The sequence below is a fragment of the Tetrahymena thermophila genome (assembly GCF_000189635.1).
Source record: "Tetrahymena thermophila SB210 genomic scaffold scf_8254393, whole genome shotgun sequence".
NCBI classification, from domain to species: Eukaryota; Ciliophora; class Oligohymenophorea; order Hymenostomatida; family Tetrahymenidae; genus Tetrahymena; species Tetrahymena thermophila.
The window spans coordinates 1-52,933 of NW_002476176.1; the positions used below are offsets into that span (position 1 = coordinate 1).

Here is a 52,933-nt window from a genome sequence, read left to right on the forward strand (position 1 = left end):
GGCATATAAAAGTTTGGCATTTATATAATTTAATAAGATTTAATATTTCACTAAAAGTTTCAAATTAATTGATCATTTTTGGAGAAATCAGAGAGTTTGCTTATGAGGATTTGATTTATTTAAGTAAATTTAATTTTTTCATTTTTTATAAATAATTTATTTACTTACAAAAATATGAATGATATTTAATAATATAAAATCAATAATAAAATCTATCTATCTATTTATATTTTAGGTTAAAAACACTTTTTCAAAATATTATATAATAAAATATATAATACTATTCAAACATTTTATATTTATTCATCCTTTTTTCACCAATTGTTTATCATTAGAAATCAAAGACAACTAATCTTTTTGATTTAAGACATTTGCTTTTTACCTTGAGTTCTTATGATTCATTCATTGAGCTAAACATTTTATAATAAATTTGTGTAAATTTTAAAATAAATATCAAAATAGAATAAACTTTTAAATTAAAAATTATTCTTTAAATTAATAAATAAAATAATTTTAGTGGAATAAAAAAGATAAAAAAATAAAATAAATAAAGCTATCAAATAAATTCAAAAAGCCTTTTTGTTTTATATTCATTTTTATAGTTTAAAATATCACAATCCAAAACAAATAAACTGTTTTTACCCAAGGTAAAGTGTCAAATTTGAGAGATTAATGCAATTTGCTAAAGCAGAACCTAAGCCTGATGCACCTTCATCACCAATTTAATTAGACCTTTTTTAAATAGTGAAGAAAAAATATATCATTAAATAGTTAATTTGAAGGAAAAAATGAAGAAAAAATATGAAATAATAAGAAATAAATAATAAAAGCAAAAGTTTAAAATAAAATGATGAGCTAAATTAACAAAGTAAGAACAAAAAAAATGCAAGCACAATAAAAACAAAAAGAAAAAAGAGCTTTATTATTTTTAATTAGTTTTTATAATTAAAAATATCACTATCCAAAACAAATAAACTGTTTTTACTCAAGGTCAAGTGTCAAATTTGAGAGATTAATGCAATTTGCTAAAGCACAACCTAAGCCTGATGCACCTTCATCACCAATTTAATTAGACCTTTTTTAAATAGTGAAGAAAAAATATTTCATTAAATAATTAATTTGAAGGAAAAAATGAAGAAAAAATATGAAATAATAAGAAATAAATAATAAAAGCAAAAGTTGAAAATAAAATGATGAGCTAAATTAACAAAGAAAGAACAAAAAAAAGCAAGCACAATTAAAAGAAAAAGAAAAAAGAGCTTTATTGTTTTTAATTAGTTTTTATAATTAAAAATATCACTATCCAAAACAAATAAACTGTTTTTACTAAAGGTCAAGGTTCAAATTTGAGAGATTAATGCAATTTGCTAAAGAGGAACCTAAGCCTGATGCACCTTCATCACCAATTTATTCTGAGTAAGTCAAAAAATAAAAATATAAACACATTTAATATATAACTATTATAAAACTAATTGTTTAAGATGTATTCTGAGTGCATATTTATGTGCGAGTATTCTATTCTATTCTATCACCAATTTAATTAGACCTTTTTTAAATAGTAAGAAAAAATATGAAATGATAAGAAATAAATAATAAAAGCAAAAGTTGAAAATAAAATGATGAGCTAAATTAACAAAGAAAGAACAAAAAAAAGCAAGCACAATAAAAACAAAAAGAAAAAAGAGCTTTATTGTTTTTAATAAGTTTTTATAATTAAAAATATCACAATCCAAAACAAATAAACTGTTTTTACTAAAGGTCAAGTGTCAAATTTTAGAGATTAATGCAATTTGCTAAAGCAGAACCTAAGCCTGATGCACCTTCGTCACCAATTTAATTATACCTTTTTTAAATAGTGAAGAAAAAATATTTCATTAAATAGTTAATTTGAAGGAAAAAATGAAGAAAAAATATGAAATAATTAGAAATAATTAATAAAATCAAAAGTTGAAAATAAAATGATGAGCTAAATTAACAAAGTAAGAACAAAAAAAAGCAAGCACAATAAAAACAAAAAGAAAAAAGAGCTTTATTGTTTTTAATTAGCTTTTATAATTTAAATATCATAATCCAAAACAAATAAACTGTTTTTACCTAAGCTCAAGTGTCAAATTTGAGAGATTAATGCAATTTGCTAAAGAGGAACCTAAGCCTGATGCACCAATTGCACCAATTTAAAAAAAACTTTCCAAAAAACGAGCTAAACGATATAAACGAGTTAAACGCAATAAACGAGCTAAAGCATACCACTGATATGCTGTATATTATTTAAAAATTGGTGAATTTAAAATAATTCGATAATAGCTACATAATTAAATAAATAAATATATAAACATTATAAAAATTAATTTTAAGTTGTATTCTGAGTGCATTTATATGTGCGAGTATTTCTATTCTATTCTATCACCAATATAATTATACCTTTTTTAAATAGTGAAGAAAAAATATATCATTAAATAATAAATTAGAAGGAAAAAATGAAGAAAAAATATGAAATAATAAGAAATAAATAATAAAAGCAAAAGTTGAAAATAAAATGATGAGCTAAATTAACAAAGAAAGAACAAAAAAAAGCAAGCACAATAAAAAGAAAAAGAAAAAAGAGCTTTATTGTTTTTAATTAGTTTTTATAATTAAAAATATCACAATCCAAAAGAAATAAACTGTTTTTACCCAAGGTAAAGTGTCAAATTTGAGAGATTAATGCAATTTACTAAAGCAGAACCTAAGCCTGATACACCTTCATCATCAATTGAATTAAGCCTTTTTTAAATAGTGAAGAAAAAATATATCATTAAATAATAAATTAGAAGGAAAAAATGAAGAAAAAATATGAAATAATAAGAAATAAATAATAAAAGCAAAAGTTGAAAATAAAATGATGAGCTAAATTAACAAAGAAAGAACAAAAAAAAGCAAGCACAATAAAAAGAAAAAGAAAAAAGAGCTTTATAATTAAAAATAAAAATTAGCTTTATTTATAATTTTATTAAAATATAAATTAAATAGGTATTTCACTCTAGTTAATTAGGAGGAAAAAATGAAGAAAAGGTATGAAATAATAAGATTAATTAAAAATTAATAAAATTAACAAAGAATGAAAAAATAAGAAATCATAAAAAAAAGTAAAAGGAAAACAAATCAAATAAATTAAAAGAATTTTAATGTTTTAAATTAACTTTTATATTTAAAAATATTACAATGTAAAACAAATAAATAGCTTTTATTAAGTGTAAGTTTTAATAGCAAAAAATGAAGAAAATATATCAAATAATAAAAAAAAAAAAAAAAAAATTAAGTTAAGTTAAGTTAAAATAAAAAATTTTAGTTTTAATAAAAATCAATAACAATGATGATAATTTCTATAATAATAAAAGTAATTTTTTTAATTAAATATACCTCAAATTAATATGGAGAACCTAATGAGATAAAAGTGAAGAGCTTTTAAACTTTTTTTATTAATTTATATAAATTTAAAGGATATTAATTAAAAAATTAATAATTACTTCTTCTAATTCTTCGTAATATTTAATCTATTATATCATTTATTTTTTTTTTCAAAAATATTGAATAGCAATTTATGAAATTTTATTAATTAATAATAAATGGTTAAAAAGAACAAATAAATATAATAATTAATTATCAAATATTAATTTATATATTTGGTTTTATGAAGAGATATCACAGAAAATTAATTTAACATTCACTATTTAAAATTAATATTTGTATTTAAAACATATACTTAAAAATATATATAGTAGGAATTAGAGATGACCAGTTATTTATTTAGTCATATTTGAAAAAAATCTAGTAGTTAATGTTCTAAAATATTATAAAAATAATGTTTATAAGTAGATTTTTCTGTTTTAGCTCTGTAATTTTAGGAATATTTGTAATATCTCTAATTATAGCAAGATGCCATACAAAAATTTCATGGTTTGCCTGACTTATTATGAAATATATTTTTTATTTATTGCTAATCCAGGTATTAAAATATGATGAACTGAATTGCATTATATTTTAATACCTGGATTATGCTTAATTTAAAATAAAAAAAATAAATAAAAGTATTTATGAAAAAGTATGTAAATGCAAGATTCAATAAAATTCATAAATTGTATTTAATATATAAATATATAGTATAAAAAGCGTTCAAATACAATATTCAATATTTTTTCCAATTTTTGGTGGTTTTCATTTAGGCATCTTAATTTTGTTTAAAATTAAACGAATATTATTTTACTTCACATTATTTAAATTGTTTATTTATTATTTAAGAATTAAAATCCTTTTTTCAATTAAGATATAATATTTTCTTAAGCAAACCAAATTTTAAAACTTATTCTCTAAAAATTATTAAAAAGCATAATTTTAAAAATAAGATTAAAAAGCTAAATTTATAATCTTGCTATCTAAAAAAAACTGTTTTATAAATTATTTAAATTATTGTAGCAATCTTGTCTACAGTTTATTTAATGTTAAAGAGAAAAAATCACTAATTAAAAATGATAATTTATATGATAAAAACATTAATTAATTTTTATTAGTTGAGTGTTTTATTATATTTGAAATATAATCATTAAATATCTTTAAAATAAAAATATAAAAAATATTTGATTTATTTCTTTGTTTATTGATTAGTTTATTAAATATTTAATCATTAATGTCTTTAAAAAAAATTATATTAGATTAAAATTGATTTAATTTTAGTAATAAATATTGCACAAATATTTGTTTAAAATATTACTATCTATATTTTTTATGGATTCTGGTAAATGATATTGATTTTCTATTAAATTGTGATTGAACTATTTTTCAAAATTTAGTTTAAAAAAATAAAATCCTTGATTTCTAGCTTGACTGGATAAATTATCTTTAAATAGATAGCTTTATATTTTTCAGAGTTTGTTAAAAACAAAAAATAAATAAACAAAAAATTAAATTAAATTAATAAATATACTTAAATAGTTTTTGTAAATAAATAAATTGTAGTAGGTTTAAAATGAAGAATATAGATGATTACTTATAAACTTTGAAGGAAGGTAAATGTCTTCCTGAAAGAGATTTAAGATTAATTTGTGAAAAAGCCAAAGAGATTCTTATTGAAGAGTCAAACGTTTAACCAGTTAGATCTCCTGTGATTATTTGTGGTGATATCCATGGATAATTTTATGATTTATTAGAATTATTTAGAGTTGGAGATGAAATTCCTAATTCTAATTACATATTCATTGGCGATTTTGTGGATAGAGGTTATAATTCTGTAGAAACTCTTGAATACTTGATATGTTTAAAAATTAAATATCCTTAGCATATTACATTATTAAGAGGCAATCACGAGTCAAGATAAATTACACAAGTAATATATATGAATATATTCTATAAATGCGGATATTATATATAAATATATATTAATATTGAGCGAGAGTATATTTAATTAACATTTAAATTCAAATATTAAAAAGGTTTATGGTTTCCATGATGAAGTAGTAAGAAAATATGGTAATTCTAACCCATGGAAGTACTGCACAGATGTCTTCGACTATCTTCCATTAGGTGCAATTGTAGATGGTAAAGTATTATGCATACATGGCGGTCTCTCTCCAGAAATTAAGACTATTGATTAAATTAGAATAATTGAAAGAAAGGTAGAAATTCCTCATGATGGACCTTTTTGTGATTTAATGTGGAGTGACCCTGAAGATATTTCGAATTGGGCTATTAATTCAAGAGGTGCTGGCTGGTTATTTGGAGCTTAAGTTACAAAGGAGTTTAATCACCTAAATGGCCTGTAATTAATAGCTCGTGCTCACTAGCTTGTAGAGCAAGGCTATTAATATTGGTTCCCTGTAATACATATTACTTTTTTTCTATGTCATAAAGCAATAAAGTAAATTAAAATGAAATTTGTATTAAAAAATAGGATAAAAACCTTGTCACAGTTTGGAGTGCTCCAAACTACTGCTACAGATGTGGTAACATAGCTGCTATTTTAAAATTAGATGAAAATTTAGAATAAAAATTCGAAACATTTAATGCTGTCACAGATGCTTCAAAATAAATAAACCCAAAATCTCTTCTTCCATACTTCTTATGATTTATATAAATAAATATGTATTTTTTAATTAATAAAAATAATCATAATATCAATTAATTATCACTCACTATTCAAATTAATTATTAACAAGTAACATAAAATTTGAAATTATTTTTTTATTTAATATTTATTATCTATTTATTTAATTTTTAAAAATTATTAAAATTTATATAATTTTTGCTAGTTATATCTATAACAATATCATGATTTTATTAGTTAAGATATCGTTTATGTTAAAACATTAGTTAAGAAAATTATTTAAAATGGATTAATCAAAATATATTTTTTCATTGAAAACTATCTTTTTATTTTAAAACTAAGATACTTTAAATAGCATAATGAAATAATTTTGTTTCAAAATTTATTTTAGTTATGTTTTTACTGAAACTTAGAGAAGGGAGGCAGTACTAGTTATTGTGTAAGCAAATTTAAAAAAATATTTTCATAAAATGCTTTATTAAAAAGCTTTTATTCTCTAATTTAATCTTAAGTCTTTACTTTTAAGTTAAATTGCTGATAAATATTGTTAAAAAATAGAAAATATATTTTAATGATAACAAATATAAAAGCAAAATTTTAAATATTTTAGATACAAATAAATATAGGCTTTTCAAGATTTAAATTAAGGTTTTTATTTAAACTGATTTTACAAACAAGATACAAAAAAGTGAAAATTATGATGTAATTTTGAAATTATTGTTTACATAAATTTGCTTTTTATGTTAAAAAATAATGACTTTTATCAATTTATAGCAAACAAATTCATTTTTTACCGCTCTCCTAATTTTAAGAACTTTTGCTTTGCTTTTATCTTTTTCAAAAATATATTTATTAATATGTGTAAAATAATGAAATTATTGAATATACTTAAATATTATGCTTGCAAAGTTAGTCTTATTAATATTTTTAAGAACATCAGGAAGTATCTATCCACGAGCTTTTTCATACTCATCCACACCTTAAGCATAAAGCTCTTAGTCGCTGTCTTCATCTTTAAAACCAAATGTCTTTTTAACTTCTTTTTATTGTTAGGCTTTCTTCTACTTAATTTCATCATAAACTGCTTTTTAAGCCATTTCAAACATATCATCTTCTAGATCATGAGCCAAGATATATTATTACTACATTTATTGTTAATTAATATTTACTTATATAATTCAATTTATATTTGTAATTTTTTTTTGTGAAAGCAAAATCATTTATTTTTTATTAAGAAAAATTTTTTATTTTGTTTATTTTAAATTAAAATTAATAGGAATTTTTAAAAGAAATCTTCTAAACAATAAAAATATTTAGACAAGATTTTTATAATTTATTTTAAGAAGACAATTCTTAAGTAAATCAAAATTATTTATTTCTTTGAACATTTTTTTAAAGTTAAACTCATAAAATTTACTTATTTCAATTGTTTTTTTTTGTTGAAAATTAAAAGTAAATTATTTTCCTGCAAAAAAATGAATATCTTTTTTATTGTTTGTGTGTATTTAAATAAGATTTACTTATTTTCTGATTTATTGGTCTTTAAGCCTTTATTCATCTTTCATTATTGAGTTATATTCTTCAAGGTACTTTTCTTTTATACTTTTTTACTTTTCATTTCTTCTTCTTAGCTCAATTGGAGGAATAGCAGGTTCTATAATTTTGACTTTATTCATTTCTTCCTGCTTTTTCTTATATTCTTCTTGAGATATTTATCTAGGTTTTGGTGGAACGTGCTTTATTTCTCTTACTCCTTCATATTTGCTTTCTTTGTAAACTATTTCTCCTTGTAAAAGATGCTGGGAAGGTTTGCTAGATTTCTTTTCAAAATTATTTATCCTAGCCTTTTCTTCTTTTATACTTAAGGGTATGTTTTGTTTCTGAACATTTATTTCACTTTTTAGTTGAGGTTTCACTTGGTTTACATGATGATAAATAGGTTTTTCATTTTTTTTATATATTTGATTTTAAATTTCTCTTTCAAATTTCTTGAAATCTCCACCTGTTAACTTTTATTCTTTTTTTTGTTAAGAAAATATAAATTCTTTTGGCAAATCTTTCATTTCTGCTGTTGTAAATATTTTTTCAACAAAATCATCAGGAAGTTCTTGAGTATTTGTCTAACCTGTAACATTACCTATTTGACTTATCTCACTTTAATGAGGCTAAGGAAGATTAGATTTAATCTTTATATTCTTTAAACTCATGCTTCCCACAAGTTGGTTAACTTTTTACTCTTTCTCTCTATTTTCCTCTTATATTTTTTCATATTAGCTTTAATCTATTTCTTTCTCCTCCTCTAATTCATCATACTCATTTATTTTTTAACGTTCCTTTGATTTAGAATCATTTTTATGATACTGCTCTTAGATTTCTTATTCTTTAATTTGCTCAGCCTTTTGTTATTTTTCCTTTTTCTATTATATAGACTGCTAGGACAGTGTTTATTAAGGTTTCTAGCCAGATTGTTTTTCATTTTACTTTTTATTTTTTGATGCTGTATTTTATATGCTTTAATGAGACTTGTTTTATGTATTCTGTTTTTGCTTTAATTCAACAGATTTCTATGAATAAATTTACCTGTTTTCTTTATCAGAAACAGATTTGTTTACTCTTTTCTTTTGAACATCTTATCTACTCTAGTTAGGAGAATCTTCATATCCTGAAAATTCAAAATTCATCTCTGAAAGTGTATTAAACTCTCTCTTTTTTGCTTTTTCTAATTATTTCTTAGCCTTTTACTGAATTTCTTTGAGCATCTTTTTTATCTTCTTTTTATTATTTTCTTTTTCCTTCTTTTCTTTCTAAATTTAAGACAAGGCTCGATTACCTCGTTCTTCAATAACTTTTTCTTTTTCTAAATTAGACAAATCTCTCTTGTTCTTAGTAGAATACTTCTATTTTCTCTCTTGCAAAATTTGTTGTTATTTTTCAATCTCCTTTTATTTTTTCTATTAGAATAGCTCATCAAATTCATCTTCATTTTTTTTCTTCTTAGCAGATTCTTTGGGTACAACACTGTTCCAAAGCTTTTCTTGCTTTTTTTTATCTTTTTCTAAAAACAACTTCTTAGAGCTTAAAGATCTTTTCATGGTCTCCTTTTTAAGGAGCTACTTTCTTTTTTTAATTTTTTCTCTAACTTTATCAATAAACTCTCTAAAATACTCATCTAAATTTTAATCTTTCTTCACTCTAGCCTTATCTTTAGAAGTAAATTTTGTCATATCTGGATTAAATTTCCTTTAATCTAAACCCCACTAGTATTCGTGTAATTTTTTTTATTCTTCATCTTCATAATTCTGCATTTCCTTTTCCTATTACTTTTTTAAAAATTATTCTCTGTGTTTCCTCTAAATAAATTTGATTCTCTCCTTTAAATTTTCCCTTCTTTAAATCTCAGCTTACTTCTACTCAAGTTTATCTTGAAAAGATTTTTACATTTCAGCTATTTAAATACAAAAAAATATTTCTTCAATACAAACAAATTACTTTTGCTATATTAATCAATAAAGGCAAAATAAAAAAATTAGATTTAATTCAAATCTTCAAAGCAAATTAAAATATTTAAAAACCTAAATATTTTCCATAAAACCTTAATTTGAATTTGAAAATATTCGTTAAAAATAATATTTCATTTTTGTATAAAAAATATTTTTTTGGTTACCTTTATAAATTCTGTTATTTTATTTAATCATTTCCTCAATAAGTTCTTATATTTTATATTTGTCTTTAGGAGCAGGTTCCATTTAAGGTACTGGTCTAGATTAAAGAATCTCTGGAAGATGCTGCTACATATAGTTTTCTTAAATCTTTAATGAATGCACACTCTTACTTTTTTGATGCTTTTCAATATTTTAATTGAACGTTTTTGATTAAATATTTTATTATTTGCTTTTTATTTATGAATTTTATTATTAAGATTTTTATTAACTATCTTTAAGATTATCCATTTATTAATTTGAGGACATTCCATGCTAACTTTGTTTTTGAGCTGATGAAGGTTGTGTTTAAGACTGGTAACCATGATACTGTTAAAATTTAGCTGAATCTTATTGCTGATTAGTTTATTGTGCCATTTGAGATTATCTCTATCTGGCATTAATTGAAGAATTTCTCTATTTAGATTGCATTTATTGCTATTACATATACTGATATTCTTATTACTATCTTAGAAATTCATTTTATTAATTGATAAGCTCTTACTTTTAGTAATACTGATCCTCTTTAAATTGCTTAGTATTTAATATCATATGAATTTTAGAGGGATCATAGACTTCTTTTGCAGCAACTTCAGCAAGCACTTTTGCACAATATGAGTCACAGGAAGAATCTGATTCAACAGAATCACTATAAACATCATCAGCTCCGTGGTGTTTATTCTTTAAAATTCTGTTAGGATCAAACTAATCAATAACACAGCACTCACAAAGATGTCCATCTGTATCACTTGACTAATCAACAACCTCAATTTTAGCAGGTTTAATTGATTTTTTTCTTTGAGGAAGAGAGATACTTCTTCCTCTTTTTTATGGCTTTTAATCTTATTCCTCATCTTTTTAAGATCTGCTTCTAAGTCTTTGATTAGGAGGAGAAATTTATTACTTTTAACTAATTTATCTCTTTTTAACATTCAAATCATCTGATTAATCTAACTCTACTTCTTTCCTTGTTCTCCTTTCACTTTGTTTTATTTATTTACTTTTTTTAATACTATCTTCATTTTATTTTTCCTTATGACTCTCTTTAGTCGTATTTGATTTCGTTGAATTATTTAATTCATCATCACTTAATTTTAAATTACCTTTTAATAATATTTTAGGATGTTTAAAATTAAATTAAAAGAGCATACTTCTTGATCTCAATCTATCCACTGAGGCAGATCTGTTGTAAAATCCTTTAGATTTGAGTGTAGAAAATTTCAATTATCTAGGATATTCTGAAAAAATAAAATTATGTTTAGATTGAAATAGCAGCTATTAAAATAAATTACAGATATCTTTTTTTTCCTTTTAATCAATAACTTCACCATCTATTTTAAAGATGATCTCCTAATTAACTAATTAAGACTATAAATTCTTTCTACTTCCAGGTACTGCTTGACTATTATAACAATAATTTAAATAATTTAACACAATCAAGAATAAATTTATGGTTATTTATACGCCATTAAATTGAAATCTTTGTTTGAATCTTAAAGTTTACTATATATATATATATAATTAATTAACTAACTACTTTAGACTACTTTATCAAATTTGTTTGATTTTTAAAATAATCTTAGATATTTATTAATTTATTAATAGTTAATCTTTTTCAAATTCTAAAAAAAAATCACACACAAGTATTTCTAAATCTAAATAATTTTTATTACCAGCTCAATTATAATGCAATAACAATAATATCAAAGTTTGAAAATCAAAGATTGATTTTAACCAAAATTAAATTATGTATGTATGTGTGCATGTAGTCGTTTTAATTTATAATAAGAAATGAATATCTTTTTTTCTTTAAAAAAATGCACTGAAAAAATAAATTATTCAGTAATTAATTTTTAGACAACATAAAAATAATTCATTCTAACAATAAACAAAATCTATTACATATTTTTTTTACATCTTATCATGACATAAAAAAATAATTTTTTCAAATATTTCTTCACCAATAAATAATTTGAAGATTTTATTTTTTTCTTAATTAAATTTTTATTTTTTTATTATGAATTTATTTGTTATGCTTTTTAATCCAAATAATTTATATGCAAAAATAAATGTATTTCTTCATACTTTCATAAATTTTAAATCCAACTCAAACTGAATTTAGATAAATTAAAAAAGTATCACACATTTTAATAATAATATAAAATAATTTTTTATATACGAAGATGGAAAAAATATAAGAAAAAAACAAATCAGTAAGCAGTATTAACATATAATATATGTTCTGCTCAACTTGTTCTATTATCTCTTAAATTAAATAATCTAGATTAACAAATGACTTGATTGAGATATTAACAAATTTTCTAAAACATAATTTAAAAAAATACTTAATATAAAACATAAACAAAAATATCTTCTTTTCAAAATAAGTTAAAAATTAATTATGAAACTTATAATATTTATTTTTTGTATTTTAATAAATAGTTTTGAATTTAGTTAAAATATTTATTAAATTAAAGCTTTCTTATTTTAAATTTAAGTATTTTTCAAAGATTTATTTTGTAATCATTTTGTTTAAAAAATTTAAAGTATTATTTTATCTTTCAAATGATTAAAAAAAAATTAAATCTATCAAAAATATTTTCTTTCAAAATAAGTTAAAAATTATAAAACTTATCATATTTATTTTTTTGTACTTTAATAAATAGTTTTGAATTTAATTAAAATATTTATTAAATTAAAGCTTTCTTATTTTAAATTTAAGTATTTTTCAAAAACATATTTTGTAATTATTTTTTTTTAAAAATTTAAAGTATTATTTTATCGTTTAAATGATTAAAAAAAAAATTAAATCTATTATTTTTATTTAAAATTAATTTATTAAATGTTTTAAAAAATCTCCAAAGTTTTTAATTAATTATTCTTCTTTTATATTAAAATATTGTTTAATTATATATTAATTTTATTAGAATTTTATAATTTTATTTAATTTTTATAAATTATGCTTTTTTTGGAATTATAATTTATGTAATTAAATTATATTACAATTAATCCTTTTTGTGAATATTTATTTACTTATTACTTAATATCTTTTTATTTAAAAAAATTTATTTTTATAAAATAAATAAAAAAACAATGCTGTACATGTAATAAAAACAACATATTTTTTTAAATTTTGTAATTTACTTATGATGATAATTAAATCTAACTAATTTACAAACCATAGAACTTTAATAGAATTCTAAAGAATAAAGAATTTTTAATTAGAAAATTTTAATTGTAATTTAAGCAATTAAAGTGTAATTTAGATAAAACTCTTACACAAAATTATAAAATAGATAAATACAAAGTGCATATTTAAAGCACTCAACTAAATTAATAAATATCATTTTTTATTATTGAATTAAAAAAATATCAAAAATTATTAAAAAACTCAAATGTCTAAAATTATTATTGGTTAGTGGGCTTCAGCTGGAAAGCTTGTACCAATTAAATTGTTACTAGAATTAGCAGGTGCTTAATATGAAGTAGTAAATTACTCAAAACCTGATGAGTGGTATGCAAAAGACAAGTTAATTCTTGGTTTACCATTCCCTAATTTACCTTATCTGATTGAAGGAGACATTAAATTGACAGAGACTGAGACTATTTTTGACTATTTGGTATATAAACTCAAAAAAAATGATCTTTTAGGTTAAGAAAAAGATAAATTCATTGTTGGAAATATTAGAAATTTATTTTCTGATTTATACGCAAAATTCAGCTAGTTTATTCAAAAACAAGGAGATGAAAAGCAGCAAATACTAAATGAGCAAATCATTCCCAAAATCAAAGACATCCATAAATATTTGAACAAAAAAGATTATTTGCTAGGTTACTTTACTGTTGCTGATTTATATTTGTTTCCTGCAGCTCTACTTTTGAAACAAAACCTTCCTCAAGTATACTCTGAGTTTGCAAGTTCATTTGACCCATTTTTAATAAGAATATAACAAATTCCTTAAATAGCAGCCTATCTTTCTGATAATAGTAAAGTTTGATTTTATATTTAATAGAATAAAGTCTATTATTATTATTATACATAAAAGATTCTAATTAAAAAAGACAATTAATATAATTTTATTTTGCTTTTAAAATGGAAAAGTATTTTATATTTTATTTTTTGGTTCTTATTCATATTTTTTTATGAATTTAAATGCAATTAAAAATTATCTAATTGATTGAGTTTGTTTTTTCTTTTAAAGTAAATATTTTTAAATTTTTATTTACTTCAAAACATAAACATTAAGGTAAAAATATTTTGATAAAATCAAAGTTTTAATTTTATCAAATTGAGTTTTTAAGGGTAGCCAGGGAGAGGAAGCGAGGAGGATACTTGGGATTTTCCAGTATATAATAAAGAGTTTATTTAATTATAGCAAAAAATAAAACTATTTTCTTTTGTATATCCCAAAAATATATATGAAATTTAATTAATTAAAAAATGATTGGTAAATAAAAAAAGAGATGAAAACTATACAATACTTTTATCTCAATAGTTTTTCTATTACTTGTCTTAATTCTAAATATTCTAATTGAGTAAATCTAAAAAATTTGATTTAAATCATCAGCAAAACATTTATTTCGAAACATAATTAAATTATACAAAACTCTATAATAAAATCAAAAAAATAAAAAAGAAATGGAATCTTTAACATCTGTACATGAAGTAAGATAAGGAGACACTTTATGGAAAATTGGAAAAGATTGTGGACTTAATTGGAGATTTTTAGAAGTAATGAACAAAGAGACAATAAAAAATCCAAAACTTATCAAAGTTGGCTAGAAAATTATAGTTCCTAATAAGCTGTTTGTTAGAGTAATTGTTGAAATATACGACCTGATATCTTGCTTTTGTATCACTAAATTTTATTATGGCCTTATATTAGATGTTCTTCTTTTTTTCGTTAATGGCGGATCCATTACCAAGAATGAAATTGGAGTTTTCTGTGCCAGGAAATGTCTTGATGCAAATTTTAGTATAAATATTTGGGGAGTCTACTAGGTTTTAGGAAAAAGCCATTTATGGGCAATAGTTTATGATTATATCTCATCATTTATTAATTATGGTTTTAACAAATTAATCGATTGTTTTCAAAAATGAAATATTTATGAGTGTATGTATGTATATTTTCATACAATTTGCATAAAACAAATTTTTTTTTTTGTTAAAAGTACAATTAAATTCAAACTATATAAAAAAGAATAATTAAATTTCATCTTGCTTAATTATAAATATTCTCAAAAATGAAAAATATTTGAAAACTTAAACTTCATATTGCTTACATAAAATTGTTTTTGTGTTAAAAGTATGATGGATGGAATTCAAATTATGTAAAAAATAAGCTTTATTTTAATCTTATTGAATTATATATATATAGACAAAAAATTAAATTTTTTATTATTATTGTATTCATTTAATTTTAAATTAATAAAATAATATTTTATTAATTAGGATTAATTATATATCAAAGCAAATATTCCATCTATTTACTCAATACCCATTAAATAATTTGATGAAATTCAATAATTTAAATAATTTTTTCAATTTAAAGTTTTAATTGAGGTGCTTAAACAAACTATTTTTGAAAAATTTATGCTTTCTATTTAGAAAAGATATAAATTATGACAATTTGAAACATAAATTTTTTTAAATTAAGACCTTATCAGAAAAAATAATCTATAAATTATTTATTTGTGAGATAAAAATATATTAACCATCAAAAAAGAATTCTAATTGAATAGAAAGAAATTAATCAATAAAATAGTTTCCATCTCAAAATTTTATCTCTTCATATTTTTAAAATAGCTAATTGCTATATAATTAATAGGAATAAGCCTTAATATTCAAAATAGAAGTAAGGAAATATTATTTTTATTATATTTAACTTAATCATTTTTTTATTTTAGATTTCATCTATCATGATCATTTAATTAGAAAGTAGAGATATATTGTCTTGCTCAAAAAGTTTGGAATAGTTGTTTTTTTAAAAAAAATAATAATTAATTCTATCATATTTTATAAACGTTTAGAGAGAGAGAGAAGGTGCCTCCGATTTTTAAATATATAATAAATCATTTTTTTAGCTCTGTTTAATTATATGATAGAATAAATTTTTGATTTATTCAATATTCCATGCTTATTAACCAGACAGACGATATAATAAAAAAATAAGAATAAAAAGCAACACTTTCCTTTCCAAATATTTTAGGATTTAATTGAAATCTAATTTTAGAATATTTCTTTTTAAAAATATTTTTATTTTAAAATAAATTTTGTTTTATTCAATAAGAAATAATTTTAGAATAAATTTTATTATAAAAAGAGTTAAAAATGCAATGTTTGTTAAATTTAAAATGATTTATTCATAGTGATTTAGTGCCTTAATAGATAAATAAAATAAAATAAAATAAATAAATAAATAAATAAATAAATTGATTGAATGATATATTGAAGTATAATGGATAGGATATGCCTAATAAATACTACATATTTTTTAATTTATTGAAGATATTTATTGTGAGAAGATACAAATGATAAGCAAATAAATAAATAAAAATGTTTACATACAAATAGCGAGATGAGATGTGTATAGTAAGTAAGAAGGATTTTTTGCTTCAAATAAGTGAAATGATAATCGATAATAAAGAAGAAGAATGAATCAATAAAAAATATAGGAAATCAAGATTTTATAAAGAAATTAATAAAAAGAAAAAAAGAGAAAGAAATTAATAAAGACAAATCATATAAAGAGGTAATTAATTAATTAATTAGTTAGCTTAATTTCTCCATTTTATTTTCAAGATAGAAACGAAAAATAGCAATAGCTGATTTCACCGCATTAAAATATAATAATAAAATATAGGATAAGCGAAAATGGAACAAAACACTACCCAAGTTTTTTCTGATTTAGCCTATAAGGTTTGCTTCAAGGTTATTAACGACAAAAATAAACCTTTCGTTCTTCACGATGAATAAAGATTGGCTAATTGCCTCACTAGATACGTCGAAGCTTTCAATGTAACTTCAGAATACTTCTTCCGTGAAAGAGCCGGAGAAACTAAAGTCACTGAAAAGCAATGAGGAAAAGGAGGTAAAGTGACATAATATAATTAACTAAGTAGAGATAGTTGCATTTTTACTTGCAAAGAAACCACTATCAAAAATTAATTTCGTATTAGTTTGATGAGTGAAATCTGGCACAATATTAAAATAAGCAGCATTGAATAAATAAATAAATTGAACTTATTCTTATAGTTAGTTATCGTTTGTTTCGTTCGTTGCCTGTCTAGAGTATTGATTAGTCAGATGCTTTCCATTTCAAATTCAAATTTATAAAGATTATTTATTTCATTTTCAAATACATTTATACCAAATAGCCTTATAAGCATACATCACATAATCAAAATTTTTCAATCGAAAAGCAAGCGAGTTTGTTACTGTTTAGTTTGCAACAAGTATTTTAGTGTTCTCAACGAATATATTTTTAGGACAATATATATTTTATATGTTATTTTGATACTCAAAATGACAATAGCTTTAGTGATAATTGAAGTAGTAGTTTGTTTAAACTGCTTTTTTTAAATTGGTATTTGCTTGCAAGCTGAATGAAAATAAAATACCTTATTTATTAATCAAAGAAACTAAATTTGCTTATTAAATAAATTAAAATGATACAAAAAATATGTTTTTTTGCTTAGAAAATAATATTAATTAAATAATTAATTTATTGATATTTATTTATTAATCAGATTATCAAAACATAAAATAAATAAATTATATTTATTTTAAACGTCTTCTATTTTTAATAGCTAGCTGTTGGCATTTATTTTATTGCTCAGCATATTTTTATAATAGAAAAATAACTTACTTAATTTAAAGACATTAATCAGTAAAATTTAATCAATCAATCTATTTTTTAAAAATAAACTTTTTTTAAATATTTTTTTGCCAAAAATTGTTGATTTGAAAAATCTTTTAATTATTCTTTTCTGGACACATTTTTATTTGAGAGTTTTTTTACGTAATAAGATTCCAATTTGAATTTTAAGAATAGATATTTTAATTTTAAGTAAGAATATGTATAAATGAGAGAACGGTATTGGAATGATTAATTGCTTGCTTACTTACATGCATTTGCTAATCAGTCAAACAAACCAAAAAATAATAAATGCCAATCTATATCAGATACATACAAACCCAAATATATGAATTAGTATTTTTTTTTTTGGTGTTAGAAATAATTAACCAAAGTTTAGTAAATTGATTGAATTGACATTGTTTATTTAAGAATATTTGCATATAAAATTTGAGTAAAAGTTATTAGTTTTTTTATTACAAAAAGAAAATTAATATTGTATCTAAGCAATTTTTAAAAAATATTTATTATAATTTTATTTGTAAGAGTAAATAATAATCCATCCATTTTATCAAAGGAGAGTTTTTGCAAAGCAGTCTCAATTAGGCAAATAAAAATAGATAATTTAGGCTTCTATCTGCAATTAAAATAATTTTAAGAGTCAACTTAATTATCTAAAAAATAACAAAACTATTAAGCAAATGTATTAAAGCAAAATCAATACTAATACTGCTGGAGAACCATAATTCACTCCAGAAGACCACTTTGCTTCACAATATAATGCACAGGAAGACAGGAAAATTCAAGAAGAAGTTATTTTAAAGTTCTATAAGTTTTTTAAAACGGCTTACGAGAAGTCTAGAATAGTGTATCAGATATCCATCAGTCCATTAGTAATTGCATTTTTTATAAGTAGTTAGTTAATGATTAAAATAAATAAAATTATTTCAATAAAAATACTAAATTGTAATTTTTATTAAAGCTTAAATAAATAAAAATATTTTTAAATAAATTAGAGATAATTTAAGTACTATAATTTCCAGTTAGTTTATAACCTCATTACAAGCGATAATATTCATTAATCAGAAATAAGAAAGCTCTTCAATGTAAAGTTTTTTTAAGATTTGGTAGAGAATTGCGAGTAGTTAGAAGTGATTGGGCTTGCATTAAAATTAAATTGTGTAATAACAATACCATGGCTGACCAATTAATCAATATAAAGGGAATATCAATAATTCAAAGATGAAGTTACTTAATTCTTAGATTAGAAAATAGAGAATTTAGCAAGTGTTAATGAGCTGGATAATTATTTTTTAACTAATATTTTATAGTAGTTGGTTGAGTAGAAATATAATTAGCAGATAACACAAAAAATTAAGTCGTAAGATGTAAAAGACACCAATAATAAAATATAAACAATTATTGAAGAAATACTGCTTTTTAATCCTACCAGACTTTATTCTATTTCAAATTATCTCGTTATAGTAATTAATTTATTTGAATAAGTGAATTTTATTAAATAAATAAATAATTAAAAATGTAGATACTAATCAAATACATGCTAATCCTTCCCTCTATTACAGATTCTGAAATCAAGCTTGTTCAAAAGCTCAATTAGCTCATATTCTAAAGAGCTCTCTCTAGTTAAGAAGGAGAATAAAACTATGACGTTTCAAAGTTAACTGACATACTTTTATTCATTTTTAAATCAATGAAAATACCTTGGGACAGCAAAGATCCTATTCGCCCTAATTAGAATCTTCATGTGTTAGTAGAACAAGTAAATTATTCCAAAAATAAATAAATAGATGAATGAGAATAAAATTTTTATCAAATAGCTAGCTTAAGGTGACTTATTATATAAGTACTTTGAATCCTACTCATTTGACCTAATATACGTTTTCTTCAATCCTGAAGACACAGTTATTATACTTAACAATTTGATTGACTGTGGATACACTCAAGATATATGCTTTTTAATATTCAACATAATCAGGTCACTAAGTTAAATTAGGAGATTTGATGTTATTAAATATGTCCACAATGAATTTATCATGAAAAAAATTATTTCTAAAATATAATGTAAAAACTGTTTAAGATAGACAGTAGGTTTAATCAAAGAAACTCTTTTTGGTAAATTTTTTAGTTTTTTTTCAAGTGAATGAATTTGTTTCTCAAGTTGAAAAAAGAATCAATGAATGAACAGATTTATGTTTATTGTTTTCTGATTGAAACATATTTGATTTAATCAAATTTATATTATGTAAATAAACTTTGTTTAATTTTAATAAATTACAGGTTTAGCAAAGACTGTTTAATTGTCTGACTTATAGATGCAAACACTTATCAAATAATTGGATTTCGTCAATCATTTTAAATAAGCAATCAATAGAGAAGAAATATCTTATTTGTATAAATTCTTTTACTTAATTTATATGAATTAAGATGTTACTAGAGGGCTTAGTGCATAATACGCGTAAAAACTAAAGGAAATAGTTAAAGAAGGTATTGACAACAAGCTAATTGACATAAATGAATAATATATAAGGCAAAAAATAGAGGATATGAAAAATGTATATAAAATGGGCGATAATATTATTGAACCGAGTTACTAACTATCAGGTTTAATAAATGTAGGAAATACCTGCTATATTAATTCATTCATACACAGTCTTTATCATGCTTAAGCTTTTAGAGAGTTTGTTTTACGTAAAAAATTTTTTTTCATATAAATTTTAATAAAATAAAACAAAAATTTAAACTGAATAAATTATTTTAGATTTAGATTTATTTATTTATTTGGGTTTTTTGATAGATTTATTTTTAATATTAAAATTGATAAATATTTAGACTACAAAACTGTGTTTGATAAGTCAAAAGTTTTTTGCAACTTTCTTGATCCAGTGGAGGAAATAATGAAGGTATTTTTTAAAATGTATAGCTAACCAATTTCTATGGATATAGATGCCAAATAGCTAAAACTTTCACTTCCAGAGCCTTTCAGAAGTTCTATGGAAATGTAAGACTCTGGTGAGTTCGGGAGGATGTATTTGGACTATATATAAAATTATTTAAAAGACACAAATTAAAATGAAGAAATTGACAGATTTTTCTTTGGTAAAAAGGAAAATGTAATTTAATGTTAATAATGTAAAACGAATTTTAGAAACACTGAAAAAATACTTGATATTTATGTAAACTTTTGCCAGCAAGCTTATGTAAAAGAGAGATAAAACTATGATTTGATTTAAATGATTAGAAGCTCTTTTTAGGCTGAGACTTTTGACGAAAACAACGCTTTTTACTGCGATAAATGTAATAAAAAGACTTCAGCTATTAAGTCAGCTCTTGTTAAAATCCTTCCTCCTTATTTAACTATTTATATTGGCAGATTTTAATATGATAAGCAAAAATAAGAGAGAATTAAGCTGCTTTATCCTACCAATCTTCCTCAGTCTTTTAATATATAAGATATTTTTGAAAACACTTCTATACCACAAAATCAACTTCAAAATTTCGAGTATAAATTATATGCATTTATCGTGCATTTGGTAAAATAAAATATTTCAATTTTTAATTGTTTATTTAAAATTACCCAAAATTTAGGGCTCTCAAATTGACACTGGCCATTACATCACTTACGGTAAAGATTTAGAATAACCAAACAGTAATTGGAAACTCTATGATGATAACACTGTTATCGAATAAATCAAAAGCAATGCAGACGAATTAGTTAAAAACTTTGCGTAAAATATATTTTCGTTAACAAAAATAAAGTAATTTTTAATGAATTATTTGAAATTAATTAGTGAGTCAGAAACGCCTTATATTTTATTCTATGCCAACAAAAATCATAAGCCTATAGATCTGCACAGATATATTAGGTCTAAAAGTTAAATATATCAAAATATTGACAATTTAGATTTAAAGTAATAAATATCAGCAAACGGCTATTTTTACAATTACAATAACAACAATAACAACAACAACAACTGATGCTAGTTAAAACTCTATACAAAAGAAAATTATTTTTTAACATATATTAAAAATGATTTCAAAAATAAATAAGTAAATAAATGATGAATAAACAATTAACTAAATAACCCACTAAATAAATAAATAATTAATCAATAAATTAATCACCTTTAAAACATTTTTATTTTTTGTTAAATTATATATGTATGATGTAATTCACTCATTCATTCGTTTATCTATTAAAATTAAATACATTTTAAACTAAAAATATTATTTATTATTTTTGCTCTGAAATGTATGCAAATAATTCATTTTACTTTACTGTAATTAAAATTTGTGTCTAGAAATACAAATAAATTTTTTTTTTTGCTGCTTTGCTTATTATTGAATAGATAAATAGATATATAGATTATATATGTGTATATCCTTTTAATTTTCATTCAATTAAATTCTAGCTATTCTCATTTCATTATTTATCTAACTTGTTTTCCATTTTTAACTTTAAAAAAGACAACTAAAAAATATATAAATTTATTCTCTCGAATATTATTTGTTTGTTTGTTGTAGTTAATTTTACCTTATAGCAGAAGTATTCAGCTGTAATTAATGTAAATAGTAATTGATTGATTGATATGTGATGAATTAAAAAGAAGAATATAATAATAATACCTTAAGAAAAAAACAAAAGGACAAATAAAGAGCATGCATGCATATACATCTTATAAAATGAGTTGATAATTTATTCATTTGTTATATTGTTTGTTTTTGAGTGACTTGAGTTAGATAACTTTTTACTTTTATTGATATAATCCTATATTCTTTATATTTTTTTTTGTTTTAAATATCATCTTCTAGCAGGAGCTCTTTTAACCTTTTTGCCTCCCTTTCTAGCGTCCTTTTGATTTTGTTGACGCTTTTGGATTTTGGGCTAATCGTCTACTAAGAGAGTATCTAAAGGAAGAGCATCAGGCAACTAGAAGTAACGGATGTTGTTACCTCTGATTGTCAAGTGGTCTAAACTTACAGGATTCTTGCCTTTTATAGTCATTTTTACTTTTGATAAATGTGTATTCATTCTAATATCAACAGCAATAATTGATCCGATAATCTAAGTTCCATTCTTTAATTCGATTGTAACGGTTTGACCCTTTAACTTCATTAAGAAACGCACTAACTTCATTTTCTTTCTATCTAATTAATACTTATTTTCTTATTATTATTTCCTTTCTCTTTTATTGTTTGTTTGTTTGTTTATTTTTGATACTTTACAATCAATCTTAAAACTATTAATGAATATTTTTTAATATCAAAATAGCTTGAATAAACTTTTATCTTTCAAAAGATTTAGTTAGTGTATTTGGTTTCTATTTAACTAATTAATTAATTAATATTTATTTTCACATTCAATTTATAATTTTTTTTTAATTATTTTATATGGATTCAATCAATTCCCAAGCATTTTTTAATTAAGATATTTCTGCATTTAAATTTGATTATTTTTTATTTAATTAATTATTTGCTTATCTATCTATCAATCTCTCTCTTTATTAAGTTTTGTATCTTTTATTTGAATACTAATCACTTATTGATCTCTTCAAAATTTATAATTAATATTTTAAACAAAAAATTTAACTTCCAAAAAAAAATTCAAAAACCAGCTATGAATTATCCTCACATAACTATCACTTAAAATCTAATGAGAAGCTATTTTTTAAATAAAAAGTGAGCGATTTTTCCAGCGCAAATCCTCATTGTAGCAAGTTTGATCATTACCAACTAGTTTTTAACCTTCAGATCAACTTTGCACTTTTAATTTCGCACATTTCTGCAACCATTTACAATATCAATCGAAAAAGCGAAAAAAAATATCATCCAGATTTTTAAAAAATAGTCATGCCAAAGATAAATTCATTAAGCTTCGTTTCAAAATTACCCAAACAAAAGATAAAAACATAAATTATATTTAAATAAATTTAAAATAGGAATAGGTTGAGACGAGATTAGAAGAAATAGTTTTTAACTATAAAACAGAATAAAAAATAAATAAAGAAAAAATAAAATAAATAAAGAAAAAATAAAATAAATAAATAAAAAATATAAATAAATAAAAAGTATAAATAAATAGATAAATAAAAAAACAAATAAGTAAATAATTAAGTTTAGAAAAAAGTTATAATAAACAAACAACATCAAAAAAAAAAACAAATCAAAATGTTAATTTTATTATTTAGTGATAAATACAAATTTTAAAAGTTTATAATTCTTGCTAAAACCCAACAAATTTAGATTTTTTTTGTATAAAGTTGATTTTTTAATAAGTAAATTTAAATTTTGCGTATTTTCCAAAGTTAGGAGTTAGATATTTTAAGCCTCATTTTTCATAATACAATTAAGAATTTTTATTAATGCTTTTGTATTTTTTGGATTTAAAAAATATTTATTTAATTTTTAAAAATTAGTTAAATTTGTCTTGCAAAATTCTATTTCATTAATTAAAAAAAATAATAATTCTTATCATTTTACTTTGAATCTATTTTCCTATTATATCTTTACATGAATTATCATTTTAATATTTAAACTTAATCAAATCGAATTTATTAAATTTTTCACTTTAAAAATAATGAATTAATTACAAAGTGTAGAAATAATAATTATGAAATAAAATAATTTGAAAAAATAAAATTAATATAAATTGATTACATTTATTGTTACAATTACAATATTTATCTTATTATTTTGTATGTTTTATTTTTTATTTAAGTTTAATGAGAAGTTTTGCTGAAAAACTTGAGCTTGCTAAAGTGGATACAAGTTTTTAAAATCTAAAAAAATAAATAAGCATACAGACACATAGATAATAGTAAATATTAATTAAACTTTAAAGTGTCTTAAAGGAATTCTAGTCCATGACTATAAGAAATAAACAGAAAATGGTTGGAAGAATTAATTATTTTAGATAGGAATTAGCCAAGAAATTTCAATTTTTGTAAAAAGAATTTCATAATTATTTAATAAATAATAAAATAAATAAAGTAGAAGGCCTTTAAAGAAAAGTAAAGAGAAATAAATAGATAGATAGAGAAAGATAAATTTAAGGTATATTATATAATTTTTTGAGTTATTAGAAAAGATTAAGATATTTTTACAATTCCAAAAGCAAACAAAATATTTTTAATTATAATGTCATCTAGGTCTTTTATAGGAAGAGTAGTTTCAAAATATAGGAATCATATTTATAAAAATGGATTAGAATTAATAGCAAAATCACAATCATAACTCTTAGGATCAATTAATAGAGACAACTTAGGAACTTAATAAATAATAGATTTTGAATTTTACAGAAGAAAGTTAAGCGAATCAGATGAACTAGGAACAATAAAACCATCAGCAACAAGAGGAGGAAATTAAAGTGAATAATACTTCAGAAATATAGAACTACAAAGGCATCAAACATTTTTTATCTTCAACAGATTACCATTACCCCATCGCAAACATTAACTATCACACTATTGCTGTAGCTCCAATGATTGTAAATAATATATGTCTTTGTAATCAAAAAGCTTAGTTAACTCTAATTTAACTACTAATAGGATATCACTGACGTGCACTTTAGGAATTTCATTAGATTGCTAACTAGATACTCAATTCTTTATACAGAGATGATTCACGAATAAGCAGTGCATCATAATATGTAAAAAATAATAATTTTTTTAGTAGGAATACTTGTTTACTCATTTAAATATTTTTATATAAAAAGTCGTGGTCCTTAGGAATTTTTGAGGTTTGATCCAGTATAGCATCCAGTAGTTATCTAGTTAGGTGGCAATGATCCAGATAATTTGGCTAAAGCAGCTAAGATATGTGAAGAAATAGGCTATGATGAAGTTAATTTAAATGTTGGTTGCCCTTCTGATAGAGTTTAAAGTGGTAAATTTGGAGCATGTTTAATGAAAGAGCCAGAACTAGTAGCAGAAATTATGAGAAAAATGAAGGAAGCTTGTTCAATTCCAGTCACAGTTAAATGCAGATTAGGAGTTGATAACTTTGATTCCTATGAATTTGCAAGAGATTTTATTAAAACAGTTTCTGAAAAAGGGCAAGTCTAGCATTTTGTAGTACATGCAAGAAAGGCATTTTTAAAGGTAAAAATTATTTATTCATATCAATTTCTTTGAGAAAATTAATTAATTAATTGATTGATTCTACAAATAAATAAATAAATTTCTACTGAACTAAAACAAAATAAATTCCAAAAATCAAACAAGCTCCAAATTAATAAATTGATATTTAAATTTTATAAGTAACCATATTGATTGATATTTATTTATTTATATTTAAATTTTAAAGGGTCTCAATCCTGCTTAGAATAGAAATGTTCCTCCTTTAAAGTATGATTACGTTCTCAGATTGAAATAGGAATTTCCTCATTTACATTTTTCAATAAATGGAGGATTTAAAACATATGATCAAATCTCAGATATTTTGAAATAAGAAAATGGATTGCATGGATGCATGTTAGGAAGAGCAGCTTATGAGACTCCATGGCTCTTTTCTGATATGGACAGAAGATATTTCGGAAAGTAAAATCCTGGGTTCTCTAGAAGAGAAATTCTTTAGGTAAATAAATAAATAAATAATTAATTAATTAGTTCTTTATTTTATAAAACATTTTAATAAAAATTAAATAGATTTGGGGTTAATATGGAAAATTAGTAATTTAGTAATAACCAGCTATTAGCATTCCAACTCTCAACAAACCTATTATTAATCTTTTTGCTGGAGAAAAGCACAGTGCTAAATATAGACACTTCATTAGTGATAGAGCTAATTTTGTTAAATTTGAAAATTATGAAGTATTTATGCAAAAAACAATCGAAGAATATGAATAAATAAATGCATATGCTTTAGATCAAAGACCACCAGGCTGTGAATAAGCCGATAACAGCATAGTTGAAGCTATCTTATAATCAGTTAAAAATGAGTAAATCAGCCTTAATTAAAAAGAAAATAGTTAAAAGTAGTAAGATGTTATTTAAACAGAATGAGTTATATGTATACAATTATATACCTGTAAATAAAAAATAGTTAAAAATATTAATAATCATCAATTAATCAATTTAGTTATATTCATTTATATACATTTTTTTATAGCTAATCATTTATTTTTTGTTTTTCTATCTAAAAATTAATCACCTTATTAATTTAATTTATTTGTATGAGTAGATCTAAAGGTCTAGACAGCATTTAATAATATGTCTACCTTAAACTAATTGCTCTTATAATAAGGCTTTAAAATAAATTCAAAATGGTTTATAAATAGAAAAAATCTAATTTAAAATGGATTGTTTTTTCAGATAGTTTTTTAATAAAGTGAATATTTTATAAGTTTAAATTATAGGCTTTGCCTATAAAATCTCAGTTTTTTTGATGATATAATAATTTTTATCAAATAAAAAGTATTAATTAATAATTTAGCTAGAATGACAAGAAAATATAACGATATAAATTATTTACTAAATATCATATCAAAAAAAAAAGAAGAGTTGCTACAATTACAAAAATAACTATTCCAAATATTAAAAGAAATTTTAGTTAAAAATAAAATAATAAATTTTGCTTTTAAACATGCAAAAATTAAAACTTTTTTCATAAAAAAATAAATATGTTGTTACTTTTATTAAATTATACCAATTTTCATAATAAAATGTTGAAGAAAGTTTAACTTTTATTAAATAAATTCTGCCAATTTTAAAAATAAAATTTTTTGACTAAGATTTTAAATAAAAACTTTTAACATTAATTTTAAAAATATTTATAAAATTTAAATTAAATTTAATTGCAGTATAATCAGGATTATTAATTTTATGAAATAGAATTTACTTGCATATTCGATGATATTTTATTAGTAAATAAATAAAATGTTATGCAATAATTAATTGCAATCATAGATAGTTAGATAAAATTCAACTGAGGTTGATGAACTCAGTCAGCTATTTTGATTTCTCTGTTTGTTGCTATAGGTTTCCATTGATAGAACATGGGAAATCTTCATTATAGGGCCAAATTAAAAGGATTAGAAAAATTAATTTGTTTATTAATTAAAAGGGAAAAGAGCAAGATACGAAAGTAAAAAAATCAAAAAAGAGTAAAATTAATTAAAAGTAAAAAGTAAAAGCAATTAGAAATGGGTGCCTACAAATATTTGGAAGAATTATGGAGAAAGAAGCAATCTGATCTCATGTCCTTCATTTTGCGTCTTAGAACCTGGGAATACAGACAATTACCCGTCATCCACAAGGCTTCTAGATCCTCCAGACCCGACAAGGCTAGAAAGTTGGGTTACAAGAACAAGGATGGTTACGCTATCTGGAGAGTCAGAGTCAGAAGAGGTGGTAGAAAGAGACCTGTCTCCAAGGGTATCGTTTACGGTAAGCCCTCCAGTGTTGGTATCAACCAATTGAAGTTCGCCAGAAACCTCAGATCTTGCGCTGAAGAAAGAGTCGGTAAGAGAGTCCCTGAATTAAGAGTCCTCAACTCTTACTGGGTTGGTCAAGACGGTACCTACAAGTTCTACGAAGTTATCCTCGCTGATCCCTCTCACAACGCCATCAGAAACGACCCCAGAATCAACTGGATCTGTGAATCTGCTCACAAGCACAGAGAATTAAGAGGTAATTATCAAATTATTTAGCATTCTTAATAGAAAATTTTCTAGTTTTCATGATAGCTTTGTTATTTATTCACTTGCTACTCGATTTAGATGCAAATCAATTTAAGTGGATGATAGTTAATTTGTTGATTTTAAAGAAAACACAAATTCTGAAAATAAACCTTAGCATGTGAATATAAAATGCAATTAAATTATTGTCCTAAGCATTTGAATTGCTTGATTAATGCTAATAAATTCACTATCTACTTTATATTAAGGGAGATTAGATTTGATATACTTGATAATTATACTATTTACTCAATTTTCCTTTTCGATCGATTGGTTTAGCTAACGATAATTTGCATGAATTTCTTTAATAATGAATTGATTCATTGATTGATTAAATACACATGAAATCATCAATATCTAAAGCATTGATAACCAAATGGAAAAAATTGAAGGATGTAGCATGAATAAAACAAAGCTAGATTGATAAACTTAATTTTAATAAAAAATTCATTTATTTATATTTAGTTTTAAAGTAAACTTGTTACTAATTATTTTTTTAACATTACAGGTCTTACCTCCGCTGGTAGAAAGGGTAGAGGTCTCAGAGTTAAGGGCCACAGAGCTAAATCTCTCAGAACCTCCAGAAAGGGTAACTGGAGAGCTAGACAAATGCTCAAGCTCAGAAGATACCGTTGAGCTGCTTGATAGTTTAACAACTTTCCAATACAATCAATACAAAACTGTTTATATACAATCAAAAATTAATATATATCACTTTATAACATGTAGGTTAACATATTATCACTTATTTAAAATAACAACCCACTCAAAACCTTTCGCTCTCTATATATATACATACATACTTATTTTATTCTAAAATTATTCAAAATATCCTTCAAAATCTCCCTCTCAAAATATCTCTAAAATAAATTCAACATATTTCTCAAGGCTATAATAAAGCCTAAATTGTATTCAATAATTGAATAAATATTTAAATAAAATAAATATATGAATACTTTTTATTGAATAGACTTTAGAGAATTTTATATAAGTTTTTAAAAATAAATAGCAATTTTACTTAATTTATTTTAAGTAAATAACATAAAAGCTAATTTATTTCATACAAAAGAAATAATATCAATTTACCAATTAATTTTTATGCCTAAAAATGAAATCAATTTCCAAAAAAAAAGAAAAATACTCTTTTAAAATTTTAATTTTTTCTTGGATAGAAGGAGAACTGCTATCCAAAAAATTTAATTGATTTATTTATTTTTTTGAAAAGTATCTTCAATTTATTAATGATTTTTTTAAAAACTATAAATTGTTTCTATGTAAATCAATTTTTAATAATTTTTCAATATTTAAATTACAAATTTTATAAGGTTTTATTTCTCAAGAATACTTTTGAAAGTTTAAAACATAAAGTTAAAGCAGTTCAAGATAAGTTTTTATTTTAAATAAAATATTTTACATGCTTTAATGGATTTTAACAACTTTTATTTATCATATTTAGATTATCTTGGTAGGATTCTAAATGTATGATTTTTCAAAAGAAATAGCTTGAAGCTTCAATAGCACTTTTTTTCTCTTTAATAATTGCAATTAAATCAATAACAAAATTTAATTTTAAAAAGGCTTAATTTAAAATATTTAAGTTTCATGTTTTTAAAAAGGAATTGATTAAATCTTAGTCAACAATATTTTTTTTATTGGATATCTTAAAATAAGCAAGTAGATACTTGAAAAGTTTTAATTTTTAAGTTTATTCAAGATATATTTGGGTGTTTAGAATACTTTTTTGTTTCAAAAATAAATAAATAATTTTTACAAAAAAGTAAAAAAACTTAATTTTAAGTATTTTTATTATTAGATTGCAACTTTCATTAAAAATTTTTATAATTCTTTTGTTTGAAATTAGTGTTTTTATAAAATTAACTTATTAATTTCTATAAGTAATTGAAATATATTTTTTAATATATTCTTTTTAACTTATTTCATTGAAATGTTTTTGAATAATTAATTGTAAACATAGGAGTGAGTATCAATTGTTCGCAATATTTAGTAACTCTAATCGGGATTATTAATCTCTGCAGCAGATATATCTGATAGTGTTTTTTACAATTAAGACTAGATTAGAAAATTCTTCTTTGTAAAAAATTCCAATTGATATCAGTAAAATAGCAAATAGAAAGATAAGAAGGACAAAGATGTAATACCAGAATTTAGCTTGGGCAACCTCTAGATCTGAAAAATTGGCCATTCCAATTGTAATTCTATTAGTTTCTTAGTTATAAACAGAGTAATAATACTGCAGGAATGGTGTACCCAATATTATTACATCATCTAAATCTTTTTCTTCTAAGAGTTTTATTTTGGTCTAGCATGTTATGAGCATATCTTATACAGATAGCAGGCATTAGCGTAAATAAACCTTTTCCACCATATCAAAGTACATTGATTTACTTAAGTGGACTCTTAGAATTGAATGTTCTCTGTACTATTGAGAATCTACGTTTAACTGGAATTCTAGGAATCCTTCATTGTTCACACTTGTAGAAACAACGTTGCAGTTTTGCATGAGTGCATTTTTTATTAGCTCAAAGGATTTAAGACTTATCCCTATGTAATTATGAATCAAAGAAATAAATGTGTCTTATCTTTTTGGGAACTAAATTTAGACCGATCCCATTTCCAGATACTCTATGAAAAAGCTCCACGCATAATCTCTAGTAGAATAGGTACTAATGAGTGTCCTATTTTATATTTGATTGTAAAGAAGATTAAAAGATTTCTAATAAGCAATTATTTTATATATTTATTTATTTATTACTACCTTCTTTTGAATATATTAGCTTCAAATTCCCCGACTATTATGTAAGAATAGTGCTCAGCGCTCTCAGGACTCAAATATATTGAGAATATTTTCTTTGCAACATTAAAATTTTCGTATATATCATCTTAAAATGTCTTGAAATTATCAGAAGCTAGAATATTTTTATATTTTTTTTGATGATTACTATGAGGTAGTCTTTTGAAAATCAAATTTTTTTCAAAATTCGCCCTGGAAAATCCTAATATTCCATCTATTTTTATGCCTTAGAAAGATAAAGGGTAATTAGTATAAAGGATATCAATAACGTTTGTCTTATTTTATCTAAAGAAATCAATCTCAAGGGTTTTTCCAACTTTGAAATCTTATTTGTAAATATGTTTCATATAGGGAATGTCAGTTGAGTTAATATGAGTGGTATTCGCTTGAATTTCATTAAACAAAGTAGAATTGCTAATAATGTTGAAGCTTGAATTAATATCAACCATCATTCTAATAAGCTACTGCTGGCCCACGTCAAAGCCTTTCACATAATATTGCTCATTTTCGTTCTTGAAAAGCTATAAAATATATATTTAGCTACTCTTATGGCTTATTTCTTCTTCAGGAATATCTCTTTTATTTATTATAAAAGTAATCTCTATCAGTTGTAGAAATACTAAAATTTTTACTGGCTCTATAGATAAACTTCTCCTTTAATCGATACGAAATTCAGAAGATTAATAATACAAATTATTCCTAAAGCTTAGAGTTTTTTATCCATATATCAAAGTCTATTTATTTTTAATTAAAATCTACTTTGAACTTGATTCCAATATTCTTCAATATTACTTTTATATTATTTTTAATCAATTTGCAATTATGAATATTAATTTTTTTATATATTTAATATTGTTAATTCAGAACTAGAATTTTTATCAGCTTCAGTAAAAAATCTTTATTATCAAAACTCTATTTTATTAATTTAAAAATAAAAATAATTTTTATATTTTATTAATTCTTTGAAGTTGATTTACTCTATGTACAATTTGTGCCTAAATATCAAACTCATTTATTAGTAAAATTTAATTAAATTAATTATTTAAAATGGTTTGTATTTTATCTAAATTGTAAATACTCTAAGGTATTTATATTATTTATTTTGTAAAGTCTAATTAATAATTAAAAATTGTTTGTATTTTATCAAATAACAAATATTCAAATATTTATTTATTAAGTAAAGCTTAATTAATAATTTTAAATTGTTTGCATTCTATCCAAATAACAAATACTCAAATGTATTTATTTAGTAAAATTTAATTTAATTAACAATTTATAATTATTTACAATTAATTGATCGAAATAACAAATAGTCTAATATTTATTTATTTTGTAAAGTTTAATTAATAATTTAAAATTGCTAGAATTTTATTCAAATAATAAATATAATACAAAATAGGTTATTTATTTCTTCAAAAGAAACTTAATTTATAAAAACGAATTGAGAATAAAGTTATATTGTCCATTCACTTAAGGTGTTTCAAAAAATGATTTTTGCTATTGTAATTAGTGCTTTAAATTGCAACAAAATTTATATTTAAAATTGTTGGTTGATTTTTTATTTAAAAAAAAATATTTAACTACAAAAAAATTCTAGTTTATAAATAAATAAATAAATAAATAAATTGTAATTTAATTGCTGCAAATTAAAAATTTTTTTTTTGATAAAAGAAAGTAAGAATTTGACATAATTATCGTCATAAAATATTAATAATTAATTTTACTATTTTTGCAAACAATTTAATTTAAAACCTAACGAAAAGACAAATTTTAAGAGTTGAAGCTGTAAAACTAATTAAAAATGAGCACAAATTATGAGTAGTAGTGGGAATAAAAAAGGAGTGAAGGGATAACAAATTTAAAAGCGAAAATTACTAGATTTGCTAAAAATGGTTATTTAAAATTATACTAAATGTGGCCTGGTACTAATAGATTTTGTTGTAATGGAAAACTTATGATAGGTCCAGGAGCAGATTGGGGTCCGAATTGTTATACATGGATCTGCGTTTTAGGGGCAGGAATACCATATCTTGTCTTAGTGATGCCTCCAATTTTTAAAAACTTTTCTCCTGTGTTAGCAATAGTTAATGTTATATTATTTATATCTACAATTATATTTTTGCTTTTAACTGGCTTCACAGATCCAGGAATTATACCTCGAAGAAATATAATCCTCCTTACAATGGATGATACAAATAGGGAAGTGTATGATTAATTTTTAAATGGAAATTTCGCAGATGCAGATACTGAAAACATATAAAGGAATTATTGTGCAACTTGCCAAATTTATAGACCTCCTAGGGCTTCTCATTGTACTGATTGTGATAATTGTGTAGAAGTATATGATCATCATTGTCCTTTTGTAAATAATTGTGTTGGCAAGAGAAATTATAGATACTTTATATCCTTTGTAGGATCCGTTTCTGTGTTATGTCTCTCAGTAATTTGTGGAATTATAGTATTCCTTGTAAAAGAAAATGAAAGTGATTTATCATAAACAAGTAAATTTATTCTTAATTTTATTAAAATACCTTAAAAATAGAGAGCATTTTTAGAATATTGAATGAAAACGCTCTTTAAAGATATATTTATAAATTTAATATTGATCTAACTTTAAAATAATCTCAAAATTAATTAATTAGCGTACATTGTCCTTTTAGTTATTTTTGTTGTGCCAGTTGGTATTTTATGTGTTGGCATTCTCGGCTTATGTCTATTTCATGGTTATTTGATAATAAAGTAATTGTTTATTTACTTATGATATACATTTCTAGATAGATTCTAAGTTCATCAAATTTTTGCTTGATCTTTTTGAAGATAAATGCTTGTTTATTTGAGGAACTTATAGACTAGAAATTATTTAAAATACTAAATAAAATTTTAGATAATATATAATAAATTTTTTATTTTATAATATGATAGAGGGAAAACCACTAAAGAAACTCTCAAAAAAAGAACTGTTGATAGAAAAGCTGTAGGATTTAATTGGAAAAAAGTAGATCCATCTTTAGTATAAGCTTAAAAAATTATAGGTATGTAAGATGCCTTAAATAGCTTTTAAATTTGAATGTCTTAAACTAATAAATGAACATATAAAAAATAAATAAATAAATAAATAACTCATCTCATAAAAAATTTAACTAAAATTTTAGCTAGATTAAATTAAAATAATTAATTCTAATAAATAAACATAAAAAAATTAAATGTAAATATAAGTAAATAATTTTCAGTTGTCTGCTTTACTAAATATAACAAATTAATGGATTTTCAAATTATTTTTGAAGAGTGGCAAATTAAAAATGTGTCTTCTCTCATCAATTTAATCTTTTACTTAGAAACTAATTTTTAAAACATTGGTATTTTTTTTGGTTAAATTATTTTTTTTAGACTGAATTAATTAATTTTTGAAAAAAATTTGCTATCCAACCTTTTATTCTTTTATTGCTAATAATAAATAAATCTGATTAAGCATTAATTATAAGATTATTTTCTTTTTCTTGGTTGATTTAATAAGCAAAATCTTATTTTTTAAATTAAAACCAATTAATTAATTATGTGCTAAAATTGTATTTCATTTAGCAAATTAAAAACTTAATACCCACTTTTATCCACAAGCCTATATTAATGTTTATATAAAAATAATAAATAAATTAATTGAAATTGAAATTAAAATTAAAATAAGAATTGAGCTAATTTTTATATATTTTATTAAGTTATCTATCTATCTGTTTTATTACTAAATAAAGAAATAAATAAATTAATTGAAATTGAAATTAAAATTAAAATAAGAATTGAGCTAATTTTTATATATTTTATTAAGTTATCTATCTATCTGTTTTATTACTAAATAAAGAAAAATTTAAATCGTTGTTGGATATTTTAAATTTTGAATAAAAATATTTGATATAGTTGAATTTTAAAACTAAATTATTTTAATTATTTCTTTAATTTATAAAAAATATATTATTTGATATAAATAATAGTATATATTAAAAAAATAGCTTCATGTATCATTTTTATAACTTTTTTGAAGTCTTATAAATATTAATTTAAAATTATAATTTTGTATTAAAATTGTTTTTCAAGGTTATATTTAAAACCATAAAATCTATACATTTAATATAATTTTTTAATAGCATAATTATTATAAAATAAAAAATTTTTAAGGGTTTATTAATTTTATAAATTTTTGTTTGTGAGGAAAAAATCAAAAATAAAAATATTAGAGCTTAATTAAAATATTTAAAAAATCTATATAATAATAATTATTTTTCTTCATGAATAAGTATTATTCGTTCAAAAAATTATATTCTTTATCGTCAAGAGAAGAAAAAATAATAAAATAATATTGCATTTAATTTTATCTACAACTTTTAAGCTACTTTATCAATAACATTTTTCATAGTTTAATTACAAACGAAAATTTTGTTATAAATTAAAAATTTTAACATGATAATTTATAAATATCTATTATTATTTTAAAAAGTGTATTTATCTAAATTTTATCTTATTAAAATTACTACTTAATGTAAAGTAAAATCACTTGCATTTTAAAAAATAATTTAGATGTTTCAAAATTAATAAAAATTAAGCATCCAAATTTTAAATTAATAAATGAATGAATGATTTTAATTTTGATTTATTAATACTATATTTATTTTTTGTGCTAAGTGTTTGAGATTAATTTAAGTAAATTATAAACTTTATAGTAGAAATATGGTAGTTGTGTACTTTTATTGATTTTATTAATAATTAAAACATTTTTAGTATTTGTTATTTTTTTTTATTGAAATTGCAACCTTAATATTTATTTTTTTTTTCCTTAAATAAAATTGCTAGTAATTGCATATTTAAATATTAGTAACACTTTCATTAAAATCAATAGAGAAATTATATTAAGTTTACTAATCATCAATTATACTAGTAATAGTTTTCCATTAATTGAATTCTATCCATTTTTTTCAATAAAGTGAGTGAAAAACCATCAAATTAAACAAAAAATTTCTAATTAAGCATTTTATTATTTTTAAAAAACTAGAATTTTTTTTTTTTCAATGATAAAAATTATTTTTTACGAATCAGCAAGAGTAATAAACTAAAAATGGATTGATTGATTATTTTAATATTTATGATATTAAGTTTTAATAGTCACTCTTAATATTGTAACTATGTAACTAAGAAATGGACGGAATATTTCTGATTAATTGTAAAAGAATATTTATTTGAAGTAGCATAATCATCTAGCTTATACTTATCAATAAAATCATGAAATGACGAAATAAGAAGAAAAAGTTTACTAGTCTTTATGCAAATTACTTATTTTTTTTTATTAAATTACATAAATAAATTATTCGTTATTATTCTTTAATTTCTCTTAAAGTTCTTTAAATTTTCTATGCACTTTTTTATAAGTAAGAAAGAAGGATATTTTTTACTCAAAAAAATAATAAATAATTAAAATAAATATCATAAATTTAATATTTAAAAGAATATCTTTTACACAAAAATGAATAATTCGGAAGTTGCTGTTTTAGGAGGTGGTTGTTTTTGGTGTATTTATGCTGTCTTCAAGAGAGTCAAAGGAGTTCAAAAAGTTATTTCTGGTTTTTCTGGAGGTGAGTTGAAGAATCCTACTTACAAAGAGGTTTACACAGGAACAACAGGACATGCTGAAGTAGTTTAGGTTACTTTTGATCCAGAAGTTATTTCTTACGAAAATCTCCTCAGAATCTATTTCAATGTAATCGCCATAAGAAAAATTGATTTAAAATAATAAAAATAATTTTGTAATTAATAGGTTCATGATCCAACTCTATTAAATAGATAAAATGATGAGGATGTAGGAACTCATTACAGGTCAGTAATTTTTTATTTGAGTGAATAATAACAAAAGACAGCTTTAGCTCTCATTAAAGAGCTTGAAGAATCTAAGTATTACAAAGATCCTATTGTAACTAAAGTTGATAAATTTGAAGAGTTTTACCCAGCTGAAGATTACCATCAAAATTACTTTGATATTAACCCTGAACAAAGATACTGCAAAGCCGTAGTAGAACCTAAATTAAAGAAATTTTTGATTAAATATAAAGACTACTTAAAGCAAGAAGAAGAAGAATTAAAGTAAAAATAATTATAGTAAGAATAATAGTAATAATAATAATCATAGTAATGATTTAGTATTATTTATTGTATTTCAGTCAATTTTATTGCAATAAATGGTATATTTTGTAACCATTTCATATCTTTACTTTCTTTTTACTTTAATCAGAATATCAATTTTTGAGTAAAAGATTTTTAATCATAAAAAAAGACATTGGTTGATTTATTTATTTATTTATTGTAATCGAATAAAAAAATTATAATTAAAATGTTTGATTTCATTTATATTAAATTTTTACTCTTTTTTAATATCTTTAAGGCATCTGTTAATGAATATATATTTTAATCAACACTATCTTTAAACTAAATAAATATTTAAATTAATTTATTTCTAATTTTAAACTAGTTTGAAAATAAAAAGTTTTTTTATTATGATGAATGAATATTAATTATGCTCTTATATCATAAAGAACTTTGATATTGAATTAATTTTATATTTATTAATATATTATTAAAATATCAATTTAAAATACATTTTTTATCAATTTTAAAAATAATAATTTTTGCAGACAAAACCATTAAATTTAGTTTTTTCAAATTTTAATCTTAAATTGGTTTATATTTTTTACTGAAATATATATTTTTCATAAATCTTCTCCCTTAATAAGCCTATAGGCTATTGGCCATCTTTAAATTTTTAAAAATATTTGCTATTGATTAAAAATATTTAATAAAATATTTTTCTTTTTTATTTAAGACTAAATTAGAAAAAAGAAAGAAAGAAAGAATAAATAAATAAATACTTTCAAAATTATATTTATTTTTATGCTTAGTTAATATTGTTGAAAAAAAATATTTATTTAAATTTAATCTTAAAATCCTTTAAAACATTTAAATGCTTATTTATTATTTATTAAAGAATTTAGTTAGAATTTATTTGATTAGAAAATGGAGTTAGTTCGTTTTAAGAATTATTTTATACTAATAAAATAAATATATATGTATATATGTATGTATGTATATTGTTAACTTAAAGGGTAAGGTAGTAAAAACCCTATATAATTAAAATAATAGTTAGTTATATTAGCTTTTGTTGACATCTTTTTTAAATAAACAATTTTAAATTTTTAATTGCTGAATAATTATTTTGTTAATTAATTAATTAATTTCATTTCTTTGAATCTCTTTTTATTTTAGCTCTAACATTGGAATCTAATTCTTTCTTTCTGATTCTGATTTCCTTAGGAGTTACTTCTACGATTTCGTCATCTAATTGAAAGTTTTATTTATTTATTTATTTTTATTTATTTATTTATATAAAATAATTGATTTACCTCTAATATAGCAAATGGCTTCTTCGATTGAGAAAACACGATGAGGCTAGAGGACGATCTTTTCTTCGTGTGACTTAGTTCTAATGTTATTTAATTCTTTCTTTTTAGTAGGATTTAATTCAACTTCAGATTCTTTTTAGTTTTCACCAATAACCTAACCAGGATAAACCTTAGAACCAGGTTCAATGAATAATTAACCGAATTTTTCACAGGTCTTTAAAGCATAAGCAGTAACAATACCTTCACTTGTGCAAATCAAAGGACCTTTGTTATTTTTTTTCAAAGCACCTCTGTGTTCTTGATATTCTAAGAAGCAACTTTCAAGGACAGCAGTACCTTTTGTGTCGTTCAATAATTCACTTCTAAAACCAATCATACCTCTAGTGGGAACAGTGAAAGATAGCCTATATAATTAATTATTTTTTCAATTTTACTAATCTACTAACCAAAATTATTTGTTTACTTATGTAAAATAGGACTTAATTCTTCACAATTTTCATAAACACCTTTACGTTGAGATAACTTTTCAATAACATTTGCAGAATAAACAGGATCTAATTCAATAGTAACTTTTTCAATAGGTTCGTGTTGTTTTCCGTTAATTTCTTTAAAGAGAATCTAAGGAGGAGTTAAACTCATTTCAAAACCTTCTCTACGCATATTTTCAAAAAGAATACCTAAATGCAAATCACCTCTACCTTCAACAATCAAACTGTTACCATCTTTTCTATCAAGACCTATTTATTTATATTAAAAAAGGAATTTTATTTTTCTAAAATTTTGTCATTTTTTGCATATTTTTTATTTTTTTAAATTTAATTTGACTTTTTTCTAACTAAAAAATGTTTGAATGTTTGTTTATTTATTTATTTATATACCTTGGACTTTAAGAGCGACATCATTTTCACTTTCTTCTTAAAGTCTTTATCTAATTTAACTGTATGTGAGCTTTTAACCACCATCCTTACCAGCTAATGGAGAAGTATTAGTGGCAATTGAAACTGACATAATTGGAGGATCAATAGGAATACTCTAATAATATTAATTTTATTTAAAATTTAGAAATAAAATGAATAATTCAATCAATTATTTATTTACAGGAACAGCATCTAAACATCCGTATTTGTTAAGAGTGTAAGCAACTGTAGAATTAGAGAAACCAGCTACAGAAACGATATCTCCAGCATAAGCAGTATTAATTTCCATCTAGAAAATTATAAAATTTAATTAAAAAACTTAACTAAAAATTTAAAAGATTTAATTAAATTAAAATCTATTAATTCTAAATATCACTTTACTTAAAATAATTAAATTAAACTATCAAAATTATTACTTGCTTCATTCCGTATCTTCTAACGATTTTCATAACTTTGCCATTTTCACATAAATTACCAGAAGAATCAACTGAAGTAAGTTTATCACCTACATTTAGTTGTCCTCTTAAGATTTTACCAATGACCATCTTGCCATGATATTAGTTACTTTCTGTTTGGGAAATAAGCATTTGGAAATCTCCTTCTACTTGTTATTTTGGATATGGGACGTGACTAACAATTGCATCCATAACACAAGCGACACCATTTTTATTTGGTGAATTGATTTCTTCTATGCTTGGGACAGCCCATCCTTCCTATTTGATATAAAATGCTAAAATTTAGCAAAAAGCATAAACGCAATTTATTTATTTATTACTCTACCAGAAGCATAGTAAACAGGGTAATCGAGTAAATCTTCATTGACTTCCATTTCAATAAACATATCAAGTATCTTTTGTTAAATTAATTAAAATATTTAGGAGATAAAACTATTTAAATTGCTAAAACTTACTTCGCTTTCAACTTCTTTCACTCTAGCAGTGGGACGATCTACTTTATTAATAATAACTATAGGCTTGAGACCTTGTTTCAATGCCTTCTTCAAGACGAATTTGGTTTAAGTCATAGGACCTTCAGTAGCGCAAACTAAAAGAATGACACCATCAACCATGGACATAATACGTTCGACTTCACCACCAAAATCATGATGCCCAGGAGTATCTACAATGTTAATTTTATAGTCCTTAAAAGTAACACCAGTGACCTTAGATCTATTATTTGAAAAAAATGATTTAAGTTGCTATCCATGATATATTTTTGGCAAGTATTGGATATCTTCTACATAGTATAAAAAAATTATTAAATAGAGGAGATAAGAATATTAATGAATCTCCATTTAAATCCAACCATTATTGAACAAAATTTTAGATTGCTTACAGAATGGTAATACCCTTTTCCTATTCTAGCTAGTTGCTATCCATGGATTTGTCATGTTCAAGACCTGAAGTTTTGAGAAGAGTGTCAACTAAAGTAGTTTTACCATGATCGACGTGAGCAATAATAGCTACGTTTCTGAACTTAGTGTTATCGCTTTGGTTTAAAACTTTCAAAATTTCAGGATTCTTTATATTTAAATATGAAAAAGCTATTAGATTACTGTGAATTTGTGCTAAAAATGAAAAGAAACATTATTACTTTAATGACTTTTTCTTATGGCTCCAAGGCGAATGAATAGCTTGGAATCTATGTAAATGAAGTAAGTTGTCTGGAAAATTACTAATTAAATTATCTCTAAACTAAATATGAAATCTACTATGATTAAGTGTTATTCAAAAGTTAAGAGTAACTCTTGCTGTTAACACGTAGACTTTTACCCAATCTTGAGAGTTATAAAAGTTGTTTGGAAATCATTGATTTATTTATTTTCTGCTATTTTAAGTTTAGATTTATCTAATTACAAAGATAGGAGAAGTCTTAAATTCTTTTTTTTAATTAAATTACTTGTTTGGATAGGATCTTATTAAATTTTTATTAAAGGCTGATTTTAGCCCCCTCACCCACTAATTAAATCAATAGTTAAGTTTTTAAAGTATTGAATTAAAAAAGAATCTTCTTAAATATTCTTTCTACTAATTTTAATATCTTTCTTTGCAATCCGATGCATGTAAAATATGCGAACAGTTGAATAATTTTCAAAATTATGATTAATTATTCTTTAAAACCAACAATTAATTCATCTTCGCATATTTTTTGAATTATTCTGTTACAAATTTACTTTCAAAAATTATTAATTTATTTTTTTATTTATTTATATTTGTCATTTTCATAAAAATTTAATGAAAAAATAAATTAATTTTTTTTCTATTTTTTTAGAGATATTTATTTTAATTAAAAATTTTAATTTAAAAACCAATTTCAATTAAATAAAAAATATAATAAAAAAAGAAAATTATGAAATATTTTTGAATTTTTGGGTTAAAAAACATAAATTATTTTATGCAAACACTCTTTAAATTGTCTAAGTATTTTATTTTTATTTATATGAAATTCAAACTTGTAATAAATGAAAATAAACAAATTCATTCAAAAATAGAAAAATGATAAGATTAATAATTAATTTTTTAAAAACAAAATTAAGATAATTTTATTTTATTTTCAATTTAATCATATTATATCAAGTTAAAATTAATTTTTACAAAATTCTTTAATTTATTTTTATTATCTTTATTAAAAAAATAATATTTGTTAAAAACATATCAACATTAAGTATAATTTATTTGTTATTTAGCTATTATTTTGGCAATTAATTGAAAGTTTACTAAAAATGTAGCTAGATTATTATTTTTTATATTTATTGAAAAAGAAATAATATTTACAAAATATTTAAGATAAATTAATTAAGTTAGTAAGAATTATTTATTTATTCATTAATTTCTAAATAATAATTCCAAATTAAACATTTTTACTTAAAAAATTATTCTAAATTATTATTAATGTTTAATAAAATAAAGAGCATAACAACTTAATAATAAAGTCCAAAAAATACCTTATTACTTTGCAAATTATTATTTTCGAAATTGTTTTTTTATTTAGCTAAAAATATTGGTGATTATTTTTTTATTTATTTGTTAACTTAAAAACACATAACATTTTACAAAAATCTTAGAGAATAAATTTATCAAGTAAGAATTATTTATTTATTAACTTACTTCTAAATAATAATACCAAACTAAGCATTTTTAATTAGAAATTATTCTAAATTATTTTATTTATTACAAAAAAATTAATATTATTAAAAAATTAATAGAGTAAATTAATTAAGTAAGTAAGAATCATTTTTTTATTCATAGCTTAATTTCTTCATAATAAAGTCCAAAATAATTATACCTTTTTATTTAGTAAATTATTTTTTTTGTTTAGCTAAAAATATTTATTTATTTATTTATTTATTCGTTGTTTAACTTCTAAATAATAATTACAAATTTAATATTTTTACTTAGAAAATTATTTTAAATTATTTTTAATGTTTAACTAAAAATAAAGATAATTATTTTATTTTTTTTTAAATTTAATATTACTCAAAAATATTTTAGAAATTAATTGATTAAGAATCGTTTTTTCTTCATAGCTTAGTTTTTTTAATAGCAATTTCCAAAATAAAACAATATTTTACAATCTGAGAGAATAAATTTAACGAGAAAAAATAATTTATTTGTTTATTGTTTAATTTATAAATAATAATTCCAAATTAAACATTTTTATTTATTAAATTAATTACTCTTTTAAAAATAAAATGTAATATTAACTAAAAATATTGTGTGTGATTATTTTATTTATTTAAAAAAATAATATAAATTTAATAATATTTAAAATTATATTTTTATTTAGCAAATTAAATTATTTTTTTGGGAATTTATTATAATTTCTAATCAACTAACATATATAGATAGATTTATCTATGATAAATGAATTAAATTATAAAATTTAAGATATAATTTCATGCTACAATAACGTCAGGTTATTAGATTCTTTCTATGATCATCTTTTCATTTTCAGCCTCATACTCTTATTTAACAGATTTGAGCTATTTTTTTTTAGAAATAAAGATTAATATTAATAAAGTTTAACTTAAATATGAATATACCAATTCGAACAAGTTCTTTAAAGGAATAAGTACTTATTCTCTGTGGTCAATATCTTCTCCTTGATTGAATTCAATGCAATTAAGCTTTCTATTGATTTTGAATAATCTTTCTACTTTATTAATTTCACTCTACAAATCTGCTATATCCTTGAAGTTTACCTTAATTTCTTTATCAAGTTTTCTAGTTTTAAATTATTGGAAAATTTATTTTCATACATAAAAATGTGTAAATTTATTTATTTATTTATTTATTACTCTATTCTAAATCTTGTATAAACTCTCATTAATTTTCTGAGCTCTTTTATGATAAAACAAATTCTTAGCTATCTAGCCAAACCCTATTTTAAAAATTAAGGTGGTTAATAAATTTTTTTTTAGTTTATTTGTTTACCAAGTTTCCTTCCTTTTGAAGTTCCTTTTCGTTCATTAAGACAAATTAATCAAAGGATTCTAAATTTTTTTCTGACTACTTGTAAACATCAAGAACAACATTAATCAATTTGTTTGAGATAACATCCATTTGACTGATTGATTTATGTAATGAAGTCTATTATGAAAAATAATTAATATTCATTTTTGATCATCTTTTGTAGTTCAATAATATAAATATTTATTTGTATTCTTTGCTTATAGCTGTTTAAATTAAGTTATCAATTGGTTTATTTGTTTGTTTGCTTGTTTGGTTAAATTAGTTGCATTTAATGAATATAATTTTGTTTACTTCACCACTTCTGATACCTAAGAAGAAAAGCTTTTTGCAAGTGTCAATTGTAACTTAATAGAGATCCTTCTGGTGGAGCTAAACTACAAGCTCAAAGCAATCTTAAGCTTCTCTATATCTCTATTTATAAATTATTTATGAATTTCAAGTGAAAGAACCTATAGAAAAAATAAATAAATGTCTAATTTTACCTTTAAACCTAAGAAGATACAACCACAAAAATACTTGAAATTGTAAAAATCACCTTCGTCGATCTCTAAATTTGATTAAAAATGAACAAATAAATTATTGATTGATTGATTGATACATATTTCAATTTTAGTTTAATATTTTATACTTGATCTAACTTCTAAGTGAATCAAAGGCTTGTCAATAATTCTAAGTGCGCTTTTATACATCTTGGCTCTCAAGCAAAGTTCGACGAACATTGAGTGCATACGAGTCAAACCAATTTTTTCTTTTTCTAAACTTCTGCAAGCAAACTTGATTAGATTATAAATGAGAATATTAGTAATTGAGAATGAAAAAACATTAACTAAAATAAGCTTTTATTTGTTCTTCTTATTTGATTTTTTATTAATAATTAATTGATTGAAATAGGTATGTTGCTTACTTCAAATGCTTTAATGGCTTTAATGGCAAGGTTATTTTCAATCATAAATTTCTTATATTCGTCAGCAACTTTATACAATTTATCAATTTTGTGGCAGATTTGCTTTCCATTTGTCAAAGATTTCAAGAATCTATCAAAAATATTGAAAGTAGTTTTAATATCCATGTACTAAAGACAGTATAAGAATATAAGTTGATGAGTTTCCATATCTTAATTCTAAATGGCAGTAAAAATTTAAACTGCTTGCTTCTTGAATGTCGAATCTTAACTTTCTAATTTCTTAACTAAGGTATCATAGCTTTGTTCAGAAGACAACTTAATCAATTCGTTTAAATTCATTTTTGCTGTTTTTTCTATGCTTTTTTTAAGTGTGTGTGTATATGTATCTTTTTCCTTTTATTTTATAAGCTTTATTCTTTCTGATCGATATTTTTGATATTATATGGGAGAATGGGATAGATAGTCAGTCTTTATATATATATATTTTTTTTTTTATTGCTTCTGTTTGAAGATATTAGATCTTTTACTTTCTAATTAACTTTCAAAGACAAATCCTATTAATTAATTATTTCATAGTCACTCTAATTTTTTTTTTTTTTTTTTTGCAAAATCTATTAAATAAATAATCAAACCAAAATCTTTGACTTTTATTTGATTCTCAAGCTTGCTTTTTTCTATTCATTTCACATTTCTTTAGAATTATTCAGAATTGCTAACAAATCAAATTAAGAGCCATCTATATATCTCTCAATCTATTTAGTTAGTTATCTAGCAACCTACTCTCTTTTCTGAATTAAAAATCTTCTTATCTTATTTAAACAAAAATTAATTCTTCTAAATAAAGTTTATCATTCATTTTTAATTCATGTCTAAGGAAAATAAATCAAACAAAGCGATCAAATAAAATCTTTTGTTTCTTTCTATATTTGAGCATATAATATAATTTCAAATAATATTTAATAAATAATTAAAAAAGTTAATCATAATCAGAAATAAATCAATCATAAAGTTATTCATAAACAGCATCATAGCCATTTTTTTAAATAAAATTTATTTTCAAAAAAAAAAAATCCTAATTCACATAAATAATAATTTATCATAAAAAAAGATCAAATTATATTTGAAAAAAAATAAAAAATAAAATAATTATTGATTAACTTAGAATATCTTTTATAGAATACAAATTTGATAACTAACTAACTAACTATCTTTTTATTTAGTTATTTAGTTAGTTAGACACATACTAATTATATAATAACATGAAGAATTGATTTTAACAATTGAATTATTTTTAGAATAAATCCTTTTATTATTTTACTTTAATTTGTTTATTAACTGTAAATAAAATAAATTTTACTAAGATATAAATACTGGATCTGATAAATTCGATGGAAGTGACAGGGCTCTTTAAAAGCCAACGTGTTGTTTTTCCAAAAAAATCAGATAATTAATTTCAAATTACTAAGATTGTTAATTTATTGAAACAAAAGGAAATTTAATACGTATATTAATTTAGAAAAATGAGCAGTAATAATAATCCTAAAGATATTCTTGGTCTTACTAAGAAGATTTACGAAGAAGTTATTAACAGAGTATGCTAAAAGCTGCTCGATGACCACGAAGAAAATGAAGGATTGGCTGAAGAAATTATTGATTAGTTAAAATCAGTAAATTATTTTTTCACCAAAAATTTTATAATTGATTTGTTTATAAAAAATAAATAAATTCATTCAGATTGCAAAAGTTTTTCTTAAATTTAACATCCATTTTTTAAAAATTACTTCAAGGTATGGAAAAGAAAAATAGAAGAGCGTAAAGTTTATATAGCCGCAGAATAACCAAATAACTAAGCCGTAAGCTTCTTAGTCAAATTTATCAATTCATATGAAAAACAAACACTTTATTAATGCAAATGATTTTGCAGCCTTTTTAGGCCTTAATTTACAATATTTCTAAAACACAGAATGAGGGAACTCAGAAGAAAGAAGGATCCACTTCAAATTAATCCAAATAGAGCGGTAGTGTGCTCTAACCTAGTAGTGGAAAGAACGAACTGTCTGATGAAAAAACTTAAGAACTTTTGCATAACGTCTTTTAATAGAAAATAGTCCACAATCACCCTAACCCTGATATCCAAGGCAACACCATTAAAAAAATAAAAACAGAAGACAACTCGAATTATTGTACGATTCACTAATAAATATTTTTTAATTCTTTTATGTTTAATTAAACTAAAATTTATTACCATTAACTTAATAGAGCCTCCATATACAGCAAGCACAAAACTAGAAGAAATAAGCCCTAATTTTGGTGCATCTGACAATCAAGATGAATTCGACAATCACCGTTTACAACATGAAAATGCCTAGATAACCCATCATAACTAAAAACCAGAGGCAAGTATAGAAGCAGAAGATTTTCATAGATAGCATAGTCACAGAAATATCAAATAAGAAGATCAAGAAATAGATTTCAACATTGCTATTGTACTTATATTTATTTATATTCTACATTTATTTTCTATTTATTTAAATACAATTAATTTATTTTCTTGCTTGCTTTAAAATCGAAATTACTCAAAAGTAAAGCACCAAACACACACAATCAATCACTTTCAATCTAAAAAAAAATCAAATTTAAAACAAAAAAATACACTAAAAAAGAGAGCCAACAACTAAGAAGATGAAGACAGTGACGATGACTAAATCGACGAATAAGAAGACAAAAGAAAAAAAGAAAATAAAAACGAACTTTTCTTGCTTCAGTAGGATGAGCATAAAACAGATTGCTATATCTGTGGATACTACAGCGTTATGAAAAAGAAAACAGCTAAAAAGTTTAAAATATCTTTCGAAAAAATGATACTTTCAGCCGATGGAAAAGATTACATTCTTGCTGGTCTCAGTGGAGACCTTGAATGGTGATTCATGTTTTTAACAAACTTCCTTATCTCAAACTGTTAGTTTTTCCAATTTACCTAACTGGCTTGTAGTCAGTCAGCCTTCAATAAATATCAACCAACCAACAAACCAATCAATCAATCAACAAATAAATAAATAAAAAACTCATAAATCAATAAATCATAAAATAACTAAATCATTTTAAATTTAAATTAAAATATTTATATAAAAACTTATGTACTAAATTATTTATCCATTCATCCATACAAACATGCTTGACTGCTTGCTAATTAGCATACAAGCATATTTTATGTCTTTTTTTAAAATAAAGATATTTACCTAAGCTACTAAATATGTATTAAAAGTCAGACCAAACACAAGCGATCTGATTCTTTTTGAACTAATAATTACAATCCATTATTTAATTTAAAGGTTTAAATATTATACTTTGGGTTACTTATTTTTATTTTTCATCAAAACATATTCTAGTTTATTTTAGTATTTAAAAATCAAAATTAATTGTAAAATTTGACTTGAAAATACTGATTATAAAAATATTGTAATATATTTTATATAAAAAAATACATATAAATATTTGCTATGTAATTGTTTTTTATTCTTTAAATTTCTATAAATAAATGATAAAAAATATACTGTTTAATAATTAAAACTTATCAGCAGAAATTTTATTTAAAAAGTAAAATATTTTTTATTTTTTTTTAAATATTGAAATAATTTTATCAATAAAATAATTTAAAAGTTTTACAATAAAACTTAAAAAAAAAGATTAATATTTTTTATGTATTGAATATTTTCTATTTGATTATTATTTTTTTGTAAAGATTAATGACTAAATATTAACAATAGAGTTGTTTGGTAATTTGATAACATAAAAAATAAAGAATAAACGTTTTAAAATTTAATGGTTTTATTAAAATGCTATATCAAATTTTTTTATTCAAAAAAGATTTCATTAGAAAGCCTTATCAATTTATTCTTCAGTTGTAATTTCGTCTCCTAGCTTTTCAATTACATAAGTAAACTATCTATCTACTTCAATAAGTTTTTCAGCAAATTCTATATCTTAGTCTTTGTATTTTTAGGTTACTTTTCCTAAGATATCAGTAGGGGAATCAGGCTCAAGATTAACTCCTTCATCTAAAATTAATTTATTCTTTCTATCTCTCATATTTAACTAGCCTATTTTTCTTAAAAATTTAGGGTTTTTTAGATTGATTTGTTTTTCTCCTTCTTTCTTTAAGTCAGTGAATACTTTCAAGTATAACTTAGTTGATAATTTCATTATTTTTTTTACAATGTCATAAGTTTTGTCTTTTGTTAGAATTTCAAACACTTCTGGTTTTACATTCATTGGAGGTTCGATGCCTTTTAAACTATTTTCGAAACCTTCATGAATTTCATTTAATATTTTGTTTATTTCATCATCATTTTTGAAATCAGATTCTAAGGCTTAAGCTAAATCTTGCTCATCAATTTGATACTTGATTAAGATTGCTTCCTTTTTTTGATCAAAAATTTCTTAAACTTCACTTCTAATATATCCTGCTGCTGTGTTTTCTACTTCATTTTTATACTAACCCCCAGTTTCACTTATCATTCTTTAAATAACTTTGGCAGTAGTTATGAACTAGCTTTAAGATTATGACTTTAAATCTTTTAAGAACAAAACCACTTAATCTCTTGAAAGTTTTACACGGACTTTATTTTTACCAAAAAGCATATAAAGTCCTCCTAAAATGCCTAATCCTATTGAGCCTAATATCAAAAACTTAGATCCTTTTTCCATTTTAAAATTATAATTTTGAAATATTTTTTCTAGAAATAATTAATATCTTTGATTTTTTTAATTATAATAAATTAATTGGTTAATATTTTTAATCAGACTATTTTGGCATAACAAAAAGATATAATAAAAGATTCTTAAAATTTTAATTTAAAGCTAGTTAACTAAACAAAATGAATCTTTTATTCTTGAAGAAAATAGCTTTCATATATTTGAAATTAGTGATTATCAATAAAAAACATGAAATTTATTTATAAATTTTAATATCTTTATTTTGTAAAATTTGCTAATATTATTTAAGTATCTCATTAATTAACAATTATTTAGATAAATGTTTTTGATAACATTAACTTGATTTAATTTAAAATAAATTCAAATAATAATAATTTTATGAAAAATTTTTTATTTCCTTACAATTTTTTCAGTCAATGAATTTGGTAAAATTTTAGTTCTAAAAAAAACAATCTATATTTAATAATATAAATAGTTAAAAACTTGTTAATTTATTTAGTTAACTAGTTAGCAATTTATTACTTAGTCAGTAGAATAGTTAGTTAGTAATTTAATAATATACTGCTTTAACTAGTTAAGATTTTAAAAAAATTATCTATTTTAAATCTATAATTATTTAATATTAATAAATAAATACCAATAATATTTTCAAAATATTGAATCAATAAATAATTATTTAAGTATGCATGTATGTTTTCTCAATTAAAAGTGAAGCTAAATTTTTAAGATGTAGACATAGAACTTAATTTGTAATTTTTTGCAAAAATATATTATTAGATTTTAATTTTAATTTTGGGTCAAGTTACTTACATAATCGCTATTTTTAAATATAAAATTTTAAGACAAAATAAATTTGATTTTTGATTTTGAATAAAATATAAAAGAAATTAAATTTAGATTTTAACTTTTTAATATATTCTATATTTTTAATATTGACTGAATTAATTAATTAATTAAACTAAGGAACACAAAACTTGGATGATTATTATTTATAAAATTTTAATAATATTTAATAAATACATATTATCAGATCAATTTAACAGCTATTGAGTGGAATACAGATTTGATTAAATCTATTAAAGGTTAATCTTTATCTAGCTCTTCTTTTGAAATCAATTGCAAAGCTTCAGCTTTACTTACAAAGAAATTAAATTTAGATTTTAACTTTTTAATAAATTCTATATTTTTAATATTGACTGAATTAATTAATTAATTAATTAATTAAACTAAGGAACACAAAACTTGGATGATTATTATTTATAAAATTTTAATAATATTTAATACATACATATTATCAGCTCAATTTAACAGCTATTGAGTGGAATACAGATTTGATTAAATCTATTAAAGGTTAATCTTTATCTAGCTCTTCTTTTGAAATCAATTGCAAAGCTTCAGCTTTACTTACAACCAGATCCTTACACAAATTAATCTAAATGTTTTTGTTTAGCAAGTCCTATTGATATGTGGATATAGAACCTTTCATCCATTTTAGCTGCACCTAAGTTGTCTTTATTTTTTCAAGCTCTGAATTCCTTGTTTCAATTTATTTTTGAAGAGATGAAAGTTAATTCTCTAAGAATGTTTTTTCTGTTTTTTCTTTTTTCATTTTTTCTTAGTACTAATTTAGGGCATATACTTCTTCATTGTATTTTTTATTCACTTAATGATACTCTCCTTACCAAAAATTGTAATAATTATTAGATTCATCTAGCTTCTTTTCAAGTCTTTCTACTTCTAGCAAGGCTAATTTCTTCTCTTCTGATAACTTTTACTTTTCTTTCTCAATAACCTCTGTCTTACGGAAATAGTTAGCTGCTATATCGTCAAATACTTTTTAACTTTTTCTTAAAACTTCAACTTCCTTCTCCATATCTTTATATGTGAATTTGATTCTATCTACTTCTTTGCATTTCTCATAGTATAACGCTCTGTATGTTTTTTATGAAATTGGTTCAATTATAGCATCTTAGATTGTTCGTAAAACTTTTTTAGTCAACTTCTCTGTTTTTTTTTTAATTCCCTTTTATAAATCTAAATCTGTAAATTAATCTTTTTCATTTTCTTCCAACTCAACTTATTCTAATTAATCTGCTTCTTATTCTTTCTCTTCAAGCATTCCTTTTAAAATTTAAATACATTCTTTTGAATACTATTCACTAGCTTCACTATGACGCTGAAGAGATTGTTGTTTTACGATTTCCAAAAATTTAGTTACTTTTGAGCCTAAAGCAAGTGCTTTCTTTACTTTCAAAAGCTTTTAAAAACCTGAAAGAGTTTATAATTGGGATGCGCTCTTTGTTTTAACTGTAAACTATTTTGCTGAAGTATCCTTTTTTACTGCTGGGATGCTTTATAGAGTATTAATTTATTGCTAACTAGATTCCGTATTCTAAATATTTTGACTAACTATCTCATTACCTTAAGTAGGTGCTTAAGGCTTTTAAAAATCCTAAAAAATCTAAGTATCTTCAAAATCGTTTATGTTGTTCAGTGAATTTATATTATTGGGATATAACTTTCTTTTGTAATGTTATAAATTAGACACACTTCTTGCACCTAAACCTATATTATTAGCTGTCTTCTCACCTTTTGACGAGTTTATCTTCCTCTCATATTTTACAGGTGAGTAAAAGTAATTCTTTTATGAAGCGCTCACTATGTTTGTAGTATGTATTCTTGTGTGTTTTGGTGGCTCAGTTTCTGAAGAACCAAAGTTGCTCTAATTTAAGCGATTAGTATTTTAATTGGATTCAGTTAACATTTTCTAACTTTGAGCTTTTGAATTATCTAACGGTGATTGAGTCAACTTCATCAGCATATTTGTGCTATGCAAATTCTTTTATGAGTGATGCTATGCCTAAATAATTCCATGGTCTTAAAATTCCTATCCATTTGTATGAATTTCATCTTTTGAAGAGTTTTTGTTAGAATATCCTTTTTTCTAAGGGGAGAAATTTAAATTAGGGATTGGTTTCAATGTTGGTTAAAAATTTCTTAATGCGTAATTGGCTGGATTTTATTTGATATCATTCATATCAAACTGCCTGTATGAGTTTACATAACTTCCTATTTTACTGTTTTCAGATATTAATTTATTGTTTAGAATTTAGCTACCATTCTAACCTTCAAATCCACTCTTTCTTCTCTAAATAGATTAAGCTGAAGCCTAAGGACTAAAGAATTAATTATGAGTTAGAGATTATAAACCACCTTAGCCAAGAAAATCTTGCTTTTGATTAACTTTTAAATGCTACTTAGAGCTTTGTATTCTTTCTGTTTTTATATTATTCATTTTTTACGTATGATTTATTTTATTACTGGATGAGGAGCAATTTAAGTTATTAATTAATTAA

The 52,933-nt window shown here is 22.1% G+C and overlaps 19 protein-coding genes across 19 annotated transcripts; 11 read left to right on the top strand and 8 right to left on the bottom strand. All coding sequences in view use genetic code 6, as the record gives it.

Moving 5' to 3' along the window:
- Positions 1–328: 328 nt before the first annotated feature.
- On the bottom strand, positions 329–3,545 carry TTHERM_01288990 (cyclic nucleotide-binding domain protein, putative; the record flags this gene model as incomplete). The annotated part of the gene is made up of 10 exons (XM_001029801.3): positions 329–410; positions 643–732; positions 986–1,075; positions 1,328–1,546; positions 1,754–1,843; positions 2,095–2,257; positions 2,309–2,421; positions 2,674–2,763; positions 3,400–3,449; positions 3,507–3,545. 10 exons carry the CDS (start codon positions 3,543–3,545, stop codon positions 329–331), a joined length of 1,026 nt encoding a protein of 341 aa, XP_001029801.3.
- Positions 3,546–5,002: 1,457 nt separating this feature from the next.
- Positions 5,003–6,097, top strand: TTHERM_01289010 (serine/threonine protein phosphatase 2A; the record flags this gene model as incomplete). Its single annotated transcript, XM_001029803.3, has 3 exons — positions 5,003–5,359; positions 5,466–5,849; positions 5,924–6,097. The coding sequence occupies 3 exons, from the start codon at positions 5,003–5,005 to the stop codon at positions 6,095–6,097; spliced, it is 915 nt and encodes a 304-aa protein (XP_001029803.1).
- A 762-nt stretch (positions 6,098–6,859) lies between these two features.
- Positions 6,860–11,336, bottom strand: TTHERM_01289020 (hypothetical protein; the record flags this gene model as incomplete). Its single annotated transcript, XM_001029804.2, has 7 exons — positions 11,239–11,336; positions 11,067–11,176; positions 10,926–11,012; positions 9,741–10,877; positions 7,597–9,521; positions 6,965–7,218; positions 6,860–6,908 (listed from the first exon to the last, which is right to left on the bottom strand). Exons 1-7 carry the CDS (start codon positions 11,241–11,243, stop codon positions 6,860–6,862), a joined length of 3,567 nt encoding a protein of 1,188 aa, XP_001029804.2. The 5' UTR covers positions 11,244–11,336.
- A 1,833-nt stretch (positions 11,337–13,169) lies between these two features.
- TTHERM_01289030 (glutathione S-transferase, amine-terminal domain protein) lies at positions 13,170–13,772 on the top strand (the record flags this gene model as incomplete). Its single annotated transcript, XM_001029805.1, has 1 exon — positions 13,170–13,772. One exon carries the CDS (start codon positions 13,170–13,172, stop codon positions 13,770–13,772), a length of 603 nt encoding a protein of 200 aa, XP_001029805.1.
- A 641-nt stretch (positions 13,773–14,413) lies between these two features.
- TTHERM_01289040 (LysM domain protein) lies at positions 14,414–14,875 on the top strand (the record flags this gene model as incomplete). Its single annotated transcript, XM_001029806.1, has 1 exon — positions 14,414–14,875. The coding sequence occupies one exon, from the start codon at positions 14,414–14,416 to the stop codon at positions 14,873–14,875; it is 462 nt and encodes a 153-aa protein (XP_001029806.1).
- Positions 14,876–16,648: 1,773 nt separating this feature from the next.
- On the top strand, positions 16,649–16,855 carry TTHERM_01289060 (hypothetical protein; the record flags this gene model as incomplete). Its single annotated transcript, XM_001029808.3, has 1 exon — positions 16,649–16,855. One exon carries the CDS (start codon positions 16,649–16,651, stop codon positions 16,853–16,855), a length of 207 nt encoding a protein of 68 aa, XP_001029808.1.
- Positions 16,856–16,957: 102 nt separating this feature from the next.
- TTHERM_001289061 (transmembrane protein, putative) lies at positions 16,958–17,383 on the top strand (the record flags this gene model as incomplete). The annotated part of the gene is made up of 1 exon (XM_012800044.1): positions 16,958–17,383. One exon carries the CDS (start codon positions 16,958–16,960, stop codon positions 17,381–17,383), a length of 426 nt encoding a protein of 141 aa, XP_012655498.1.
- Positions 17,384–18,331: 948 nt separating this feature from the next.
- Positions 18,332–21,626, top strand: TTHERM_01289070 (ubiquitin carboxy-terminal hydrolase; the record flags this gene model as incomplete). The annotated part of the gene is made up of 8 exons (XM_001029809.3): positions 18,332–18,523; positions 18,647–19,114; positions 19,174–19,410; positions 19,469–19,763; positions 19,929–20,339; positions 20,481–21,181; positions 21,237–21,376; positions 21,440–21,626. The coding sequence occupies 8 exons, from the start codon at positions 18,332–18,334 to the stop codon at positions 21,624–21,626; spliced, it is 2,631 nt and encodes an 876-aa protein (XP_001029809.3).
- Positions 21,627–22,449: 823 nt separating this feature from the next.
- On the bottom strand, positions 22,450–22,785 carry TTHERM_01289080 (small nuclear ribonucleoprotein; the record flags this gene model as incomplete). The annotated part of the gene is made up of 1 exon (XM_001029810.3): positions 22,450–22,785. The coding sequence occupies one exon, from the start codon at positions 22,783–22,785 to the stop codon at positions 22,450–22,452; it is 336 nt and encodes a 111-aa protein (XP_001029810.1).
- A 1,750-nt stretch (positions 22,786–24,535) lies between these two features.
- TTHERM_01289100 (tRNA-dihydrouridine synthase) lies at positions 24,536–26,650 on the top strand (the record flags this gene model as incomplete). The annotated part of the gene is made up of 6 exons (XM_001029812.4): positions 24,536–24,701; positions 24,797–25,134; positions 25,196–25,296; positions 25,363–25,747; positions 25,953–26,222; positions 26,294–26,650. 6 exons carry the CDS (start codon positions 24,536–24,538, stop codon positions 26,648–26,650), a joined length of 1,617 nt encoding a protein of 538 aa, XP_001029812.4.
- Positions 26,651–27,789: 1,139 nt separating this feature from the next.
- Positions 27,790–28,959, top strand: TTHERM_01289110 (60S ribosomal protein L15; the record flags this gene model as incomplete). Its single annotated transcript, XM_001029813.3, has 2 exons — positions 27,790–28,276; positions 28,832–28,959. The coding sequence occupies 2 exons, from the start codon at positions 27,790–27,792 to the stop codon at positions 28,957–28,959; spliced, it is 615 nt and encodes a 204-aa protein (XP_001029813.1).
- A 1,348-nt stretch (positions 28,960–30,307) lies between these two features.
- TTHERM_01289120 (eukaryotic aspartyl protease) lies at positions 30,308–31,859 on the bottom strand (the record flags this gene model as incomplete). The annotated part of the gene is made up of 3 exons (XM_001029814.2): positions 30,308–31,019; positions 31,100–31,711; positions 31,768–31,859. 3 exons carry the CDS (start codon positions 31,857–31,859, stop codon positions 30,308–30,310), a joined length of 1,416 nt encoding a protein of 471 aa, XP_001029814.2.
- Positions 31,860–32,936: 1,077 nt separating this feature from the next.
- On the top strand, positions 32,937–34,202 carry TTHERM_01289130 (DHHC zinc finger protein; the record flags this gene model as incomplete). Its single annotated transcript, XM_001029815.3, has 3 exons — positions 32,937–33,636; positions 33,778–33,874; positions 34,058–34,202. The coding sequence occupies 3 exons, from the start codon at positions 32,937–32,939 to the stop codon at positions 34,200–34,202; spliced, it is 942 nt and encodes a 313-aa protein (XP_001029815.1).
- Positions 34,203–36,641: 2,439 nt separating this feature from the next.
- Positions 36,642–37,307, top strand: TTHERM_01289140 (peptide methionine sulfoxide reductase msrA; the record flags this gene model as incomplete). The annotated part of the gene is made up of 2 exons (XM_001029816.1): positions 36,642–36,875; positions 36,933–37,307. The coding sequence occupies 2 exons, from the start codon at positions 36,642–36,644 to the stop codon at positions 37,305–37,307; spliced, it is 609 nt and encodes a 202-aa protein (XP_001029816.1).
- Positions 37,308–38,402: 1,095 nt separating this feature from the next.
- Positions 38,403–41,294, bottom strand: TTHERM_01289150 (elongation factor Tu GTP-binding domain protein; the record flags this gene model as incomplete). The annotated part of the gene is made up of 10 exons (XM_001029817.2): positions 38,403–38,503; positions 38,569–38,972; positions 39,032–39,305; positions 39,447–39,600; positions 39,667–39,774; positions 39,902–40,198; positions 40,261–40,335; positions 40,396–40,654; positions 40,821–41,005; positions 41,079–41,294. The coding sequence occupies 10 exons, from the start codon at positions 41,292–41,294 to the stop codon at positions 38,403–38,405; spliced, it is 2,073 nt and encodes a 690-aa protein (XP_001029817.2).
- Positions 41,295–43,380: 2,086 nt separating this feature from the next.
- On the bottom strand, positions 43,381–45,200 carry TTHERM_01289160 (COP9 signalosome complex subunit 3, putative; the record flags this gene model as incomplete). The annotated part of the gene is made up of 8 exons (XM_001029818.3): positions 43,381–43,467; positions 43,528–43,708; positions 43,783–43,865; positions 43,919–44,074; positions 44,249–44,368; positions 44,440–44,504; positions 44,586–44,730; positions 44,862–45,200. 8 exons carry the CDS (start codon positions 45,198–45,200, stop codon positions 43,381–43,383), a joined length of 1,176 nt encoding a protein of 391 aa, XP_001029818.2.
- A 1,049-nt stretch (positions 45,201–46,249) lies between these two features.
- On the top strand, positions 46,250–47,785 carry TTHERM_01289170 (transmembrane protein, putative; the record flags this gene model as incomplete). The annotated part of the gene is made up of 4 exons (XM_001029819.2): positions 46,250–46,528; positions 46,649–46,714; positions 46,825–47,044; positions 47,121–47,785. The coding sequence occupies 4 exons, from the start codon at positions 46,250–46,252 to the stop codon at positions 47,783–47,785; spliced, it is 1,230 nt and encodes a 409-aa protein (XP_001029819.2).
- A 946-nt stretch (positions 47,786–48,731) lies between these two features.
- TTHERM_01289180 (transmembrane protein, putative) lies at positions 48,732–49,568 on the bottom strand (the record flags this gene model as incomplete). Its single annotated transcript, XM_001029820.1, has 1 exon — positions 48,732–49,568. The coding sequence occupies one exon, from the start codon at positions 49,566–49,568 to the stop codon at positions 48,732–48,734; it is 837 nt and encodes a 278-aa protein (XP_001029820.1).
- A 1,303-nt stretch (positions 49,569–50,871) lies between these two features.
- TTHERM_01289190 (hypothetical protein) lies at positions 50,872–52,872 on the bottom strand (the record flags this gene model as incomplete). The annotated part of the gene is made up of 1 exon (XM_001029821.1): positions 50,872–52,872. One exon carries the CDS (start codon positions 52,870–52,872, stop codon positions 50,872–50,874), a length of 2,001 nt encoding a protein of 666 aa, XP_001029821.1.
- Positions 52,873–52,933: the final 61 nt, after the last annotated feature.